Source organism: Apaloderma vittatum, unplaced genomic scaffold (assembly GCF_000703405.1).
Source record: "Apaloderma vittatum isolate BGI_N311 unplaced genomic scaffold, ASM70340v1 scaffold12878, whole genome shotgun sequence".
In the NCBI taxonomy this organism is placed as follows: Eukaryota; Metazoa; Chordata; class Aves; order Trogoniformes; family Trogonidae; genus Apaloderma; species Apaloderma vittatum.
Window position 1 is genome coordinate 1 of NW_009729155.1, and position 69,593 is coordinate 69,593.

The 69,593-nt window shown below is 40.2% G+C and overlaps 2 protein-coding genes across 2 annotated transcripts; both read right to left on the minus strand.

Annotated features, from left to right (window-relative positions):
* Positions 1 to 9,854: 9,854 nt before the first annotated feature.
* Positions 9,855 to 44,464, minus strand: F5 (coagulation factor V (proaccelerin, labile factor)). Its single transcript, XM_009874345.1, is given in 26 exon segments — positions 9,855 to 10,072; positions 10,855 to 11,037; positions 12,018 to 12,166; positions 12,326 to 12,470; positions 13,921 to 14,076; positions 15,646 to 15,737; positions 16,782 to 16,853; positions 17,308 to 17,333; positions 17,335 to 17,410; positions 19,044 to 19,223; positions 20,375 to 20,585; positions 21,021 to 21,257; positions 22,463 to 22,628; positions 24,629 to 26,564; positions 28,069 to 28,281; positions 28,689 to 28,839; positions 29,625 to 29,836; positions 30,214 to 30,316; positions 32,378 to 32,555; positions 34,265 to 34,430; positions 35,193 to 35,414; positions 37,028 to 37,171; positions 38,366 to 38,578; positions 39,833 to 39,955; positions 41,224 to 41,315; positions 44,304 to 44,464. Coding segments are annotated over 26 exon segments (5,796 nt in total). The 3' UTR covers positions 9,855 to 9,883.
* Positions 44,465 to 52,049: 7,585 nt separating this feature from the next.
* On the minus strand, positions 52,050 to 68,157 carry ATG3 (autophagy related 3; the record flags this gene model as incomplete). Its single annotated transcript, XM_009874347.1, has 8 exons — positions 52,050 to 52,271; positions 53,920 to 53,988; positions 62,438 to 62,565; positions 63,167 to 63,322; positions 64,050 to 64,084; positions 64,591 to 64,672; positions 65,996 to 66,045; positions 68,050 to 68,157. Coding segments are annotated over 8 exons (710 nt in total), but the record flags the coding sequence as incomplete, so codon positions are not given.
* Between the last annotated feature and the right edge of the window lie 1,436 nt (positions 68,158 to 69,593).

Here is a 69,593-nt window from a genome sequence, read left to right on the forward strand (position 1 = left end):
CGGGCCCCAGCGCTGAGTTTGAGCACTCACGTCCTCACCCCACCCGTAAGCGGGAGGCCCCTCAAAGGAAGGGACAGCTGCGCTGGGGGTGACGGTGCATTTAAAACTGCCCTCCGAGAGCAAGACTGACACGCCTCTTGAGTCTGTGTGGAAGGAGAAAACCACGCAGCAGCGTGGCAGAGCTCCAGTGACTGCCGAGATACCCCTTTATGTCACTCTCCCACCAAAATTCTTCATCCCAGTTCCCCTGAGGGACAGGTACAAGCCTTTCCTGAAAACCCTCTGGACAAAGAGAGCTTTCCCTGCTGTGCTGTGCTTGCTTTTTCTTTCATGGGCCGAATGAATTCAGCTGCTGCCTTCTGCCACTTTTTTTCCCTTCTGTGAGATAAGAGCTGGAACCATTTCCGTGGTTTAATAAAAGCTGCACCTTGTTGTCCAGCCAGAATAAATATTAGATAAGGGTGGAAAGTAAAACTATTACCTTCAAAGTAATTATTTAAAACTTTGCCTAGGACTACTATTCTTAAAGCTTTGCCAGTCCTTCTCTAAACCAATTACTGTTCTGCTACTCAAGCTATCCCACATAGTCCTTCTGTCCACCTGCTTTGCCTTTACCTGTGCTCCACTCCCTTGATCACCATGCTGCTAGGGCTTCCTACTCTAGACTTACAGTTTACTCCCGACATTGGCTGACGCCACATGAAGTTCACACCAGTGGTCAGGCCTCCCACCTGTGCACTTCTATATCTAACGTCCTAGCTGGGGTCAATACTCGAGAAAGCAAAATAAGAATCCTCACAAGGCATCTGGCTATGCACAGCTAGGGGTGCAGGAACAGGTTCCTCTCAGCCCCAGAACACCTTCCTTGAACTACAGAATTTATTACTATCTCCATCATCATAGCTTAATAAACATAGCTACAAAAGATTCTAAAGCCATAAGATTACTGAGCTCTCTGTAAACACAGCTGAGCATTTTGGTCCTGTATCTTCTGGCATGAGTGGTTTGCTGCTTTCTATCTGTCTTCTGGGTCTAGCAAAATTTCCTTCCAGCTGTTCTCAGACCATTGCTCCTCAGCGTTTCCATGTTTGCTTTTCTTTGCAGGTTTATTAGAAAAAAAGAAAAAAAAAATCTACAATTGCCATTTCACCACACTCCTTTAGCTTGAAGAAAAACTCTAAATAGAAAGAGTCAGCTCCCGTTAATACTGGCATCCATCGCAGCCACTTGCAAAGGAACTGATCTCTCAAAATAGCATGGTTAGAGTGAAATGAGCCAAAAGAATGACTGATAAACAAGTTGTCACAGGGAAGTGAACAGAAACACACAGTTCCCTCTCACTTAGCTCTTAGAAGCATCTCTGTTCTGCTGGCGTATGTCTCAGTAGCAGGCAATGAAAGGATATGGCCTTGGCGTAGCATGAGGTGTAGTGCAGCTCCTTACAGATCTGGGTCATTGTTTCACGTGGAGCAGAGGCAGGAGGAAAGAGTAAAACCCTGGAGTTCCCATGGCGTGCCCTGCCTAGCGGCAGTAGTTCCCACAACTTCCAGGCTGCTCACAGGATCTGATGGGTGGCTTGGTCAAAAGGAGTAATATGAAGTTTAAAAATAAAGCAATAGGAATAGGGAGAAAAATTCCTACCCTTCATCTCTTTAACTTTTTTAATTCCAAAACCAAAATAACCTTACAATTTACTTCAGCATTAAACAATTACTGGTTTCATTACAAAGCAACGTGCTTGTTCATTTCTAGCTTCTCAGACAGGTGGTGTGAAGAGTGTTTTGAAAAGCACTACATTCCATAGAGGATAAAACCATTTTCCAGAAAAAATCACTTACCTGAAAGATTGGACCAATTTGAGTGATTGTTCATACTTCCACATAAATAATATTATTTGGAAATAAATCTTTCAAGACTATAATGGTGAGTGCAAGTCTGAGTCTGAGTCAGAGTGTATGAGATTCCTCAAACAGCCTCTTGATCAGAAGCCTAACCTTCGTACAACGTAGGGCTGTCCTACACTAGAAGGTTCTCGTCCTGGCCCGGGGACGTGCTGGCTGTGTTTTCCTGCTCCTGTGTTGCACAGGGGAAGCCTGAAACCTGTCTGTGCTTGCCTAGAACTCTTCAGATTTTCTGATCAATCTCAGAAGTCGCTGCTGGCCTTTTGGAAGAAAAGGATCACACCATGCCCTCCAGCAAGACACTGTTGCTGCTTTCCTTAGTGCTAATGATTAAGAATCCCTTTTTGTCTGAATCTAGGGTGAAATTACCCCTAGAGGATGCTTGACTTAGCAGAAGATCCAAGCAACTAATATAAATGTACACGTCAGTCTCAGTCAACAGCATTTTAAGGTAACATCTTATCCAGGCCATAAACTTACAGGTTTCATTTAGAAGTGCACCAGAGGGGAATACTGTTAACCATCTGTAGTCTATAGTTTATTGTGAAGCAATTTATAGAATATACATGCAAGAAGAGTTCTCTTAAAGTTTTGCAAAGTTGTTGGGAGAAAAGCTTCTATAAGTTAAAAACTTTCTGCATTCTCACAAAGCTGTTCTTCAGAGTACTCTCACAGCATGTGAGAGCACTAAGACGCTACAAATACTTCAGAAACTCTCCAGGAGGGAGAAAAACAGATTTGTGTTTTGCTGAGCATGGAAAGAACAAAAGCACATAAATATGATAAAAGGCAACAACTGATTTCTTTGTTTTTTATGATTTTGACCATTGTAATTAATTTGAGGAAGATGATGCTATTAACTCATATATATGTTGGAATGAAACAAGTAGTGGGGAAAAAAAAGCCAAATTATTTCTGAAATGAAGCATGATTAGTTCAAAACAAAGCTTATGGATTGTAGTTATCTGTAAGAACCCCACGACAGGGAGGCTGGATTAAAATGATCTCTAAGGTACCTTCCAGCCTAGGCCATTCTATGATACTGCGATTCTGTGAACAGAAGACTGGATACAACCATGAATGTCTGTGTCTTCTGGTTTCCTCCTGACTGATCCTTTGAAAATTTGGGGGTTCTGGACAGGAGACTTAGAAATATTATGTAATCATGAAGGGGTTAATTTAAAAGCTGTGGCATTGATTACCTTATTCAGGTAGTATGCCTTCCTTTCTGTTGCTTCCTATTCTCCAAGGGTTTGTTAGTTTCAGACTTTAAAGATGTCACACACTGCGTAAATAAGGGCTCAAATTCAAGAGGAAAGCCCTGTCATGCAAGCACCGAGCATGTGCTTCCCTGGCATCAAAACCAATGGAACAAGGCAATTTCACTGGAGGAAAGAATACAGTGTTTTCCCCTATCTGGACCTCCAATATAAATTACTGGTTTTGAAAAAGCCTTAAGAAATACAACAGAATTGACTCAGCTTCTTAATTCCTTCTTCTAAATTCCTTCAAAATTCCTTCCCCTCTTCAAAAAATAAAGACTTATAAATTCTGCTATGATATTCTTTGAATGCCACAGCTTTCATAGAGCCATTCTGGAGCCATTCTGGCTTTTTGAGAACAAGAAAACTCTCAGGACTACATTGTAATTTTTTATGTTGGAGAGATGAAGGGAGAATCATCAGTCATTGTTATAAATACATCGTTATAATCTGATCAATTGCCCTTCCCGTCTAAAAGGTCCTCTGCCAAAAGAATTCAACAACTCTTTTCTGTAGCGCGTACAGAGCATATTTTCTGCTTCTGTTGTACTATATACAATCTGGAAGTTTGAGGTATTTTGGTACTCTAGCTCAACACAAGTTCATCTTTTTATTCAATTTTCTGAAACTTCATTGTTTCTACCTGTAGCTCATGCCTGGATGTCCATGCATTCCACCACGTATCTCCCACCGCACTGCCTTCATCACCCCTGGCTCCATACATACTAGGTCTTGTGTTCAACAAGACTGGTAGACCAAGTATGTCCTGAAAGCTATGCATGAAGGAGAAAAAAAGCAGAACCGTGGTTTACTGGAGCTGAGAGAGAACCAGTGTAAAATCCAAGATGTCAAGAGCTGCGGAAGCCTTAGGACAAACAGCAACCACCTCTCCAAAGTATAGAGTCGTTACGAGGCAGGTTGCTACCAAAAGTCTCTGGCAGAGAACTTTCCTTATGCCCTACACACCACAGCAGGCTCTGGGTTTGACACACTGCAGGCTGAAGCACACAGCCACTGGAAATGAGGCATTTAAGGCTGAATTTGTGGAACCAATTGCCGCAGGGTATCAGATTAATTCTTGGTCCAAGATGGATCATGTCATAGAATCACAGAACTGTATCAGCTAGAAGAGACCTTGGAGATCATCGAGTCCAGCCTTTGTCCCAGCCCTATCAACCAGCTAAACGATTCCCCCCAGTGCAACATCCACCCGGCTCTTAAACACCTCCAGGGACGGCGACTCAACCCCCTCCCTGGGCAGCCTGTTCCAATGGCTGGCAAACACTTCAGTAAAGAAATTATTTATGCAACCCTCTCAGTAAAGAAATTCTTCCTAATATCCAACCTGAGCCTCCCCTGGTGCAATTTAAATCCATTTTCCCTCATCCTATCACTCTCCACTAGGGAGAACAGACCAACCCCCACCTTGATACAACCTCCTTTCATGTAGTTGTAGAGAGTGATGAGGTCTCCCCTCAATCTCCTCCTCTCTAGGCTAAACAGCCCCAGATCCCTCAGCCATTCCTCAGAACTCTTAGGTTCTAAGCCCTTTACCAGCTTGGCAGCCTGCCTCTGTACCCTCTCCAGCACCTCAATGTCCCTCTTGTAGTGAGGGGCCCAAATCTGGACACAGCACTCAACGTGGGGCCTCACCAAAGCCAAGTACAGGGGCATGATCACCTCCCTGCTCCTGCTGACTACACCATTTACATTTCCATTAGGAATATTACATTTTAAAAATATTTTGCAGTCAGCTACATGGGAAAAAAAAAAGGAAAAGTTAGTTAAGTCTCTTAAAAATGAGGACACCAGTGAACAAATTTCTGTGGCAAGTGCTAAAAGAGAGTACAATAGCAGTGTAACAAAGAAAATCAAGCAGGGGATCAAGCCCTGTACCTTTATTAAATGTAAAAGCACCTAGGTTGGCCTGAATTACTTGGTGCTTTTAGACATACCTAGGTCACAGTGGGTTTAACATAGCATTGCTCCCATCAGGAATGATGTTACAGATGTGACCAGGAACCCTGAGAATGATCCTGTAGCCTGTTCTGGAGAGTGCTGTACAAATGTTCAAGAAGATGGGAGTCCCTGCCTGGAGGAGATTATTGTAATTAAAGCATGATGCAAGTCCTGGGTGTAACAAATGGACAATGAGGCACAGTAGTGATAGGAAAACGTAGGTGGATAAACTGGTTATGACGTACAGCTAGCACAAATAAACATAACAAAACAAAAAAAAGGAGTGAGAACAAGAAGAGGAAGATTTAATGTTGATTAAATGGAATGACTGACTCGTACTAAATGGTATTTGGTCACCCCAAGACAGAGTTGCATCTCATTTCGATGCTGCTAAATAGTAACACATCAGTAAACAGTCTTCCCTAGCACAGGTGTGGGCATGGGCACAGCCTTTACCTTCCTCCCTCAGGTACATGCCCGAAAGATCTTTTCTCATCATGAAAGATACCTCATGAGCATCAGTGCGAACCCACTTTTTGCCTCTCAGCACAGTCCTAAAACTCTGATCAACCCACAACTGTTCATGGCCATTTCAGGGGGTGCTGGAGGGTGCTCAAACAGTTAGATATTTGTCTGGAGTCCTCTCCATTATGCTTTGTTATGCCAGTGGTGTGGAGGGAACTACCCAGTCTGCAAATTTGTGGAAACCCTGGTGAGGATGAGGTGTCTCAGCTTCAGCCCAGCTACCCCCACCATACAGACAGGGGGTTACATCTGCTCTATAAGCAAGAGGTGTACTTACTGGTTCATATAAGCCTGGCTTGATCAGCTTTAGACTTCCCAGGGCAGTCTATACAAACCTGTCTGAATGCTGAACTAATGTGTCAGGGTACTGTGGTGCCATTGTCCACAACTACGTAAGAGCTGCTCAATTGTCTTTACATGTACTTCCACCTCCTGTCCAGTCCCAGTGCAGACACAACCAGTTTCACAACTTCTGCATGAAGAAGTACAGCCACCACCTCTGGAAAGCAGAAGGACACACTTATTGGCACCTAGTGAGTAAAGCAGGAGACTTCATGCATATGCACATCCATAGGCTGTCATCATCTGCAGATGGTCAGCTTTGGGCACGAAGAGGCCTGGAAGCTGGGATGAGCATTAGAGGGCAGCAACTCTATTGTAACGCTGCCTGGGGCTAAATACAGTCAACTATGGACCTTTGGATCAAAAGGCCAGCGTGAAGGCATCCACCCAGATTTGCGAGTGAAGAAATTACTGACCAGATGGGAATACTCTGAACTCTGGCATCATGTTTCTCGGTCCAAAAGAGCTTGTGTTTGCTAACTTTCATGCTGTGATACGCATCTTTATTCTTTGGTCTGAGAAAACTGCAGGGATTCTTGCTCTCTTTGTGTATTTTGCAAAGAAAATTTCAACATATGCAGGATATCATTCCATAGTGTGTAAAAGGTCATGCAAGACTGACTGTTTCAACTACAAATTTCCAAAAGCCTTAGCAGATTCAATGTAAGTTGGCTGCTTCATAAAATTGGTAGTCGTTTTTTGTTTTCCAGTTATCCGTAGGCTTACCTTCAATTTGGCAGATCTAGCATGGAAATGTTTTCACATCTTCCTTGCTGTAAACATGGAACAACAATTTGCCCCACTCCCACTTGCATTTGGAAATACTTTGTGTACCTGGTCTGGCTGGGAACAAGTTAATTTTCTTCTGTATAGTGCTGTGCCTTGGATTTGTGACTAAAATAGTGTTGATAACACACCAGTGTTTTAGCTGTTGCGGAACAGTGTTTGCACAGTGCCAAGGCCTTCTCTTTTTCCCACCCTGCTGCATCAGCAAGTAGGCAGCGAGTACACCAGAGGCTGGGAAGGGTCACAGCTGGGATACATCACATCATGCTTAGCTCGAAAATCTGGGGGAAAGGAGAAGGAATGGGGGGATATTCAGAGCTACAGTGTTTGTCTTTTCAAGTAACTCTTAGGTGTGCCAAGGTCCTGCTTGTCAGAAAGTGGCTGAACATCTCCCTGCTTGATGGGAAGCAGTGAATGAATTACTTATTTTGCTTTGCTTGCACTTGCAGCTTTGCTTCACTTTTCAAACTGCCTTTACATCAACCCACATGTTTCTCTTGCTTTTGCCCTTCCAATTCTCTAACCCAGCCTGCTAGGGGGAACCAAGCAAGCGACTGAGCAGGGGCACAGCTGCCAGCTGGGGTCAATCCACCAGAGTCCTTTTTGGTGTCCCAGGTGAGGTGAAGGACTTGGAGATGACAACATCTGACCAAAGTGGAATTTACAGCTGTTAATCAGCAGGGTCCTTTGCTTGCTTCCCTTACTGTATATGAGAGGCTGGTGCTTGTGAGTGGCTGTTTTGGACTTTTGATGTTTGTTGTAGCACTTTACCATCTTACTTTGCTGTGCCAGGGACATTTTGTTAACAGCAATGGCCACATGCCTGGGCTGGCAGAGGGCCCAGGCGCTGCTGCTGTTCCTGTGTCCCTGCACCGCACATACTAGAACAGCAATGTTATAGGGTTAACTTTCATCGTGGCAGCCCATAGGGTGTGTTTTGGATTTGTGACTAAAACCGTGTTGGCAATACACGAGTGTTTTAGCTGTTACTGAATCGTGTTTGCACAGAATCAAGGCCTTTTCTTTTCCCTCACTCTCTGCCCGGCCAATGAGTAGCCAGCCCAAGGGTGGATGAGAGGTTGGGGAGGGGACAGCTGACCAAAGTCCTACTCATTAGCAAGTAGAAGCTGAACCTCCAGCTTTTAAAACTGATGCAGATGTACCGAGTCATGCTCCTGCTCTTGATTTTGCATTTGTCCAACTTTACATAGAATCATACATGTATATATGTAAGAACTAATTGCTTATTTAGAACCTTTCAGATCATGGCCGCCTTAAACATAAAACAGTTTAGCACTTGTCGCACAAAATCCTGATTCCACCGACTCTAGCAAGCATTTACTATCTGTTTTCTAGGGCAAAACCAGACTTCACTCCAAAGTTGACATCTGTGATCTTTTTCTTTTCTTTTATTGAATATGGCTTGGTAATGCAATTACCAAGTATCAAACAGAAAGAAACCTATCTTTTAAGGTGAAGCAATTATTCATACAGTTTCATCATCTGAAATTAATTGCAGTTAGCACTGAAAATTCCTATCAAGCTGAAAATTTTACCTTCATGATGCAAAATTTCACTAATTATTGACAAAGAGATACTACTGTCAAGGCAAATATACAAACTAAAATCTTGATATTTTTCATGCTATAATAGTCTTTTTATTTTCCAGTGAAAAATGACAGTTAATGACATAGTAAAAAAAAAAAGGAAATATTTCTTTAGTTTTTACACCTTTTTCATGCCAGTTCTATACCTTCAATTTGAAATACGTGGTCTGTAAGATACAAAATTAAAAAGCTACTGAAATAACTCAGATAACACCATACAAGGTTCAAAGACAAACTACTTTGAAAAACCCACCCTGCTGAATGGTACCCTGGTATGGTAAGTGGAAGTTCAGCAATTAAACAATTGACAAGAGGGAAAAACACTACTGAAAAGCACAGCTATAACTCTGCTGGAATAATGAGTTCATGGACTGTGTATATATTTTCACTAGATGTAGTCATCCTGGGAAAAATCCACATGTGCTCTATGCACAAGAGTAGTTCCATTAGTGAAAACACGGTCAGAGCTAAATGATAAAGAAGATGCAGATGTTGCTATTACTCAGTTTCATCAAACCCTCCTCTGCCACCACCACGTCATATTCTCACTGAACAGCTACAGTGCTCAATGCCTTCCTATAAGGTGGAGCTCCTCCACCCCATGGTGCGCAAGGTGGTATGGGACAATGTCAGGAGTTTTGGATTTTCACTTTGGTTTCAACATTGTCATTCCATGACCTGCCATAATCCAGGCTAAATGACTTCCCTTCTCATTTCTGGGCAAGGAAGATTCTGCTGACTGCCCTGCCCTTGCCAGGGCACCAATGATGAATTATGTGAAATCCACAGTGTTTCAGGTGTTTTGGGTATGTAAGAACCAAATCAATAATGCAAACCCATGTTCTCTGAGAAGGGGCTGCACAAGCCTCAATGCTGCGATGCATTCTACCTTTGTACGTAAGAACCAAATCAATAATGCAAATCCATGTTCTCTGAGAAGGGGCTGCACACGCCTCAATGCTGCGATGCATTCTACCTTTGTTGCGGTGTAGATGAAAGACATGTGGAGGCGAAGCCGCCCCTGCAATTGCTCCTTACCGCGGCATTGCTGGAATGCAGCACCACAGCTCCATAGCTGCACTGATTTTTTCCCTCACAGCCTTATGTATGAAGAACATCCACCAGCTGTAGCTTTCTATTCCTCCTCTGTGCTGCAGAAGCATTACAAAATGGAAATAATCAGGGCTGCTCAGGATTAAGGCCAGAGTCTCCATCCCTAGCAATTTAGAATTTAATATTAAGTAAAAAGTAAGGCAGAGTACTGGTTAGAATGAAGAAGTGATAATACAAATCAAAAGGGACTGCTGTGTCTTCCCAGAGAGAAGAAGCTGTTTTGTAAAGTGTGTATTTGTAGGAATGAAACATCTGCCAGAGAAACGTCTCTCAATTCTTGCTGGCAAAGCATGAAGGTCCTTTGAGGAAGCATGCATCCAAACTACTAATCATCACTGTTTCAAGGGTTTTAAAAGCAAAATTGTTCTGTATGGCAATTGCCAAAAGGTTAAGAACTCCCAGGCCTCTCAGTCCTTTTCACAGTGAGACCTCCAGCAAAATCACAGCCATAGAGTTCTACCCGAAGGGCAATACCATTATACCATGTTCTTGGAGCAATGCGGATAAACCTGGCCAGGATGGGTGGGTTAAGGAAATGCTTGACGTGACCACTGTTGTTTTCGTTACCCAAGAAAACCTGCAAATACAAAACCATGTGATCAGTTAAAAGGCAGCACTTTAAAAAAAACACCTGCTTTTTCTTTTTAAAATGGTTCCAAGCTGTTGCATTAGCCATCCAGAGTAGATGGACTGTCTCATTTCTGATTTTACATTAGACCACATCCAGTCTCTTCCCAAAATGCTGGATCCAAGCTAGTTCAGGCCAGTGATACCTGAGTCTGAATGAATTAAATGGCCACTGTTTCCATCCACACCACAAAATCTGCCATTCTAATTTGGATGGACTAAAAATCCAAACTTTGATTATTTTACCCTGATAATAGTCCTTATGAATTAGGTTGATGTAAGGTGATATAAAAGTACTGTGTCTGGTCAGGCATCTGAAGCTCTCCAGCTTTGTTGGTGAGCAGCAAAACTGCTTACTAACATTAATTTCACTTATAAAATCAAGGCAGCAATAAAAAAGTTGAAAAGAAGGCCAGCAAAATCCATTGTTCATTGCAATTAAATGTCCTTGTGCATTCAGGTTACATGTACTCCCTTACAAATAGTGTCAGCTTCTTTTCTCACAATGTCACCTGTGGTCCCTACAGATTTGGCATTCTTTCCTTTTATTACTCTTAATTACTATGACCAAAAGCAGATGGATATTTTGACATTATCTGTACTAACCTCATCTCCCTAGCGTTTTAAAAGCCTCAGAATATCTATTTGGCTGGGTATTCTGCCTTCAGGCCTTGACTATGCTCAGCATCTAAAACCAAGCAACAATATGTTTGCCTGAGCTGAGGATCATACCTTTGCCACTGAGCTTGAACCTTCTGTATAGGATTTCCAGTCTGAGCCTTGGTCACTGTACAGGATAATGTAGGTTTTCACAAAGTTTTCAGAAGTGATGTACTTGACCCCCTGGGTAGCAATAGCAGTTATCTTCTTAATTGTGAGGAGATCAATTTGCAGCCACTGTTGGTTGTTGTTCACCTACCATTGATAAAAAGGGTTATTAGCCAGCATGTCTTTGTATTTTCTGAAGTGAAAAATCACGTTTAAACATAGTTAAAACTGCATCAAAATGCATCAAAACAGCATCAAAGAAGTGCAGAGGAGTAAAGCTGAGTCACAAGCATTCTTGCTGGCCCATACAATTAACTTCGCTGCAGTTAGTGTCTTAAGATTTCCACATTAATTTCCAATACATAATGAAAAAAACAGAGATTTATCTTCAGTATTAAAATGTAGTACCTAATACTAATACCACATGCTTTTACAAAACAGTAGCTTCCAGCAAATCTCAATATATACTTCATAAAGAAATGCAGCTCCATTTTGAAGACACAGAATCTAATATGCCTTGCTGGAGGTCAGTGGATGATCTCCAGATCAATTAAGCTGCATTGCCTATAAGCAAACCCAAGAACGGTTTCTTTAACCCTTTGAGCCAAATATGCAAGTTGTATTCATCTCCCTAAAAAGGCTCTTTCTGCAGAGAAGTGCTGCAGGCTTCAGCACAGAGAATGCCATCCATCTCAAAATATGATTTCACAGAATCACAGAATTGTTGAGGCTGAGAAAGTCCAGGCTATGACTCAACACCACCACATTGGCCAGACCAGGGCACCAAGTGCCACATCCAGCCTCTCCTTAAACACCTCCAGGGACAGTGACTCCACCACTTCCCTGGGCAGTGCATCCCAGTGCCTGAGCACCCTCTCCGTGAGGAAGTGCTTCCTGAGATCCAACCTAAACCTGCCCTGACGCAGTTTCAAGGCCATTGCTGTTGCCAGAAGTTGAACAAGTTATCTGTGGAGGAGTTGAATGGGCTTCTTCCCAAAGGATGTCTAAAGGGCTGTGAAGTGATCTTATCATGCTTAGCACTGGACACAGTGTGCAGGAAGCACATGAGCAGCACAAATCTATTAACTGTAGCTGACTTGCTGTTGTCCCCATTTTTCACTTGTTACCTTGGCTCGCCAGGCATTCACGTTTCCTTTCTGATTGAGACGAGCAAGTGAAGGTACCCATGTGCTAATCCAGGATGTCTTAACAGATGAGGCTGTTATCTGGGAATTCTTGATCTCTCCATTTTCCATTCCAAGTGGCAAAGAGCAACCTGGTAGGAGAAGTACCATGTTATCTCCAGTTAATCCATGTGGCCACAGCCTAAGCAACAATATTGGAATCAAAACCACCCACGATTACAGCTTCATTTAACGTATTAGGTTAAAAAAAATTACTAGAAAGGAAGCATCAGCACATGAACCATTCTTACCATCTACTTCACAGCCCAGGAACTCCATGCGAAGAGTAGGTCTGTTGTAGGCCTCGGTTGGGTAGACTCTGACGTATCGAGCAATAATAGGAGGATCAATTATGTTCTCTTTTACCCCATTGGCATCGGAATTACCTTCAAAAACCTATTAAAACATAAATCCATCCATATATTGTTAATTTAATGCAAATAAAAGATTGGGTAACAAAAAGCTGCTCTGTTACATAAGTAAGTCTTTTTTATACCATTAGGCTCATCTACAGTGATGGAGCATCCTATGCTGCAGGGCAACTTGAAGTATTTCATGGGCCTGTTGCGATTTTTCAAAGGGAAGGTCGCAAAAACAACAGAACTTATCTACATGTAGATAAGCCGGCACTTCTTTATTGCAGCGCTGGGAAGCTTGGAAATCACCCAATGCTTCGAATACCTCACAAAAATTCAATCCATTTATACACATTTATACATGCATAAAATGTCCACTATTAATTTTGACCTTTATAATGATTGGTTCAACCCTTATTAATATTCATATATCTTATTTCCATACAATCGCTGATAATTGGGGTGAGATCACATCTAACCACAAGACAAAAATGGGGGAGTAGGGAGGTAGGGAGGCATGCCTGCATGAAATACACATATTGATTTGTCTAAATGAAATATGCTGGTATTGTTATTAAAGCACAGGTGCAGTGAGACCAAAGCACAGGTGCGGTGAGACCTTTTACAAGTACGAAACATTCCCTGCCAGCTTTGCAACTTGCACCAGCTCTAGCTCTAGCCAAGGCCTACACATGACTTCTTAGCCTAAGTAGAGTTCTATATTCCTTATCCTAACATAAATTAATAAACTAATTTAATTAGAATGGTGATTAACTATTCATTAAGCAATTAGCTCCTTAAAACTTAAGTTTGATTACAACGGTCCCATCTTAATATGTTTGGAAGCGCCTGAAGGCCTCAGTTCAAATAAGCAACCCATTTGTATGCACTATGTAAGTCTGTAAGAATACACTAGTAAGGAGGCAAAAGGAGAGGTAAGATAGTGGGATTTGCATCACAGAAAGCTCATGGTAAATGGAAGGGAGCTGTAATTGGTAGGGCTGAAGCAGTCGGGCTTCAAAAGAACCTCTTGCAGGGTATGGCCACATTTATTACACAGGCCTTCTGCAGGCAATTCAGATAGTTTAATATTCAACTGTTGTGACCACAGGAAGGGAGGGAAAGGAACGAGGATCTAATCCCAAATGAGGTAGAGCCTGATTTTTTGTTCAGCTTCCTGCTTGCTTCAAAAAAGCTGATATGGGCTTAGGAAACAAATGTATGCAGAGACACCTGTGAGAAAGTCAGACTTGATACAGCCAAGGTTGCAGCGCCAATCTAAACCCCAGTCTAAGAGGTTTCTTACCTTATAATTAGTCTTCTGGTCTGAATTTTATTAGATTGGTAAACACCCTTTGGGGCCCCAAGCTTATTATTAAATCTCTGAAGGCCATAATTATTCCCACTATCTCTTAACATAAAACTGTCACCTCGCTGCATCATCCAATGATGCTATCTAGGTTGTCACAACCCCTATGGCACATACAGACCTTATGTGCTGGTGAGCTGTCTCCCTTGAAGGTGTTCCACTTCCGTTTGTCTTTGCTGTAAACAATAAAGAACTTCTGGACATACAAGGACTTCACAAACTGCTTGGCTCCCTGTGTCTGTATCCCAGTTAAGAGAACTTGTCTTTGAAAGTCCACCTAGGAACAGCAAATGGGGTTTAGAAAGCCAATAACGCACATCCAAATCCATTTCGTTCTTTGGCATCTATGCAATAGCTTTGAGCCCTGCATTTTAACATCCGCAACACTAATACACTCAGGAATAACACCCTGATGCTATAGTCCAAATGAATGCTGTCTGGCTCTCGCTTCACTTACATATTTATTTGTGCGTGCATTTAATTTCAGAGGCCATTCTACAGTGTTCAGCACAGCACCAAAGACACCTCAAAAATATGCATCTCTGTAGCAGGCAGAATGCCGCTATCCCCATTTTACAGACAGAAAAAAAGATTGTAAAGAAATTAAAGGCTCACATTTTCATAAGCTCCCTTTAGTTTTGGATGCCATAGAATCAAAGATGCATTGAGGTTGGAAAAGATCTTCAAGATCACTGAGCTCAACTGTTAACCTAGCATTGCCAGGTCTAAACACTGTCCCTAAGCACCACAGCTACACGTCTTTTAAATACCTCCAGGGATGGTGATTCAATCACTTCCCTGAGCAGCCTGTTCCAGTGTTTGACAACCCCTTCTGTGAAGAAGTTTTTCTTAATATCCGATATAGACCTCCTCAGGTGCAACTTGAGGCCATTTCCTCTGCCCACGGTGAGAAAAGGCATACGAGTATCTGAAGTGCAGAAAAGCTACCATTCCTACTGATATCAGATCCAAGCACTTAGTACTTAAAAAAAATAATAAAAAAAAATCAGCAAGATGTTCCTATCAGCAGTGGAACTTGTTCTTCAGGATATGCCCTCCACATCTCTGCATGCTTTACTGCAGTAATCTCAGCTTCTCACTACCAGGCCCCTATTAAACTGTTTCTCCTCCCATCAGTATTTCCAATTCCATATCAGAGGTCCCAACCTTCTCCCCCTGCTTGACCTTAACTTGCTAGCATGTAAAATATTAGCAAGCCAAACACAACAGCCACCTGTAGAACTTACACTGCAACACTACTTTGAGGGATTTTTTTTCCTCCCCTCCCAACTGCCAATTTTAATGAGATTTGTAAGAAATCCTCCCAGGATTTGGGTGCAAATTGTCTGCTGCAAAAGTGATTGGGACGGGAGAAAAAGATAGAAGCAAGGTGACTGAATGATGTAGTTCTTGAGGCCATAATTATAAGCCTAATTTCCTTGTGAAGCCACACTCTGCTGTGTCAAGTTGGACACAGAAGCATCCAAACCAACCAAGCAAAAAGTCATCTGAAGCAATACTTTAAATGATCACCCAACAAACACATATATATAATAAGTACTGTTGGGTAAGACAGACGGAAAAAAGAGAGCAGTAGGAAGAATGATTCCATTTGCCTACAAAATAGTTGCAGTCTAAATTGTGGGAATAACTGTCCAGTAGGCCTCAATAGCAATAGAGGACTCCAGGATAGATGAACAACTTATGGCATCTCCAATCAAACTTGATACACCTTTTAAGTTTTCCCCAGCAGTCATCTTAGCAAGAACAGGAGCAGTCTGACCTTCTAAAACAAGCTGTAGGAAAACTATAACTCAATGGTCAACACATGTTGTACCAACCATACCTGGATCCAAGGGAGTTCTTCTGTCATTGTAGTGCTCCAAGCATTGTATGTTCCAAAATTGTTTAGTCGGGCTAACTTAGGTTCCCAATAGTCTAGACAGAAAATATCAATAAAGCAAGAATTTAAAGAGAGGTGCTGCAAAAAATTGGAGGCTATAACTAGCTACTGATGTTGAGTGCTTCAGTTCATTTTCAGTCTGGCTTGGGAAAAAATAAAAACCCAAGAGACTCTAATAATTTAGGGAATTTGGACACGGTCAGCAACTGGAAGTCAGTTGTTACCCTGCAAAGTTTTACAGTTGGCAGAATGACTTTAAAATAACAGTCTTTTGTGTAATGTACTGTCTACTGACTGGGAACCAGCATCTAGAGTTTGCTAAACAAGTTTTGGCCACCAGCAAGATCAGTCACAAACTGTGCCCTACATTCATGAAAGAAAGCTCCCCTCTGCATCAAGAGGTTTCCGTGTTAACTACTGACATGGAATAAACCTGACATCACAGATTTCAAACCTGCATAGCACTGTGGCAGGAAATGAAGAAAATGAAATCCATAGAGAAATCAGTTTTCCAAAATAATTTGTTATTTCAAGGGAAAGGATGTGTGTTTCTGCATGTGCAACCTGTATATCTTGATTTCCCACTGCTCTTGTAAAATTCTATCAATTTTTCTACCAAATGATCCCACTTCTATACAAGGAATAAACTCGGTAAATTAAATACTGTCATTGCTCTGGATGCCAGGTTCCCATATCTGTCAGAGCAGATGTGCTTTGTCTCTTCTCATCTCGTACTACATGCACATCTCAAAAGCTTTTTTTAATGTTGGGTGTTCATTTTCAAGCAGGGAACCCAAAAGACAAAAAGATAAAGCTGGATTTGTTCCAGGTCATCCAGCAGGCCACAGACAGAGGACTCCCTGGGAGTAGACCTGTGACACTGTTAAAATACAATGGTGAGGGGTACCTAATACATCTCACAGTCTGCTTGCAGCATTAGAGAGCTTTTAAACCTGACAGTTGATTCACTACTGAACTGCTCTTGTAAGATGTATCACAATGCCAAAAGAATATGGAACTACAGTACTTTGCTGATGATATTCAGGAACATGCCCAGACTTTTTCAAATATAAACTCACCTATATGATGCGAAGCGATGATCTGCGAATCAAGTATAACTCCATTTTCTAGACCCATGGGATTCCTGCACTCTAAAGAGAGCACAGCAAGTCTACTGTTAAAGAAAAGGAGGGCTCTTCCAATACATAGGCTGGTGGAGCCTTCTAAACAACATCACTCAGAACAATTCTTAGTAATACTGTAACATCGCCACTCTCTTACCAAAGAAGGCTAAAATTAATCTCTGCAATTTCTCTCAACAGATTAATTGACTGGTTACTGTGAAGAAACCTCAAATTCAAAGGTAGCATTTTAAAGGTATAAAGGTAATATACTAAATAATTCAAAGATAGTATGCTGGAGGCTAAGCATCTTTTCTTCCAGAACAAATTTACAGTAACCACTCCACTCCCTCTTTGAATGCACAGAGAATCCACTTCAGGTTTTTGCAGAACAATCTCCCAGATTTATTTTTAGTGATCTTGAAAGGGTAGAGATGACTTTAAAGCTTGACTCCCCCAGCCACAAAACACCTTAGTTCAGTACCTTTCTCTATAATCAAATAGGAAAAGCTGATATTCTCCAACTTCAGTGTCTAAAAGCCACCAGCCAGGTCTCTGTGGTTTCATTTCAATTGTTCTAAATGAGCCTTGAAAAAAATGGAAGAGAATCGTATCGGAAACATAAACATTATATTGTTGATATTACCAATATTAAACCAAAGATCATCCTATGACTTAATCTAGAAAAAAAATTAAATAACTTGTTACACATTCAGAGAGAGTAGTAACTACCACTGCTTCAAGCATCTTTTTCGTAGGAAGCAATTTCCAGCTGGAGACTGAGATTGGAACTATGTGACCAGATCAAAACCTAACCTTTTCCTGGTGCAAAGTACAAAACCTCAGATGTTTGTATGTAACAACAGGTATCTGCACATTATTTACAGTCCTGAGCCACATAATGAACAGTGCTATTAAGTTTATCACATAATGTAGGGATGTTAATTCTGTGGTGCTGAATACAGTTCTTACTCATGCTGACCCAGCGTTTTGTTCAAGTAATGTAAAGGATGGATGCAAAGAAGCCAAAAATAGATGTGGAAGCCAAAAATAGATGTGGGAGAATCAGATGTATGGGCCCTCCCTTCTCTTTCTGACTGCCCCAGGAGGGCCAAAGATTGAGCAAGAAGCAGATATAGTTTAGGCTGTCTGCTGCACTTTTTAGAAAGCACAGCACAGGCTTCATTGTTTTTCTTATATTCCTAGACATGATAATTCTGGTTCCCATTTAAACAAAAACTAACGTAGATGTCATAGTAAAAAATGTTCAATTAAAAAGCTTAAACAGTGAACAAACCACTTAATGTTTATCAAAATAAACTATTATTACAAGCAAATCCCATTATTCTGATTTCCTTTTTGCCAGTTTTGGTTTGTTTAGTTGGTTTTGCACCATCTGTAGCTGGCAATACAGGCTTCATAAATGCTGTGACCGCATGCTCGCACTGCTGACAGTGATGGACAAAGGAGCATATCCTGTGGACTAATGAATGCTTGTAGCCTATTTCCTTTCTCCCTGGCCGTAAGAATTCTCCTAGGGCTCACACTTGTTCTTTCTCTATCACACTCACCTTGACATTACGAAAATAAACCCTATTTAGCCCAGATGCCAGTACTCTTTCTCAGCAACCATTAGTGAAACTTGGTGTTACTGAAGCCTTGGGACACAGGAACAGGGTTGCTGCTCGACTGTACATATGTCATTTCACAAGGAATCGGTGGCTGATACTATCGTACTGACTTCCTTTTTCCAATACTGACCTTTATGACTGAGCACTTTCCAAGGCCGAGCCCAGCACTGCGACTTACTTTGCGGGTAGGAAAAGAGACGTGATAAAGGAGAGAAACCTGCTCGTGCTCATACACCTGGCGAGTGGCAAGGGAAGTGCAAAACAGCAGGTAGTGCTACAGACCATACTGCTGTTCACTTTCCATATATATCACATGGCATTTGAGAGGAAGAAATTTGTTCAAGCACTTAAGTTTTCTCTGTAACTTTATTTGTATTTCCAGTTTTAAAGGGTTGCAAAGTTATCTTTCTTTCTCTCTCTCACAGTGTTAATCGAGGTGCAAAGTGATGGTTTCCCTTTGGCCCATCACAGACAAATGAACCGTCAGTGTTCTCAAGCCCTTTCTTACTGTGCTTCTGTTTACCTTTACCTTGGTATGATGACGAGAGACTGCAATGATCACCCCTTAGAACTTTGCTCTGGTACTTACCTGGAAGGAGTGTGTATGGACCAAGCTGGTGCTTAGGCTCTCCTTGTTCTATGATGGTCTGTCCATGAAAATTAACAACATGAATGTCTTTTGGCCCACCCATATTCAGCAAATGCCATCGGACCAGTTCACCTTTGTACATCCTCAAGCCTTGCAAATTGTATGTAATCCCATTAATAGCTGGGGAAAACAAAGTATCGTTACTGAGGAGAACCATTCACAAAACAGGTCTGAAAGTGCTAGAACGTAGTTAATAAAATAAGTAAAATCTTTAATAAAGTAATGAGTGTGGGGAAGACACTACTTTTCTCTTTTCAAAGTGCTAGACACTTTATAACCTACGTACATCAATTCAAAAAATCCAAGGACCTCACCAGAGGATTCAAGCACCGTTTCCTTGCAACTTGTCAGCCAGGAGAAAAAAGACATGTAAGAAATGTCAGATGGGAACATCAGGCCCAAAAGAAAGGACAGTGATCCAAAACATTTTCTGCAGCTTGCCATTCCACAGCCCTACAGTCATAGACCACATTTTCAAAAGGCAGATTTCACTTCTAAACATGCTTTTTTTCAAACATAAAATTAGAGAATCGTAGAATTGTTTTGGTTGGAAAAGACATTTAAAATAATCAAGCCCAACCGTTATCTAACTCTACCCCCTTCTAAACCATGTCCCCAAGTGCCACATTGACACAGCCTTTAAAAACATCCAAGGATCGCGATTCAACCACTTCCCTTATAGTACATAATCATCAGATTTTCAAGGACAGAAACACAGAGTTTCATAACTGACCACTACTTTAAAGAGAAAAAAAGGTTACCTTTGAGTAGTCAGCCACTTAACTGTACATTATTAAAATCTCTGTATCCACAGAGAGGTAGTTTATGAAGGGCTGTCCTACAGCTGCTTTGAATTCCTCCATAGAAGTAGTTGATTTATCAAATTATTACAGTATTTTTAAAATTTCTTGCCAAAAAAAAGTTTTCACAGTATTAGCTTCTTACTGGAAAGAGGGTTTTTTTTTGGTTTTGTGGGTTTTTTAAAAAAATACGGGGTGTAGATGTATGTGACTGAGAGACAGACTTTGTGTTGAAAGTTTCAGTCTAGTATGTCCTTTCTTCATTTTAATAACAAATTTCCACCCAATGCTAATCTTTACATATAAAATTGTGACTATCATGGGTACAATGGAGAACAAAAACCCCACACATTCACATAATTAACGTGTAGAATTTAGGCATGTTCAAAGGCACTGTGAGCTGAAATAACTCCCCTAACACCTTTCCCTCCAGCCCAGTAAACTGAATATTTGGCAAAATTAAATAAGTACCGTGGAATTTGTAGCATTGCTGCATTTCTTGGGTCTTCTCAGTACAAGGCCTTCTAGAACGTTTGTCAAAGTACCAGCTTTTCTCTTCATCAAAGACCATAAAGAGCAAGAAAAAGTCTCGGGTCAATGTTCTGCTGTCGTTTGACTTACTGAAGGTTCCTTTCTCACAGATCAGTATTGGCCCAATCAAGCCAGAATGAATATCTTTCTCCTAGAAGGTAATAAACTCATATTAGATGTAAAAGTGGATTTCCCAAAAGATGTCGATTCTGTAGAAATGCATCAGGCTCTAAAAATTTAAAGCAGAGACCAGAATTTCTGTTGCCTTGCATCTTTACTTTCACCTGCTCAGTCTACCAAAGAGTTTCCCAACACATTTTCTTCAACAGCTTATATCCTCCTTTAACTGAGTGTAAGAGATTGTCAGATTGGAACAGCTATCCAAAACATGTTCTGCAGCTTACATTTCTACAGCCAAATAGCAACATCATCTGGAGACACCCAAATCCAACTGGACATGATCCTATTCCAGCTGATCCTGCTTGAGTTGTGGGAGATAGACTAGGTGATCTCTAGTGATCTCTTCAGCATAAATACTTCTGTGATTCTGTGATTGACTCCATCACTTCTATTTAGATTCCCTTACCAGATTTAAATCGGAGTAGTAGATCCAGGACCGACACGCTGAACCTGACTGCATAGGTCCCGATCGCCTGTTTGCAGACCATACATATATATAGCTGTTATTTGGCTGAACTTGGTCATCTTCCTTAAACCAAGCTGAAGATTCGTCATCATAAATGCTTCCCTCAGAGGACTTTTCATAGAGGAGCCCATGAGCATGGAGGGAATATGGTCTGGATGCTAGATTCTTAAAATGAACCTAGAGAAAAAAAAAATAGATTCTGTTCAGCAAATTCAGGCTTAAAACAAATTCCTCACACAACACATTTCCATGACCTGAAAACAGGGTCAAGAGCTGTATAATAACTACAGGCTACGTTGTGCCTGGCAAAGTGGGCAGGGATAGCTTCTGACGTCCCCATGTAGAGTCACCCCCTTTGATGCAGGTGGTTAATTAAAGAGTAGAAAGCCTGAGTCTAACTCCTCGTCTTCCACTGAGCTTGGGTTCCCAGGACTTTTTCTTAGTTACAGCGAGCAGTGAGCTGGGGATTTTCTACTTCTTAGGCTTTGCTACACATTTGCACTAAAGAAGGGCAAAAAATGGTTAACACCAGAGCTGTATGTACCCCTCTCACCAAAATCAGTGTTTCTCACCTGTCCCAGAGAAGCCTGAGGACAGGGAGATAACATATTCACCTCTCCTTAGAGGATGATATTCCCAAGATAAAACAGTCTTTCTTGTTACCCAGGTTTTTTAATGTGGCTCAAGGTGTTCCTGTTGTGCACTACTCCTAAATAAATAAGTAGAAAGTGGCGAGACCTACTTTCCCCATCTACGCCCATCCCTGTGCGTTGGAAGGCTGGATGAAGAAGGATGAGAGAAGGGAAACTCGACAGCAACGTGCTTCCTAATGCAAATATAGCACTGTATCAACCAAGGATACAGTTCCTCTCCATCCTGCTTGTTTGTATTAGAACTAAATGTTGACAGCAACATTTACAACCCATTTACAGCAGAAGTTTCCTGAAGAGAATACAGTTTTTGGAGAAATATCTATATTCTTTGTGAGTATAAACTTATTTATTTCTTCTAAAAAATTAGAAAGCTCCCCTTACATATAAAAAGTAGTATCTTCAGTGCAATCTGCATTTAAAAAACTTCTTATTTTTTAATGTTAAAATTAAATCTCATTTTACGTGAGTCAGTATTACTGTTAAGCCAGTATTTAATGATGGAAAACATAGAACATAAAAACAGAAATTAATTTGCCATGGGTAAAGAAAAAAAGGATGTGTCTCAAACACCACTGTGCTTTTGTGTCCACACTGCAATTTCTGGTTTTGAAAACTGTTTCCCCTCATGATCCTTTAAAAATCTGTGGTATTTCTAAACCCATTCTATGTCACACTGTAAGATGGCCACAAGAATCTTATCCCGTACACATATTCAAAACATGCACCTACTAGGACAACATCATCCACTTCAGCCCGGATAACTGGCCCCAGGATGCCAAGGTGTTCTGTATATTCGTCTTCATCCTGGAGAGTCGTAAAGGTGCTGTCCGTATAGCTTTGGAAAACCACTTTATATGTGCTGCCATCTTTACAGCTTTTGTCATTCGTCATTGTACTGAAAGGAAATCCCCAATTAAAAAAACCCCACACAGTGGATCAGAAGTAATAGCTTTGATGAAATCTGAGAACTTGTGCAGCAGGAAGATTTTAGCATATAAAGGATAACCACAGAAATTAATGTCAGATGACTCTGAAAAGCATGACTAGTAGTGTTTAAGCAATTCTAATTCTACAGCTGTATATGAGATCTTTCAAAGATTTGGTCATCTATAGCTGAAAAAACTCTAGCTAGTCTCTGAAAAGCCACTTGAGCTCCACTTTCCTATTTTAACATTAGCCTTAAACTCTGAATCGGAGTTTAGCTCGGAGTGTAGTGATCCCACTACCTATACCCTACTGTCTCACAGATATACCTTCTCTAACAGAAACACACTTTACATTTAATCATATCTGCATTTTGCAACACAGAGTTGGTAAGAAAAAAAAAGATTTTAGGCACTCAAAACACTCTCCAGATCTTAAATAGAAGTATTATTCTGATAAAACATATTATCACTCCCTACAAAGCTTGCCTCATTGTCAATTCTGCAAAAACCCAGAAACTTAACCTAAGTCATACAGTAGGAAGAAAGGCTGGTTTTCAGCTCTTCCACACACCGACATTATATGTGCCATGGGCTCTGTTAGGTTCACTGGAACCCCTTGCACTAGTGAGGATGAACCTCACTGGGGAGATCTATCCAGAGCTCTGAGCATAAGGATTTCTTTATTTTGCAAGTGTGCAAATGAAACTGTGGTTTCTGCCATTTTTGCAAGTGCCATTTGTATGGACTGAGAGGAGGCAGGAGTAAACCTGAAGAATACTGAAAAAAGCGTGGGGAGAAAGACAACAAATAAAATGAAAATTCAGTTTGAGAAATAGCATATGTTTGGAGCTGAACTTGTACAAATATTTTTTTTCCACTCCCGTTTTGCTACTTTTGATAAAAACCTGAAGTTGTGGTGGTTTTGGTCTTGTTCACTTCAAGAATCCCAAAGTTCAGCTTGTCGATGAAAAGTGACTAGGAATTCTACACACTGTAGAATTTGTGTGAGAATTTGTACACGCTTCTAATTTGTGTGAGTTAAGATAACGAATTTTTAGTACAGAGTTTCTCTCAAGTCACAGATACTCTGCTGTGGCATAGTGGCCAGCCTTTCCTGTGAAAATGTAAGAAAACCCCTCTACATTAGGCTTTGTGTTCCAGTCCACCTTCAGATTTCTCTAAACAGTAGGAATAACAATGCAAGAATTCATGCAGCCTTATTTTTGACTTGAGGCAGTGACCGGTGTGGTTAATCACTTTGCATCTTTGATATATTTTTCAGCACTGCAGCCTTGTGAAGTTGGAGACTTCTATTATCCCATTTTACAACAGAGAACTGAGACACCAGAGCCACTTCTTGATAGTGTCAGAAACTCTGATTTCATCCTGCCTATAAGCCTAATATCAGATGAGTCGGTCCATTAAATTCCTTGAAAGACTTTATAGAAGAATGTCTCTATCCTGTCTCTACTACAGAATCTAAGAACTTAAGAAGGAAGTAAAATAGGTCATTAAAATACAACAAAACTAACTGGAAGTTTCCCTCTTGACATCTTCTAGTGGATTTTTCAACTTCTGTTTTATAGAGTATTTCTAGTAAATCTACAGAAGGTGGGTAAGGGAAAAAAAGGGGGGTGGGTGGAGATAGAGGTCATAGTTGTTTTATTCTTGATTATAGTAATCTCTCCCTATGACACTCTAGGTAGGACTCCAGCGTCCCATGGAAAATTCTTAGGGTTCTGAAACTGAAATGTTGGAAATCACATAGAATCATAAAGGTTGAAGAAGATCTCTAAGATCACCTAGTTCAACTGTTAACCCAATACCATCATGATTGCTAAACTGTATCCTGAAGTGCCACATCTACAGCACATTACAGATACTTTAAAGTTTATCAGCATGTAAATCAACACCCTGCTAGTACGTATCAGGGTGGCATGCAAAAGGAAAGCAAATCATTTAGCCAAACCTTTCTTTGTATCCTGCATAGTTCCAGCAGACCTCTTCAGCTGCAATATAGTATCTCCTCTCATTCCCTTTGCTACGCAGGTAATGTTCAGCAATGTTCTCTGGGTTACGTTGTTCATTGATATTCACTTTTGGGTCTGTCATGTACGGGTCATCAAACGTCACATACTGATACTCGTATTCAGCACCCGATACTTCTTCGATGTCAGATCCTTCCGTAACGTATTCGTAGTCTCCGTTTCCTTGGGGAAGCCCAATCATGATCGATGGCTTAAGCTGCCGTGGGGTGAGTGTATAATTTAGCAACCCCCCGTGCCTGGCTCTTCTCAGTTCCACTGTATGGTTGGCCTCACTGGGCGCCCCTGTGGTGTTAGTGCAACATGGCAGCACCGTGTGGTTGGTTTTAGTTGGGAACAACGCACGGCCAAACCCTGCTGTAGAATTGGTGGGGTTTTGGGGCTTCTTACTCCTTGGGTTCAGCAAGTGAGTCATTTCTGTATATTCCTTTTTTTTCCTTCGAACCTTGATGAAGGTTCCAGGTGTACTCAAAGTTTCGTTTTTCTTCCCCTCCTCTCCTTTCAGACCAGGGTGCACGTGGCTCCCTTTCTGTTTTTCTCCCATTAAATGTGAAAACTCTTGATACTTCTTCATATTCTTCTTATTTATGAGCGCTGTACCATTTCTGCCACCATGATTTAACTTACCACTAACAGATTTATCTAAATTTGCCTCTAATTCCAGACTCCCCTTTGCAGACACCAAATTCCATTCCTCATTTGTCATTTTAGATGAATATTTCCCAGAACTGGGCAATGATGCTTCTAGGAAGTTCTTCACTAAGGCAGGATTGTAATTAGGGCGTATATTGCCTAATGTATGATCTAAAGAAAAACCACCTGCTTGTTTATCTTTGGATAGCTTGGGTCCAGAGAGGCTGGATACATTAGACCCTTCTCCTACAATGAGGTCCAAAGCCAGTGTCAAGTTAAGTGCTTGAGTGGCATTTTCCACCTTGGTTTCCTCCTCTTCCAGTTCATCGTCATAGTCATTTGGAAGCTGGTTCGTTCCCACCATGTCAATATCAGATGTGTTCTCTGTATGATGCACAGAATGAAGTGCACTCGTCAAGTCAGAAAATGACTCATTTTTATTTCGAATATGTTTTAGAAGAGCATTCATCTTTTGGACAAAGTAAAACTTAATGGCTAGTGAGTTTTGCCTTTTCGTTTTACTGTTAATGTTATTTCCTTTTCCCATGCTTTCCTCTGGATGCTTTTCTGAAAAAATATTACTGTCCTTCCCATCATCTGGAAGCTCTTCTGCAACATTCATTTGCCCTTCCCCACTGCTCAGTAAGTGTTCACCTGCAGACATATTACCATGATCTATTTCAAAATTGCTTTGGCTTCTGTTCTCAAATACCAAGTCAGCCCTTCTATCACTTGTGCTAGCTAAAAATAAGTCCTCTTCTGCTGTGACCCATGTGGGATTTGACTGGAATGTCTCAGCCTCAACTGGGGTAAGAGGAGTGATATGAGTTTCTGAGAACTTAGAGATGTTTGTGGATTCACTACTATTTATAGCTGTCAGACCTGAGCCAGCTGCCACCTCAGAACTCACAGCATCAGCACCTTCATATTGTTCCCAGGCCAGTGCTGTAAGGTTTTGTTTTTCTTCATCGCCAGTTGCCTTCCTTAAGCTTCGGATGGAGTAAAAAGAAGCCAGGTAATCCTGGTAATCTGAATCCTCCTGATCGCCTCCTTCTTGCACATCGTCTTCAACTGAGGTGGGAAGAGCCTTTTTATCAGTCTTGGTGTAAGTGACATCCATGAAACCAAATGCGTAATCATCCTCATAGTCACATCTGGCATCTCTGAATCTCAGCCTCATGCCGTAACTCATCTCCGGGGTACCCCAGGATGCTAAGAGCCAAGTACCTGCAATTGAAACAAAAGTGTGTTTCTAATATGCAATAGTTAGGAGAGTGAACATAAGTTTTAATTTTGTCCTGTCCTTAGTGTTTGTATGTATTGTGTATGTATTGTCACACAGATAGAGCATTCTAAACAGAAAAAATAACGTTCTCAGGCAATGTTAACAAACATGCGACAAACATAGAATTTTAAAAGCCTTTAAATGCATAAAGGAGGATCTTTAAAAGAATGAAGTAAGTTGAATTTCCAATCTGGACACAAAACATTAAGATGTCAATCTGAATTAAAGGTTTTAATAATTCTTCCAAAACCTAGTCATAAGATAACTTCTCCATTTGGAATTAGGATTTTAAGGGAAACAGATCGTATTTTGTTCTCTGAACAGCATTAAATCATTTTCTTTGCCTGTTATAGTTTGCTTTTGGAACTAACAGAAATTACAAAACAGACAGAATTGATAGACTTTGAGAAAAGTAGGGTTTTTTAATTAAAAACGTCACATACAATTTTTTTTGTATTTATCAGAGTTTGAAGTGATCTGCATAGCTTTCCTGATTTCTAATAACAACAAATTAAAGAAAACCCACAAAACAAACATGCTCTGAATGGAAGGAAAGACCAGGTACTAAAATGAAGCAAAATTACAACTTCATTACTGGAGAGGTTTCCGTAACATCTAATGATTCCCTAATCTTGAACAATAAGAATTACTTAACATAGAATAAATTTTTACTGTATAAGGTCATGATGCTGTGTGATCACTGAAAACAAGCTTTGAACTCATTATTTAAATAGATAAAAGATACAAACCAACCTTGGTATTTCAAATAGGATAAGCACACCTAAACCTTGTTGAATTTTAGGATAAGTACTAAACACTGCCTTCAATGAGGAAGAATCTCTGTCCTTTTGCAGGTAATTCTGTAAGTGTGGACTACATGGGTTCTAGTGTCACCTTTTCAAGATAGGTTATTAATCCTAGCTAGATCTCGAGATGTATACTGATGGACTGGTGATTCGATACGGTCAGGCTGACCTTACTGTGGCTAAATGACCACGAGCCTAAGCCGAGGTGTAGCTACTTTGTCCAATAATGACTAGCATAATTAGACAGCTTTGGCCCATTTTAGCTAACTTGGGATGGACAAGCACGTGGAAGAATTCACAATCATACAGTGGAGCTGATACTGGATTGTTTCCAAGGAATCTTAGAACTGCTGTAAAATGATTGTTGCTAACACCAATACTGTGTTAAAAAAAAAGTCCAACAAATTCCCCCCCAAAAGCCTCAAAAGCCTCAGTATTACATAGAATTATGCTGTGTGCTAAGTCTGGGCAGCCAACAAAACTCCGTACACGTCAGTTGCACGGGGGGGTGATTCAACAATTTCCAGCACTGTGTTTATCTGAAAAGCTTTCCTTCCTATTTAGGTAAGTCCTTATAACTGCAGATAAAAAAAAAAAAAGTCTTAGAAGAGCTGTCAAATGCTATAGTGTGACCACTTACCAACATTGTCCATCTCCACTGTGACCGATTCTCCACTCATTGGGAAAAGGTTCAACACATCTTCATATTTCCCTTGATATAGGAAGGAGTGCCCAGAAAGGCGAACAGAAACAATCTCATCGTAAGTGCCAACACTGGAGAAGTGCCACTGAACCACGCTATCCTGGCAAAATCCAAGGATTTCACTGCTGTCAGACACATAGCCATTTATTGCTAAAAGGAAAGCAAAATAGAAGTGGTTTCAATAGTTTCAGAGTAAGACTTGTAAAACCTCCTCTTCTTTGACGTCAGTCCACTGAACTGGACTCACATTTGTGCCTTGAAAGAGACTGGGACAGGGCTGAATCCACAACAGCCTTGACGGAGATTCCAGCTCTGTAAATAGAATCTCTAAGGCAGTAGGGTGCTGGGTCAAAGTTAAATAGCTCTTGCCTTTGCTTCAGGGTCCAGAGTCAGCCTGGTACCTCAAATATTGAATATTTCTGTACAGTGTCACCTGGCATAGTTAGAAGTTCACTAACTAGAGAATTCCCTGCTTGCACTACATCTGAGAACAAGCAATCACTGAATACTCAAGTTCACATGAGCTTTCACAATATTCAGCTTGAAATCCCACTCACTGTGCATTATGTTTGAGTTATAGAACTTGGGATCATCCCTTTTGACACTGGCAGGGTTGCTGCAGTAGTTCTTGATGTTATCCTCTATGTACCAGCTCTTATTTTCATCAAACACAGCAAACATCGCCTGCTGCTCCCCATCTGCCTTTTTCTGAAAGACAATCAACACAGCAGTTACATTTTTAAGCAAAAACGTGTACTAAGGACTCAGTCCTACCATCTTTCTTCCTCATTATGTAAACAATATACACTTCACCAGAGCTGTGGTAAGCATGATCCAAGGACTAAGTGAAAGGGAGTAGAGGGTCAAGACTTCAAGGTGACGATCTTACTACTGCAACCAACCTGTCATGGAGTGCTGAGCGAGCCACTAACACTGCTGACAAGCAGATGGTAGACGACTGGGCTTTCTGTGAAAGAATCAGCCTCCTGCTTTGACCTAACAAAAGCTTTTGACTTTTCTTCTCCTTCCAAGTGATGGTCAAGTCTTTGCCAAGCAAGATTTCAATGGATGGCAAAGAGAACCACTCTCCCAGAACCCTCCCATGCTGTTTGGGTTGCTCTGGTGTCAGTGATACCCGCAATTGTCAGATCCTGTTGAATTATATCAGTTACAGAAAGGGACCAGGTCAGATCTGAATGCCTTTAGAGTGTGGAGGAGTAACAGGAGTAGGACAGTTTATTATCGAGTCTAGAAATAGGCTTTCAAGTCAGGCTGATCTTTTGTTGAAATGCTGCTCTTGCTAAGAAAATAAGAATATAACTCCTCTGCTGCTGTGAACCGAAGACTGTTTCTTCAAGTCATTTCTTTAGAAGCCTATTGGTTTAATTGCTCTCTACATGACAGTCCTGTAAGGGGAGTAAAACCAAATTCACTGAAGATCAAATAATGTTATCTGAACAAAATCTATCTCTAAAATCTGCTAAACATGTTACCTGCACACCCTTCTGTGTCAATGCTTCACTTTTACAAATTAGAAGTGGGCCAATCAGTCCAGAGGCTATATCTCTCTCAATGTCTACAGCACTGTGATATAGCCTTGTGATACATTGTGCATCCTGTGCAGTAGGTTGATCTCTTTTATCAATTTGCCATTCATAAGTGTATGTCTTCCCTGGTTCAATTCCTTTACTCTGGGTACCGTTGCCTAAGGAGACATAAAGAAAGAGAACAGTAATGATGCAAACTTAGAGCCAGGTCCTTATATAACATCAGGCTGCACCTTCTAGAGAAATTGGTGTGGTTACGCCATTTCAAGCTACCTCTGAGATAGCTGAACTTTTGTCTCTCTCTGAAATCATAAGCAAACTCAGAAAACTAAGACATCAAAAAAGAGTATTTGTCTATGCTTTGCAGATAGTACCTTGGTTTCTCTACAAGACAACACAACAGGTCAGCAGAGGTATCGCATAGAATTGAGGTCTCCCAGTCATGCACATTCCTAGGCACAGCATCTCCTTCAAAACAACAAAACCCTCCACAAGTAGGTAGTGGTTTGCAAAAAGTAATTCACAAATTTCTTACTTGTGGGATCCAGAGGATAATCAGCTCCTTCCGCTTCCTTTGAAAGCGTCACTCCATGAAAGTAAATGCTGTAGGGTCGACTGGCCTTATTTTTGAATACAATCTATATTGAGAGGCAAAAGAAAATAAAAAAAGACAAAACCCTTTAGTATTCATCAAATCCTTGCCTGAATATACCACAAAGTTTCAACTACACTAGAATTTGCTTGTTTTCAGCCTGGGAAGTGCTGGGAAGGCAAAGAGATGGCTTAAATATTCTCTGATAATACAAACCCACAGTCTAAATGCTGGTACCCTGCTGCTGGGCTTTGTAGAGCTCACTGAGTGAAGTTCAGCTTATTATACCTGGTCTCTGAAAAAACTAAAAAGAACACTTGTTCTTCCAGCAACTAGGCACACACTATCTCGGGGAACATGAAGTTACTGACTAAAGTTCTTAAGAACCTCCAATATGGGAGAAATAAAATTTAAACAGATTTCAAAGCACATCTTGTCCCAGATTCCAAGACCCAAAGGGGATATGGGAGAAAATGGCAAAATGTCTTCATGAAACCAGAAAAAAAAAGAAGTGCTAATCAGAGCCACAGTCACGGTGGCAATCAAAGGTCATGAAACTTTGTGATGCATTCTTAAGTGAAACCAAGTTGACAAAAGAATGTGACAGCAGCACAAATTCATAACACAAATGCTTTGTAGTTTGTCATGAGTTTAGGCTCTGGTCGAGTTTTGCTAATTGGGAGGAGAGCTGTGTAGGATGACCCTTGCAAAGTTTTGGGAGCCTCCTCCACCCCCAGGTAGGAGTTGGAGCCACTTTTGGCCAGGGCCAGGCCAATCAGCACCTCTGCCATCAAGGTGTTTAAGAGGTGACCCCAGTGTTTTTCTTCCTTGTTTGGTTTCCTCTTGTCTTGATCTGTCCTGTATTTTATGTTGGGGAGTTTTTCTGCTGGAGGAGGGGGAGGCAAGAGGACAACAAAGCAACACGGTCCTGAGAAGAAAAAGGAAGAGGAAGGGTGCAGGAGCAGAAAGAGGGGGAGAAGGCCACCAGAGCAGAACCTTTCCCTGGAGCCCCGTGGTGGTTGAGATGGCAGGAAGGTGACTGCTTGCCAGCTGAGGGGATCGACAGTAGTGAGAATGTCCATTATGCGGTAGTATGTGCAGAACCCCACGTGAGAGGGGAGAGTGAGCAAGCAGCAGCAGAGGACGTGCCCAAAGCAAGCCGTGACCCCGAGGAGGGTGACTCATGAGGAGGAAGAGGGTTGCCTCCTGTAAGGTGGACACCATGCGACATGAAGGAGACACTGCGAGGAGCCCTCTTTCTCAAGAAGAAGGAGCTGCCATGGACAATGAGTAATGACCAGATGGACCACAACCCAACTCCCTGCCCCCCTTGCACCGATGGAGAGGAGGAGGTAGCTGAGAAGATGAAAGGGGCGGGGAGGAAGCATATTTAAGATCAGGTTGCATTTATTTATGTATTCCTCTCACTAATCTACTCCAAAAAGTGATGGTGGTAAATTAAGTTCTTCTCCCCAAGTCTGCTCTGGTCTTTTCATGCATTATCTTAAGGAGTAGACTACTACTCTCCCTGTCCTTAATTTCAATCTTTGAACCTTTTTAGTTGCTGTTTCTCCCTCCACATCTCTGTGAAGACGGGGTCGGGGAAAGAGCGAGTGAGCGACTGCGTGATTCTTGGTTGTTGGCCTGGGTGATTGGCTCGAATGATGACATAGTTTCAATTCACAGCTCCATGAAAGAACATTTAACTATGAAAACTGAGTATCATTGCCTAAAAGAGCTAGAAAAAATAATAACAACATAACGAATGATGGGCTTCTGAAGCTTGGCCTCACATCCAAATCCCCCCAGAAGCTCACCCGGCTCTACCTTTTTTCCCTTTGAGATCAACGTCAACATATAGTTCTATTTTTCAAAAAGTGCAAAAGAAGTGTGCTTGTGTTGCAAAATAAAGCACAATCACAGCAAGTATAGAGGGAATGATGAAAAATTTAAGGTAAACACTGTTGCTTGTAAGTGTCCCTTTTAAAAGAACCAGTGTTTGTAACACTTTTTCTGGTAAAAAACCCAGATCAAACTAGCTTTCTCATATTTCTGCCCAACAAAATTATTCCACAGTATAAATGATCTTTGCATTAATGTTACTTACTTTGACTTTGTCATTGAGTTGAGCTCTGATAACAGGACCCAGGATTCCTGTTTCCTTGGGACGAGGATTTTCCAGACGTTTAGTGAAGCTGGCATCGGTATATTGCCTAAAAATAGCCTTTTTATACTTTTTGCCTATGAGATTTGAGAAGTTGTCCAAGTGCTGCACTTTATAGTGTCTTAAAAATAAAGGAAAAGACAAATGATTGACAAAACTTCAATAGTGACTTATCTGAGAATACAGAATCAGTACTGAAGCAACTGATAGAAACCTCATTGCTTAAAAAAAAAAAAAAATCCAAACCCTAAATTAATCTAATGTTCTTCATCCAAAATTTTAAGCTAAAGTAGGTAAGAAGCAGCTTGGAATGTTATTTTTGTTTTAGTATCACAGACATCCAATTAGTATTAGAGTTTATACTGAATTTAATAGAGTATATATGCAAGAAAGTAACAAACCGAAGAAGCAGCAGTGACATTTTCAAGATTTTCAGTCTTCCTTTACATAAGCATAGTTGAGCATAGAAAAAATAAACTGATTTGCTTTTACTAGCAAAGACTCTAGAAGAAACAGGAACTGATAATCTTGATTCTAGTCAAACACTATACAATAAGAAGTGTTATACTCAGCTTCAAAAACATTACAATTGTTAATGCTGAGAGCAAAACTAGAATAAATACTGTAAAGTAACACAGAGTAACACATTTGTTCTAGTTACTTGCACTTCGAAAAGTGTTACTCAACAGGGATAAACCTTGTAATTTTGAACAGAGAAGGAAAAGTTAGTGTACTGAGGCAGTTAAGTAATGCCATGTAACCAGCAGGGACAGATATAAAAGTTTGCTCCATGCAGTTCAAGAGCAAGTAAGAAGGGAAGCAAATCATACCAAAGAAGGAGGAATACTTAAGAGCTGTGTGAATACTATATTCTGAGGAGGTATATGATATTATCACCCCATACAGGGTAAGGAATTTATCTTGTTATGTTTAAATCATTCAAGGTTCGAACGAATATCAGCTTGTAAAATCACTGGTACTCTAGCAGTAGGGAATTTACAGGCTACATATTTAACCTTAAAGTGCAATGGCAGCATTGTGTGCTGTGACCTCATTTCACAATACTGAATTCCTTCTGTTTACCTTAAGTTGAACAAAATATCTCCGTATACTTACTTACTATGACTTTTGCTACATCTACATTTGTGTCATACAAAGGTCGTTTGTAGAGAGATCTCTCTTTCTCCCATTCCTTAAACACTCTATTGTACTGAACGTTTAAAAACTTCTGTTCTCCAGAAATATTTTCTCCCTTTCCCATCCTCTTAAAGGTTGTTTACTTCTGTGGAATTCATGTTGAAAATTTTAAGAAGAGGCTTGTATTCTACTTAGGGAACTTTCTAAGTCATCTTCGTATTTCAGGCTCCCCATTAGAGGGCCACCACGGTTATTAGGGAGCTAGAGCACATGACACAGAAGCAAAATCTCAGTTTAATGGGTCATGTGAAGTCACAGCTACGGAAGCATCTTATTTTTGTCTTCAACTATCAAACAGGATATTACAGAGAAAACAGAAACAGACTCCTCTCAGTGCTGCATAGTGAAGAGATAAGATTCAACGGATACAAGGTGCAACATGAGAAAGTCGGATTAAATATAAGGAAAAACTTTTTCACTATGAGGTTGCAAAGGTGCCCAGAGAAGTTGAAGAGTCCTCATCCTTGGAGACAATGAATCAACTTATCAACTGGATAAGGCCCTGTGAAACTGGATCCAACTTTGCTGTTGGATTCTGCTTTGTCATTGAATCCCCAGAGGTCCTCTCCAACACAAGTTATTCTGTAAATTCATGTTAACATTCCACATTATGCTGACAAAGTATTATTTTACCTGTCAAGGCTGTCTGGAATAGTTGGGGCATAATCCCAAGTAATTTCTTCTGCAGCAATGAAATATTCCCAGGTTTTGACCATAAGACGTTCTTTTAAAGAGAGACGACTCTTCTTCACCTCTTTGTCCCCGCAGTCTCTTACAGTGAGGTAACCATGCATTCCAGCTAATTAAGAAGAAGCAGTACCATAGTGATTTTCCATTGTATGAACCTGTACCACTTCTACTGCATTTCTCATTTCTTTAGCTACAGCTGCCAGCAAACATTTGTTTACCTGATTGCCCCCTTTTCAGGCTTGAAAAGCCTGCATCCATTTAAACTATATATAGGCTGAGAGCCTTCCAAGGAGCCCATAATAATCAAATGGAATACAGAAGCTCTCTCAACTAACCGTCTTTGAAAATACTGAGCAGATAGAAAAAGCTGAACGGATAGAAGGCTATGCTTTTTCCTGTTTTTTGTTTGTTTGTTTTCAAAACGTGTCTTCTGGCTCTTCTAAGACAGACATTCTTTAAAACAGAATCATTATTACTGCTGAGATACCCACTTTCAAATGATAAACAGCAAGTTTTCTCATCAGATTGAGTGACCCTTAACTGAAAGCACTCAATTTCTCAGGAAACGAGTGGTTCTTTACTCATTTTATAATGGTGCTAATCTGAACAGCTCACAGAGACTTAGATGCTAGAGTACTAATCCAATGTTGCTCTGTGATCTACACACAGCAGAAAAACGGCAGATAAGAATGCCTTTTAGTTCATTGTGCCCTTCTCATTCCAACAGAACATCCTGTTCTCCAGTGGTTTTTAGTGAAATGACAACCATTTGAAACAGTGACTACACCACTGCAAAGCAGTAGAAGCCATTTGGGACTTAAAGAAGAGAAAGGCAATTCTACAGTTGGCTAATAAATACATGTTTCCTTGCCTTGCAGGTGCTTTTGGACAAGAGAAGATATCAGCCACCTTCCTTCCTCACTCACTGTCATGTTTACTGTGGCTGATGCTCCTCCCACGAGGTTAACAGTAGAAACTCGACGATGTCGTTGCTCCATGGACTGGCCATTGATATGAATGGAGAAAATTTCTGGCTTGGAACTCATTCCTATCAAATGCCAGCTAATGTTGTCATATGCACAAGCCTCTAAATCTGAAAGAGAAATTAAAGTAGGGTTCAGAATACAGGCAAATCATGCAAGTTCCCTATGCATACTAGATCTGAAGTTAATTTTGCTCAAAAAGATTAAAAATATCTCAGACTCCTGTGATCAGTCTTTGCAACACGAGAAAGTTTCAGAAGCTTGTGAATAGAAAAGATACCAGAATCTTGCATGTAAGTGGAAGATGGGTGTTTAAATCTTACATGTAATTGGCAACTTGACTTATAGCAAGCTGAAGAAGAAAGAAGAAAACCAGTAGCTTCTTTTGGAAAGCTGATCTGTCCTAGATTGGAGAAGAGGAGGAGGGGGGAAAAAAGAAAAAAAAAGGAGGAAAAAAAAAAAGAGAGAGAGAAAGGCAAGGATCCAAGTGTGGCAGTTATATCCTCCCAGAGAACAGGCTTTGCAAAAGACCAGAGACCATGCCCTGCAAAAGATCTGATTACAGGCCCACTCCAAGGACCTGGCAAGGACGGCCATCAAGGCCTGGTGACTTTGTTTACCGTGTCTTTTTTTCACTGGCTCCTGAGCAAATTGGAAATTGCTCACAGCCAGACTTGACTCAGGTATAAACAGGGCCCTGCTGGAGAGCAAATTTGAGTTGTTCCTCCTCAGAGCAGTAGGTCTGCAGTCCAGGACCCCCCCTCCCCTTGGATCAGGATACTGTCCAAGGAAACTTCCCAGGATTGAGAGCGCCCACTGCCCCATACTGGTGAGCTGGGTATCATCGAGGGAGCCCTTGCCCACCGTGTGGGTGAGTGATTTGCTGGCTACCCTTAAGGGAGAGGTTTTCTGCCTTTTACTGAGTGAGTGTGTGCACATTTTTAGTCATATTTCTAGAGGAATAGTCACAAATTCCTAAATCCAGTTGTGTAGTGATAACTCCCAACTTGCATCCAAATTTGTAATATATTTTGTTGAAGTGCGTGGTGGTTTTCGGGTTAGAATAAATTGGTTTTTTGTAGCTGCCCTGTCTGGTTTTGTGTATGCCTTGACAACACCAAGCTAAGAACAAAGCTGTATCTAGTGACAGTAACTACCCTATTCAATATCTGTTTAAAAAAAACCCAACACCTAAGGCAGTCTTTTGTATTTGCTCAATGGACTAGACAGAGATATGAAAGTAGCTCCTTACTAAAACAAGGTGAAAACACTAGGAACAGAATAGCCCAACTACCACCTTCATATTCTTCCCACTTAATTGTCTAATTTAATGGTAACTTATTTTCCACTTCCAGGAAGTTCTTCACCTAGTAGGTTCCATACGCTGTTAAACCAGCAGTTCACTTAATCACATCACTCTTTTCTCATCAGCTAAGTAAAAAAATATGAGGGATTTCTTGTTGGGTTCTTTTTAGAAGTTAATAATTCTGTTCTTCGAGCAGAACTCTTCTTAGAAGTAATCTTCTTGTTCTTATCAGCAGTATGGCAGGACTTCCTTCCAGCTACACAGTTTCTCTTCTAGAATGTACAGCCTTTTTTAGAATATGTCTGTGAGGATGTATCTCATTCCTCCACATTCCCTTTCTCTTTCACGAAAAGCAAGCAAAGGTAATATTCAGTCTTCACCAATGGTAGTTTCATTTCACACAAGCCTGAACAGTACCTGGTAATGTTCCATCAGCGTAGCCATTAATTGTGTACTTGAGCGAGGCTGATCTTTGCCAACTCTTATTTTCATCAAACACACCAAACATCAGTACATACTCCTTGTCAAAAAGTTTCTGTGACCCATCCTCATTTAGGCTTCCTATGAAGAATAAACAACAGGTCTTAATTTGAAGCAGAAGCAAAGCAGTTTTCACAAAGTAGTGGCATTAATGTGTGTTTAATGAGCTTGCTTCACTTGTTGGCATATACTGGCTGAGTCTGACCAAAATAAGAACACTCATAAAGTGATTTTATTTTTGAAAGTACTTTTAGGTTGTTTAACTGCAAAATCAGAAGTCTGTAATAACCCAGCTGAGACTAAATAACATGCAGTGAATTGCCTCAGGCAATTCAGTGACTCAAACTGCTAAAATCTCAAGTCGCTGATAGCATGCAAAATGATTTTTGAAGTCTTATAATCTCTTAAAATTTCCCCCTATTTTCAAATGACTAGCAAAAGACACACTGCTCTACAATTTCAAGCCCTTGTTACAGAAGAGAGAGTACTAGGAGTCTCTTGATTAGACAACCCTTAAAAGGCATGGGTGAAACAATTCTTTCCTGCCTTATTCTCTGGAATGCCTAACCATTTTGAATGAAGCTTTAAGAGTATTGATTCTAAGACAGAAAATTTGAGGTCATACGTTTAACAGTTAAGCAACTGCAAATGTAACCAGTACAGCCCAATCACAGAATCATAGAATAGTTTCAGCTGGAAGAGACCTTGAAGATCATCGAGTCCAGGATTTGTCCTGGCCCTATTAACCTACTGAACTACATCCCCCAGTGCAACATCCACCCATCTCTTAAATCACCTCCAGGGACGGTGACTCAACCCCCTCCCTGGGCAGCCTGTTCCAACGGCTGACAACCCTTTCAGTATAGAAATTCTTCCTGATACCTAACCTGAGCCTCCCCTGGCACAATTTGGATGCATTTTCCCTCGTTCTATCACTCTCCACTAGGGAGAACAGACCAACCCCCACCTCTCTACAACCTCCCTTCAGGTAGCTGTAGAGAGTGATGAGGTCTCCCCTCAATCTCCTCTTCTCTAGGCTAAACAGCCCCAGATCCCTCAGCCTTTCCTCATATGATTTGTGTTCTAAGCCCTTTACCAGCTTGGTAGTGCTCTCTGTCCATCCTATAGTTACAGGATGAATCTACATGAAAACTGGCATTTAAGAACTTCAACATTTGAAAGAAAGATGTTAAAAACCATTTATATTACACTGCACATAAAGATGCAAAAAGGAAAACAGTATTGCCTTATAGTAGTCTTAAAGCATTTCATTACCTTTCTTACAGATAAGCAGAGCTCCAATCAGACCCGAGTTAAAATCCATTGCCATGTTCTCATGAGAATAATATGCATAAGTGAGACATGGAAGGTCAGCTTCCCTTGGACCAACTTCTTCTGTTATATCCCACACATATGTGTAGACTTGGCCTGGAAGTACAGCATCATCTTGTTTTTCTGCAGATGATGTTCTGTCATCATACAGGGAGCCTGTCAAGAAAAGAGTTAGGAGGGTGGCATGAAGACAAAGGACAATTAAAACATCTGGAATATCCTCCTACAATCAATTCCAGAAGCTTGGTTTGTTTCTTGCCTAACTGCTACTTGAGCTTCAAAGAGGTAACACATGATTCCACTCACATTGTGGATGCTAACTAGGGAAGAGTAGCTATTCCACCATCCTAATTCTTACAGATTAAAGATTTCCTAGAACTGTTAATCACTGCCAAAAGATGGGGCTCTTCATCAATCTGATTAGGGTTAGGATGGCATGAAGCTTCAGCCTCTGCTCACTAATATGCAGTAGAGGAATACTGCCCCCTTGTCACCTTTCTGTTTCTCACGAAGCCATCGCGCAGGTGAGCGTTGCCTTGCTGCCTTAGACCTTTTGGGTGCTGCACATGCAGGTGGCAGTAATGGCTCCTATCCTCACCTACCATATCCAATAAATCACAATATGACAAAGCGGAGCCAGAGAACTAACATCCTAGGTGCAAAAGGCATATTAAGGACATAGTCAAACTGAAGTGCCTATCACTTCCAATAGCACGCTCTGTTCAACTCCGTGACATGAGGTTCCAAAATGCTTTTTGAACCGACACAGCAAACAAGGCCTTGACCAAACTTGTAAACTGCAGGCCAGAACTCTGGCTTAGCACCCAGGGCAGGGCAATCTAAGAATCATGGGGAATCAAGCTCATTCTGTGCTAATGCAGACATTTAGCTGTCAGTTTGGTCACAGATTACAGTCTCTTTTTGCCAGTCCCATGAGGTTTCAAGGGCAAAATACCACAAAGCTGAGCATGAAATGCTGAGCATCAGAACAACATGATCGGCAACGTCAACTGTCTTTGCCAATAAGGTCTTGATGTACGCTATTGCCAGGGATTTGGAAAAGGTTTTTTTAAGATCTGTATTTAAGAGTTTACATGTCCTAAAATAGCATATTTTGCAATTATGTAGAGGTTGGTCCAAACAGCCTCCAGAGGTGCCTTCCAACCTCAACCACTGTGTTATTCTGTATTAGTACACAGAGAGCTGATCAGGAGACTGTGCTTCTTAGATGACACTCATATTCCTAGTGTCACACTGATGAACAAGAAACGACCTAACAACGGGTGTAAAGTTTTAATCCAGGATCAATGCAGATATTTGTGTTATGCTTGTCCTTAAACATTGGTCTCAATATTTCATGCAGTAGTCCACAAGTAAATGAATAACACATGGAGTTTTTACAGTATTTACCTTCTGCAATTTTGCTGTAAACTATGCCTTGGGGATGAATACTGACTGGTTTGTCAGCCATATTCTTAAGGTGAACTACTAGAGTATCTCCCACTTCAGCACGGAGAGTTGGTCCCAGAAGTCCTGTAGTTATTCAAGACAGAGGAAAATGTGAGAAAAACAGTTTCCAGTGAAACAAAGAGTTCTCTCCTTCCATTAGGGAACGTGAGCTCTCAAAGTACAAGTTGCAAAATTAATACAGGCAAATAATGTAATACCACTGCAATGAAGGTTTACCTGCAAAAAGGCACGTAGAGATTTAAAACCTGCAGCTCAGTCAGGAGTGTTATTATTTGTCTATCTGGCAACTTGGACTTAAAAATCATGAGAAAATCAGAGATTTAAGGGGGAAAAAAAGTTATTTCCAGACACAGAAAATTTCTTAAAAGTTTATGTTGAGGTTCATTGGGAATTTCTAGGAATCCTTCACATATGATTTAATCGAACAGTTTTAGGAAGGTGGATATTTTATAGTTCAAGAGTTTAGAGAAATGCATTCAAGAACATTTCTTTGAATAGCACTCTCAATGCCAGAAATCACAGAACATAAAGATCATTCAATCCCAAAAAGTTGCAAAAATAAGCAATGGAAGAAACCTGCTAAGACAATCTTTGGCTATTAACCTCTTTCCTAGTAAGTTATTTTGCAAATTTCTTTCTCTGAAAAGAAAGAAGCAGTTTCAGAAAACACAGGAGAAAAAAATGGAAGAAATCTGATTATAGACTAGACTTTTTAGGGCAACTTGTAACAATTTCCTATCACCAACCTCACACACATTTACTTTGAAATCTAACTTCTCAAGTTATTTTACCTATTAATATGAAGTGCAGACAAACCATACAAGTCTTTGCACAAACACCACACTTACGCATGGCATAAGTACGAGAACTTGCTTCCATCCATTTAAAGTGCCTTCAAGTAGTAACAAAAGCAAAGGCAAGGGGACATCTTTTACACCCAGCCTCACAGTTTTTCTTTTCCTTTCCACTGATCTACCAACTAGAAGCATGTTTAGCCTCAGGCCTTAAGTTCCTTCCACGTGAATTCTTCATGCCACCACTGTGACTGTGCTGTACAAGTCTAGATGTGTATGTGAAGTCTCATCAGGTGCTGAAAACAAGAGGGAACGATTTTGTACCATACAATTAATTTGCACATAGCACTGAGCCCACTCTCTGAAAATCCAACCTCTTTATGGCCTTTGAAAGCATAGTGTGCTACAGAGACCTCATGGCCCTGTGCCTGTTTACGTGCAAAACAATGGACACAAAAATACAAACTGGCTTAGCTTGTTACTGGCTTTATAAGAAGCAATAAACAAAATTACTCAAAACATTTCCTTCCTGCTTACCTGCAAATACATTTGCTGGCTTTTCTTTTTGAAAATCCTCTTCATATTCTCTATAAGCAATTTTCTTAAACACAGGATCTGAATGTTCCAATCTGAAATCAAAAGAATTACCAAAAAAAATTAAAAAGACAAAGATTCCCAGAAATGCCATTGCTGTTCAACAAGTAACTCAGAAAATGAGTCCTGGAATTACATTTAATCACTTGCACATTTTGTTGAAGGCAATGCACACAGCCCAACTCTGTGTAGTGTCTTCTACTCTCCCTCTCACTCTATTGAATTGATGATGTTTCTGAGCTAGGCCATTTCATTTTAGACATTCAATTCCTAAACCTAGTTTACCACTCATTTTGCTGGTGATTTCTGTAGGTCCTTTTGATTCTGTGATGAAGATATCTTTGCTCCATTTAAGACGCTGAGGAAGGTGTCTTGACCATGCTTAACCTAGAAAGCATCTGACAAACCACAGTGAAAGAAACTCAAATTTCTCTTTACTCAGCCCCATGCTTGAACTTTAAGGCTCACCACAAAGAATCTACGACAGCATTAACAGCAAGATCCTGTAGCAGCAATGACCTTGAAGGCAAGCAGAAAACTGTTTCCTAACAACAACTAAGGGTCTCACAGCAAGTAAAAAAATTGCTTTCTGAGAAACACTGCAAGTGTCCTCAGTCTTGTTATGTAAATGAATCAGGCACCCAGCAGACCACAAAATATTTTCTTAGAAAATATTTAGGTAAGCGGAAGGAAACCAGCATGTAGCATTCCTGGAATGGAAGAAATGATAAAAGGGCTGCAGAGATAATAGCCTATATTTAGTTTCACATTTATCAGTTGATTTCTTACAGTACATATGATGACTGGATCCAACAGTAATTCCACTTGTTTTTTTGTAATGCCCTTTCAGGCCCATTTGATAGTGGTGATCTGATGGGCTGCTCCAGCATGGAGAGGCTGGGAAGAGGTAACACAGTGACTTTGCTTCAGTGACATCCAGGGGCCATAAGGGGGAGATCTCTTTTTGTGGACATCCTGTAAATTCCTCCCTGACACTGTCTCTTCTAGAGTCAGGCAGAGGCCATTCATGTTTCAATTCATTCCTTTCTCTTTAATGTCATGGATAATTTTGTTTCACTCAAGAAGGACCTGATCTATAACCTTCATTGACAAGTGCTGCCCTAATGTGGCAATATTCAATAGAATATTGCATGTAGGAAGAAATTTATCAACATCAATTTTATTGCTAGAAGGAACAAAATACACAGCTTACTAACACTTCAGAAATCTCAGACTATGCAAGCAGGTCTAGTTACATCACTTTCGCAAATGGCAGCAGCAACTCTGCATGCACAGATAATATGTTTTCACTTTGCCCTGAAGTGCCTTATAAATATGCCTGTACATAGTGACAAATCTCTACAAAGACGACAGACATTCAGAGAAACTGTATCCTTTTCTAACCTGTGTGACTGAAAAATTAAGGAAATATTCAGGTAGAACCCATTTTCTTTTCAGTCTTTCTTCAGTTACTTAGAACGAAAAGCAGCAAAGTATCAGGATTCTTACCCCATATTTAAACATTCAGCTCCTACTGAAACCACAGCAAGTTATGTACTCTGATGCCTTTGGGATCCAAGCCATTAGCTCTTCCTTAGGTAGTTTTGTGGTGGAGGTTTTTTTCAGTTAAATTTCTACAGGCTCTAAAAACTTCATCAGATCCATTTAGGATGTGACTTGCTCTAAATATTTAGGCAAGATATCTCGATAGACACTGTCTGGGAAACTCCTAGCTAATCGCAGAGTACTGCTGCTGAGGTTTGAGGCAGTCTTGTGGGTCTCTGCTCCAGGAGAACAGTGTATCCACAACACGATGTTTAACAACAGAGCAGTTGATACTTCTACTGATGCTTCCAGTGCAAGTGAGAATGAACTTCTATCTACTAATTTCCCAGTACTTAAATTCTTAATACTTAAATGGCATTTGGCTTCATATTCCTACATATAAATCTTGTTCTCGTCTTGCTAGTTTGACATTATGCTTATGCCAGTTGTACTAAACTTCCAAAGAGAATTTTAGAAATCATAGAAAAAGAGTTAGAAAATCTAAATCTGAACTGGAAATGCCTTTTCCATAACCTCCAGAAATATAAACCATATTTTTAAGAAATATGACAAACTAAACAAAAATGAGGAAAATATGCATCGAACAATACAAAAAAAAAAAAGGCAGTAGTATCCAAATATACCCTCAAGAAATAGTAACTTGTACGATTTCACACCACTTCATGAACAGATAAAGCTCTGTATGGCGACTATAGTGAACACAGCATAAGTATGAAGCCTAACCTTAACTGAATTCTAAATTACAACCCAAGTTTTGTCATATGTAGCACTGCACTTGCAATGTTTATAATACTAAGATATCTTATATGCTTGATTGGTGCATGCATGTAGACTGCCCATTCTGCAATGCTATCCAAAAAAAAAAAGATTAAATTAGTATTTTCACTTAAAGAAGTATAGCAATGCTTGATCCTACAACCTTTACTAGGCAGAACTCAGGATGGAAATTTCACAAAAACTACTGAACAACTCAGAAACAACATTCCAAAGTTCACCAGGCTCTGATTTAAGTGAAAGTGATAGTACACTCAAATTGGAACATATTTATTCTTCAGCAAATTTCAAAGTCTGAAAGTTTTCAAAATATTTCCAAACCATGGCTTAACTTAACACTGCCCAAAATTCATACACCTGCAATAATTACATTTAAAAAACATAACAAACATTGACCCACAAGGAAGATGATAAAAGCAAGCCCTGGAACATATTTACAGAAGTGCTCTGAAAACATAAAAATAATTCTAGCCACTAACAAAGTAAATAAAAAGGAGCTTTTAATACTTCACTAACTCCAGTTCAGATCCTGCTGTTTAAAGCACATGAATTCCTCTGAAGCCAACAGATCAGGCTCTAAAGTCCTCCTTGGCTCTAAAATTCCACAGGAGATGAGAGACATAAAACACTTGCAGTCACAAGTGTGGAATAATTTCATCCTTCTTATCCTGTACTTTTGTTACCTGGACTTTTCCTCTGATCCTGGTTTGTAGGTCCAGCTCGTGATCTGAGCAGCTATATAGTGCTCCCTGACTCTCACAGCTCCCACCACATGTTTCTCTGAATCTGGCCACCACGAACCAAGCAGAAGCAAGAGAAAAAGACGGACGCAGTGGAGCGTCATGGTACAGACGCCTGTGGATGCTGATCTGGAAGACAAGGCAGAAAGTGCTGTTTTTATTGCTGTCGCTGCTTCTAACTTCCCCTCAGAAATGAAATAATTGTGATGCAAGAGGGTAACAGCATTTGCTGTGCTCAGGTCATTGCTCTTCACCTCCTCCTCCCCTTGCTGACAGGGATCCAATAGAGATAAAAAAACCCAAACCTGTTTGAACTACCTTTTCTCCCCTCCTCCACACCATCTTCAGTGAGAGACAAGCGCCAAGGAGGAGCAGCTTCAGCTCCACTACAGACTGTGGTTGGGCCGTTGCCTACTGAAGCAGCAGGATACCAGAGACAGAAAACAATTACTTAGATTACTTACAATTACAGGATATTTGACTTGCATAGTTAGGAAGAAGAGGGGGGGCATGTTTTCTGTCTTCCCAGAACACAGAAACCCAGCACACGGCTGGCGCTGGTGGAAACTTCCCAGTTAGATGTTACATCTCCTAAGAAATCATTTGCAGTTAGAAGGCAAAATGCTGGGGGATAAGGCGTGGGGACTAGTAGAGCTAAATCTAGTACATATACTGCATACTTAGAATATTAAGTCAGTAACTTTTCCAAACACGTCAGCTTCAGTTTGGTTCCTACTACACTCTTAAGTATCTTAGGTAACGGATACAAACCAGCTTCTCAGCAGCAGCTAGCAGGTCAGCCTGAAGACTCGCCTGTAGTCAGAATCCTAATTTAGGAGCAGGTTCTACTGACACTTATCTAAAGAGAAATAATTAGGAAAATACTTTGTGATAAACTAATTACAAATGCCAACTATATGACCAAAAATGTTTCCCTGCTTTTGCCAGTGCTTTTTGCTTTTGCTTTTTGTCAAAAACAACACGAAAACTGTTTTGTTTCCCATACATCAGAATCACTGGAAAAAGAAAAATCACTACCTATTTTTTTCATGGATAGAAGATGAAAACTTTTTCAAAGATGTTTTGCTAATGTTTTAATGAAAAAAATATCTAGAGCCCGCAATCAAAATAATCCCACTCCAGATACAGACAAAACTAAGTCCTCAGACTACTTCAGAAGTAAACCTCATCAATTCAAGGTTTGCTATACTGTTCGACAGCACAACAGATTTGACTAAGGGACCATTTGATGCATAAGGCATTAGCTGGATGGTCACACTCAAAGAGTTGCTGTCAACAGCTCTATGCCCGAGTGGAGACCAGTGACGAGTGGTGTTCTTCAGAGGTCAGAATTGGGACTGGTGCTGTTTAACATCTTTGTTGGTGACATGGATAGTGGGTTTAAGTGTACTTTCAGCAAGTCTGATGATGACACCAAGCTGTGTGTTGCAGTTGAGATGCAGGAGAAAGGGATGTCATCCAGAGGGACCTTGACAGGCTTGAGAGGTTGGGCGGGGCAAGCCGCATGAAATTCAACAAGGCCAAGTGCAAGTTCCTGGTCCTGGGTCGGGGCAATCCAAATAACAAATACAGGCTGGGCAATGAGTGGACTGAGCAGTCCTACAGAGGAGGACTTGCAGGTGTTGGTGGCCAGCAGGTCAAGAGAGTTGATTCTCTCTCTCTACTCTCATGAGACCCCACCTGCAGTACTGTGTCCAGCTCTGAGGCCCCCAACATAAAAAGGACATGGACCTGCTGGAGCAGGTCCAGAGGAGAGCCAAAGACAAGCGGGCTGGAGCACCTCCCCTGTAAGGAGTTGGGAGTCGTTCAGCCTGGAGAAGAGAAGGCGCCAGGGAGACCTTCCAGTACCTGAAGAGGGCTACAGCAAAGCTGGGGAGGGACTCTCTATCAGGGAGTGTAGTGACAGGAAAAGGGCTAACAGTTTCAAACTGAGAGAGAGTAGATTTAGGTTAGATATTAGGAAGAAATTCTTTTCTGTGAGGGTGGGATGCGCTGGCACAGCTAGTCCAGAGAAGCTGTGGGTGTAACCTCCCTGGAAGTGTTCAAGACCAGGCAGGAGGGGGTTTTGAGCAACCTGGTCCAGTGTGAGGTATCCTAATGGGAGGGGAGGTTGGAACTAGAGTGTCTTTAAGATCCCTTCCAGCCCAAACCATTCTATGATTCTGTACAAAACTTCAGAATAGTTTGGGGTCTAAACCTGAAAACAGTTGTGATCACTGGAACAGCATAAGGCTAAAGACATCACAGAGTAGTTCTGAGGCAGCAAACTGAACTTAAATTACCTCCTACTGCATCTGCAGGGAGTTAATGACTTGTTCCCATGACATTATGCAGGAAAACGGTTCAAAATCCCAAAATCTAGCAACAATTACATTGGACCAGAAGGCATACATCAATACCAAAGAGAAAACGTATTACACCACTGAAATTACTTTTACAATAGTGTCTGATAATACTGATAGTTTTAAAACAAGAGTATCAAATTAGACCAGATATACTTTCCATTAAGCTGCACTGATTAACATGTTTTAACCTTCTTTAATCCCTTAACAAGAAAAAGTCCAATATTGGCTACTCCCTTATTTTCTGCTCTTCCCACACCTCCTGAAAATACCTGTGTCAGCTGGTTGGCTGGTTTGGGGGGAGGCTTTTTTCTTTTTATTTTTTAAAAATTTTCTTCAAGCTATCGCATCACCATGTCTCCTCTAGGCTTTGGGAAGTTTCACACTGTTCTGAAAACCATTATTAATAATCTGAAAACATTGCTGCCTTTCCCCAAGCCATTAGTTTCTAATATCTGCCATTATATCCTCTGTCTGAAGGGGTGAAAGTCTAATACCTACACATAATTTTTTGGCTAGCATTGCTTGCCTGCAAGCTTTTACTATCAGTCACACAACAAGTAACTTCAGAATACAATTTTCAGGCTGAAGTCTTTCAAGACAATGCAACTTTATTGTCCTTTTCTAGATAGAGCTATCATCCTTGCTTTTTCCACTTCACAACACTGCATGTGCAGCAAACTTCGTATTTTATTCTTGTTGCCCACATGTTCAAATATAACTTAAATTTGGCCACCAGCAACACCAAAAGATCTTGTGGACAAAAGCCAAGCATGAAGGAGCACAGGTCTAGTAGGCCACACTGGCAAAACAATCTGCAGCACAGTGAACAACATTATCCCCAAAACAAAGCAGTACCTTTGGGATGTACTGATAGGAAAACGCCAAATTAAAAGAAAGCACCGAAACAGAAGCATAAGCAAGTGCATTTTAACACTAAAAGCAGGTCTGCATCTTCTAAGTGGGGAAGGTTACTGTCTGTTCTGACATTCGGAAATTATGATCCTGTTCTTGTTATGCTACATGTAAAAACATACTCAAAGAGTATACTCACAGTACTGCTCTCAGGCTAACCTATTAAACTAACTGCGACTGCCAGTTTTCCACCTAGAATAGCCCAAGTTGAGTCCAAGCAATCAAGAACAGGCAACTCTTCTAAAGAGCTCTAAAGTGGTTATTTGCAGCTTTCTGCAAGTCATAGATTAGTACCCACTATAAACTTGGTTCTACTTCATTACAAATGCTATCTGAAAAGCTTGTAGGCAGCCCTATCCTGATGGCTGTCACCAGCTTTAACAACTGTATTATAGTGACTGAGAGGGAGCTTGTATACAGAAGAAAAACTGCCAAACAATTATTGAATTAATTTCTAATAATGCCCAACTACAGATTTCTCTCTCTCTCTCATTCAAACACACAAATCGATGCACAATGGTCCAACAAGCATGCTTTGTTTAGTGCAGGGTGAAAGGACTTTTGTGGGCAAACAAGGAGTTACTTATTGATCAGCAGAGAGCACGTAGTTCTGAAGCAGGTAAAAGATGGAGGAGGCACTTACCAAACCTGCCAGGCACAACTTGGAACTGAAGCCATCAGGTAAATATCTCCACTTCTGCAGGAAGGTACTAAAGCCAAGAAAGGTTCATCTGTGAAACAACTCGTTTTTAGAAGCGTGACGTAGATGTACCGTGTCAAAAAAAACACGTGAACAGGCAAAAAGATGGCAGAGAAACCTGGGCTTTCTTTCAGAAAACATTTAAGAGAAATACATCCATGTGTTTTGCACTTGACGGCAGCTCATATAATAACACATTCTGCCTAACTGTTTTGTGGCGATACACACTACAAGGCAGTAAGGATATAAATCACCATTTCAGACTGCTCTGGTGCTAAAGGCTTGAGAAGATACATAATCATTTTGATTTAAACCTAAACATATTCACATGTATTAAATCTGTATTTTTCCTTAGAAGAAAAGCAAGTATCCTTGATTAGAATTATGTGTTTTTCCCCAATGTTTGCCAAACCAATTATTTACCAGGGCTCAACACTATTTGCACAGAAATACTGTATTCAATGAATGTTTTCGGAGAAAAAGCAAGTGAATTTTTGAAATATTGTAAAATCCCATTTCAGTGCATTAACAAATTTGTCTAGAACCACTGGCTTTTGGTCTGAAAAAAAATCATTTTAAGGAACAAAAAGAGAGAAAGATAACTTAGCTTCCTCTCTTCAAAAATTACACTAATAACGTCTGACTCAAAAATTTTGGACTGATCCAAAAGATGCCTTTCTTCCTATGTATTTTTTTTTCCAGAAAATTTCCAGTTTAGTTCTGCAAAGAATTTTGCTCCCACGTTAAACCATGTTTGTGTCTTCTGTGTTCCAGGTTGCCTTCTTTACTAAAAGATTTCTTTATTTGCCCAAGCTTATAACTGATATGCTAAATCAGACCAGCTGCCCTTGTGCTAAGCCAGCCTGGCAGCATATTTGTCTTCAACTTCACTTTCTTTCTGTAGAGAATAAAAGTAGCAAGAGTATAAATGCCCACAGCATGATGTTAACCAGGTGATACAGGACTGTAAGAGTTTTCAGCTAGGAAGATTTTGATTTTTTTATCGCTAACCGTTGTTGGAAACAAAAGCAGATTACCAAGACAGCCTGTTATCAGGTTGCATACATATCTATGTCAAACAATAGGTATATTTGGGATAAATTAATTTTTATTTCTTTCATATGGTTGCATTTTCTACATCCAGGAAACCTTTTTTTTTTTTTTAAAAAAAGTAAACTTAGAACACTTTTCACAAGTTACTAGCAGGGATTATTTTCCAACTGAAAAGCAGATAAGTGTTCCAGAAAGAAACATGAAGTAAGTAAGCTTTTAGCATAAGACATTAAATAACACCTGTCCCTACAGACTTGACAAAACCCAAATCCAAGGCAGTCCAGTTCTCTAGCAATGGATCAAGTTGTTTGTTAGCAAGTTAATTAAACAAAGTCCACTTTCCCATAGCTAAAAATGCAGCCGCAGGAGGACAAAACTGAAGTAGCCCCCAGTGCTAAACACTATTTCCACCCTTCATTATTTATAGCTTAGAATTTGTTTAGACTAAGAAGACTGTCCTGGTTTAGTGGCTGGCCCAGCCCTAACCCACAACAAAGATCAAGTCCAGAATTGCACTTCCCATGCTTGCTTGGAAATTACTGCTGATTTTTAGTTCTATGCATGTTTTTTATTGGAAGCAAGTACATTTTTTTCATATTTTAGAAGTATTTAATGCAAACTGAGGACTGGTTATCTTAACCAGTCTTGACAACAGGGCTTGTGATGGTTATTATTTGACATCTCTGTAAGGTTACTCCCTTTGCATCATAACCCATTCCCTCTGCGTAACTTTGGTTTAGGTTCAGCGGAATCAAAATTTCACCCACATCTTCACTGCATGTGGCACCTGTAAACTAGAATGTATGCAAAAATTCAAGAGCTAGAGAATCTAAAAGGCAAGAAGAGAGCCACAAGGACTTTAAGATGGGCAGTAGGAAAATGATGCCAGCAGGGCAGAACTTCTCAGGAGCTATTTTGATATTGAGGCAAAATTCAGACAATTAATGGCCATGTAGGATTCACCAGAAGCTATAGCTGGTGTTACTATGTTTGTGTGTGTTTACAGCAGTTCTATATCAGGAATCTTCACTTCTAATAGGATTTTTTAATACTAGTCCCAAACAGAAAAAGGATTAACATACAGTACAAGCGTACCAAGGTCCAATTTGTTCGCTCAGGTACAGCCACTTTGATAGCTAGCCAAGCAGAGCACATATATCAGTCATGAAGCCCCAAGTTTTGTGATATTAGATATTTCTGTGCTACAAGTGCTGTAGGGCATTAAATATCATGGTGCTGATGGAAGTCATTGGCAAATCGCCTTCAGTTCTGCTGCTCCTCTGTTTTTCTGCTACAGACAAAGGTCTTCATCAGTTTACACTTTTAAAAAACAAAAAATAATCATGCCACTTACTTCTGTCAAGAGCTTCACAAAGAATTATGTGTTATTAACTCAACATACCAGAAAACAGTGAAAGACTGATTCACCTTCACAAAGGAGGAGAACAGACACTTTCTAGGAAGAAGGATGTTTCAAAAGATTGACAGAGCAAAGGAAAAAAAAAATATACGTCACTACTGCTTATTTTAAGTCATACTGCCTCTTTGCTTCCCTCCAATCCCCTCTATTTGTTGGGTGGAGGACAGCCACTTCCTTTGTTACCAAAAAACCCAAAATATCTTTGAAATTAGTCTGATAGGGAAAATCCTATGGCACGACTCAGTGGGTGTGGTTTTTTTAAAACAGGTTTCAGCTAGCATTACTCTTCACTTATGCAGACATTGCTTAAGATGTTGTCCAAAAAAGGGGAAGTGAAGATAGCTATCAAGAGGAAAGCAGATTTAAGCATAGTACACAGAACTTCACTGCAGGCTCCCACGCAAATAACAGCATGGTGCAGAGGACAGCCCAAGCTTCCTACCCAATAGTAAACCAAGTCAGCTGCAGACATCCAGGTTCACATTGTCTTGCAGAACGCAAGAGGGATATTTGGGAGACAAAGATGCTGTCCCGAAAGCTAAATGGAGTTTAAGTGACCATACATGTGTGTACACACATATGTAACAGTCCTTTCCTCCCATTTTCATTCATGGAAAACTTATATTTTAGAGTGCAGAAAGTGGCTGCTAAAGCCTGGCTGCACCCGCAATATCCAAATTCATAAACAACCCCACATATATTTAACCCCAAAAGGAAGGTATTAGACTACCAGTTAATGTAGTTCAGGCAGGTAAGTAATCGAGATTGAACCTTGCTCTCCCATAGGAACCTTTGCTCTTTAGCCCCAAGCTGGAATTTTATCATTAAGACTGTTCTTGCCTTTATTACAAGATGAACAGACTACCATCAAACTTTCCTAACAATCAAACTTTCCTAACAAGAGCATCACAGTTTCTTTCAGCTTTCAAAGCCCTCTTAAAGCTAGAGGAAACATAATTAGGAAAAAAACCACACAGATCTCAAGTGAATTTATATATGAAGAAAAACAAAATTTTAAAAATAATTCACATTTTTGGCAATCAGTAATGAAGCCAAAAGCATCAGGCTTCTACGAGGAAAGTAGATTTAGCTGCCAATATAGAAAAAAAAAAGTCTTCTGTTAAGAGGAAATTGAAAGAATTATGGAGGAAAAAAGAATCTCACCTCTTAATGCAGTGTCTATATAGGAATGAAAGTGATTTATTTATATTACACACAAAGATTTTTATTAAAAAGGCTGGTAATGGAACATTTTATTTTTATGCATCAATTTGATAAAACATTAGTTACAGAGATTTTGTATAATGTTGTGTAAGTCACATGGATGGGTTATTTAAAAAAAGATTTGATAATTAGAGGAGGACATCTCTTATTTTAGTTACATCGTAAAGTGCCTTGTGTAGTCATATTCTATCGTTGGAATGACTGCTTGTACAAATTTCAAGAAGATAAGAAGGTACCTGAGTTTCCTGTTAAGGAAAATAAGCAATACCTAAAAAATCTGTAAAACTATACAGAATTCACTTTCAGTGGTCTGCTCAACAGTATTTCTTGCTAATAGGAAAATAACACCTTGCAATTATACAATTAGAGACTGGGAAATTAATAGAGCAGTATTCTGGTAATGACATCTCATGCTTGCCCAAACATACAGACCTTCCTGTTTTACGTTAAAGCAGAGAACCAGGAGTTATTTTCAGTCTCTTGGAAACACCATAGAAACATTTACAAACCCATTTACATACTACATATTTGTTATTAACCATGGCTGAATTACCCCTAGCAAGGCTGATCCCTAGCTACCTTCCTGTAGTTGCAGGGAAAGCAGGCTCCTCCTCAGTGTTTCAGTGGCTCAGAAGAAGACACAGGTTCCTGTTCGGAACCATACTTGGAAAAGTGAATCTTCCTGTTGATGAGGGAAAGCAAAGAAATTAGCTTTGCTAAGCTGAGAAGCTTGTTTTTGTAGAGGAGACCCTCCTCATCTCCCCTTATGTATATCACCTTCAAATGCCACAATGAGCCTGAACCTGCAGGTCGAAGTATACTGGATAATTATAAATTGTCTCTGCACCTGGGACTGATGCAGAGAGCAAACTGAAAAATTCAGATATATCACTACTTTCAACTGACAGTTATGTTACATTGGTAGTAGATATAAATAAACCCTACTATTTTGACATGTCAGTCTCATGGACCATTTGTTGACAAACACAAATAATGATAACGAGAGGAGAAATTGCCTGTTTAGAAAGTCCCTCAATTTGTTAAGTAATAGCAAAAAAAGTAATCAAAATCTTGAAAAATAAGCTATTTCTAACTGTTGCAGAGTAGAAGACTTGAACTACCTTGCCAGAAACGTTGTTTTCCAGTTTGGTTTCATTTGTTTGCTGCACAAACTGAGCAAGTCTCAACTTATACAGTACATGAGAATTTTACTGCTCAGTAATTCCCCTTGACTGCCCTGTAGCAGAAAAACAACAGTATTTCGAAAGGACACACTTCTAACACAGAGGTCACTTCAGTCAGAAAGCTTGCACTCAATTATTACAAAGCACAACTAAGATCAGTCACCTTGCTAAAAGAGATTTCTAATGGTGAGGGATTAGATCTTGACGTTCAGAACAAATGCAGTAGTTTTCATGGCTTTTTTTGTCTGCTGAGCATTTTACTAAGATATTGTTCACATACAGAGTAGAGAATAATAGGACCACCACCTCTACACCTTTCAGAAATTAATCTCAGATTCAAATCTAATATAGTAGCTGCTCTGGCCGAAGTCTATGAACCGCCAAGCCTCATCCTCCCACACTGGGACCTCAGTTTCATACTCACAGCCGCTCCTTCACACATCTACAAACAAGGGCTCCGTTCTGCCTTTCAATACTACCTACTTTCTCGCCTGCTCCTGCCACCTCCCCACCCCAGATGATTAACAGAGTTTGTTTGTTTGCACAAAGGAGCTCATCCCAGAACTCTACTAACTGCTACCACAAAGAGCTGTTTACTGCTTTCACACACAACTGCATTCCAGTTTAGGAATCTTGAGGTAACAGCTCCTTACACTGCAAGAAGTCTCTAAGAATCCTGTGTAGTAATGAAAAAGGATACATGTGAACTCCAAGTTCTCCCCCACCTTCTGCAACAGTCTCGATTATTTTCTTCATGACTTCTGCATGCCTGAAAAACAGATCAGAATCAGTGACAATATTTTAAGGAAGAAGTACATTCCTCTTCAAGTCAACAAGATTAGCTTTTGTGCAAATTAAATAGTTTGGACTGTTAGCTTCAGAAGCAGCAAGAGGAAATTTTCCGCTTAATGAGGAAAAAAAATCCCAATAATAACCGAAAGCTACTATTAAGTGATGAATATAACGTTATGCGTCAGCCCCTTACATTCATAAGCAGAGCAAAAAATATTCTCTGCTACCACGTAGATTGAGTTCCATAATAAGAATCAGTATATATTGCTTGTCAGTAGTCTAATTTTTCACAACTAAATGTCAAAGAAACCACCAGGTCCCCAGAATGTAATCCTCGCCAGCATCAAGCCACCGGAAGTTCCCAGATGACCCCTGAAGAAGATGCCTAGAAATTCTTGCAACTTTTTTAACTGCCTCTGCTGCATTCTTAATTTGTAGAACTGAAGAGTTATCGAACACTTAAACAATTCATAGTTTCCTAGGAAAGGCAGGCTAAACCAATCCCATATAAGTTCAGAACTGTTGCTCCGGGACTGACTCAGGGGACAGAAACTTTCTGGTGGTAACTCGGGTTGTGCAGCAGATCAACAGCTTCTAAGATGGCTTCTTCTCTCGTGACTCTTGTTACCGTGAAGCACTACAAGGGAGGATAAACATTTCCTCAGGTCACTGTGTTTTGATATTTAAGTCATCAGTGACATAACAGACCAATTATGAATAATATGAACATGTGCATACAAAGCTGATCCTGGGAATATACCACAGAAACACAGGATAACGCGTTGGAAGAGACTAGTCATCATCCAGTCCAACCCTCCTTGCTCAATGAGCAGTAAATGAGAACAAATTACTCAGGATTACTGGTTTTGAGTATTTCCAGAGATGAAGACTTCAAATCTTTTAATAACCCAACACAATTCAGAAGTAACAGTCTCATGTTCAGGATTGTTACATGCCATAAACCAGAGGATGAAGAATATATCAATTCAGAGGGGAGAACTACTGTATGGTTAATTGATGTTTCATTTATATATTTTTAACACAAACTCCCAGGTCGCATAACTCATTTCTACCTTTATTTCAAATTTGGGTTAAATTCATGATTCTGTAGGCTACATTTATCAGTGACACCATAGAGGGCTACAGACACTCACCTACACAACACTGCAAGGTAGTTCACAGCTGTAGCTTAAAATACCCATCCTGAAACAACCTACATGCTGACTGAGAACAAGGAAGAGCAGTAATAAGAGTTTGCATAACTTTCTGACCAAGCTTTGATACCACTATGCAAATCTAAATAGCTAATCAGTAACTGGCATTTAGGAGTTACCTCCAAAGCTAATCATGCTGCCAGCAACTGCAAACACAAGGAAGGAAGCTGTTGCAAAGTTACCAAGACACACTGTAAACAGGAACACGCAAGTCTGGGGAAATACTAAAGGTCAGCATTTGTCATTTGCTGTGCTGTTGATCTTTGCAAACCTGGTAACCCTCACAGTTGATTCCAATCCTGGATCCTCAGGACGGCCCTGCAGAACGCATGCTGTATCAGGTGCCAAGGCCAGTTGCTTCTGTGTAGGAACCTGGCCACTGTCACGACTTCAGCTTTGACCTCATCCGTAACAGTGTACTATTTTGTGCACTCGCACAAAATACAGATCACCCTACAGCTTTTTAAAGTCTTTAACAGGCTACTGGCTCAACTTTTGTCCTGGTTTGAGCTAAACAAAATCAATTCTGTTCAGTGATTTTTACTTTCCAGTTTAGTCTCTTCTAAAAGGCTGCACTTTCTGAAGTCAGCAGCATGTTTTTGCAGACAGTGTGTGCTACTGGCAGTGATAACACCTGATGTTTACAGTTACTGCCTGGGACTGGGATGCAGACAGGCTCTTGCTTATACTTATTCCTACAGTGACCAAGGCCACTGCTGGCTCTTGTGTGCCACGCTGGGGGTGCCGGGTAGTAAGAGGGATCACAAGGAAGTAAAAGGTTGCACCTCTGAGGGGTAACAGACAGGACAGGTGACCAATGAGAGAATTCCTCTCCATATATGTTATATTCGGTACAAATTGAGTGATCACGAGAGTTTCTGCCCTTTTCTGCAATGGCCGGTGTCCAGGGAGGACTCCATCTGACCTCCTGCTTTTGATCTGGATCCTGAGTTCCGAAATCCAGCTCCTGTATCCAGCTCCCGCCACCGCTGAGTCTGGGGCTTTCCTGGTGCCTCCTGCTCTGCAGCACCAGCGGGGATTGATATCGGGGGGGTAGTCAGGTTCGATATCAGGCTAACATACATAGTTCTATATAATTCTTTATTTTTATCATTTCACTATTATTTCCATTATAGTTTCATTAAAGCTGTTTTAGTTTTCTAACCTGTAAGTCTCTCTGCCTCATTGCCTTTTCTTTCCCATTTGTGGGGGAAGAGGAGGTTAGAGAGCATCCATCCAGATTTTAGTGGTGAACCCAGCCTTAATCCGTGACAACTTCATACATCTTAATGACATCTGCTCTTTGGTGTTTTCTAAGGACTACTCAGATATCTGCAATTCCACAATGGCCACAACAATAGTAATTCCTTCATTACATTCATACGGTAACTCATGAAAAGCTTTGCAGGAGTTCTATAAAATTCCAATAGTTTGTTTTGTGTTTTCAATCTCGTTTCTTCAAGAAAATTTTGAGGAGTTAATATGAAGTATATATGCTCTCCAATGGAAAGAAATAAGATAACTTTGGAAAAATGTATTCTAGAATACCTTGATGTCTAGAAATTTTTTTTATGTCTGAACCTTAACTCCAGATGACTAAATATACTACATGCTCACTAATGCTTGTTCCAGGACATGTTTGTAGATCATCTGGGCTATCAAATGCATCAGACGTTTAAAACATCTACTAAAATCACCTAATTCACTTTCTGGTATATCAACCAACTCTTGAAGTGGTTCAAGTAATATAAATGAGTTATTATTCATATTCTAAGTTAGAAATATTGCCCTTTCCCACTGCAAACATATTGACATATAACAGAGTTAAAATCAGACATTAATGGGTTAAAAAAGTTGAAAGCAGCAGCTGATTTCTTAGATTGATTGGCTGACCTTTCATGCTGTCATGCTCTCACCAGGAATGTTTGCTTTTGGGCTGAAGAAGCCCTCTCCCTCTTTGTAATTGACCAAAGCTGTCAACCAAAATATTTGTAACTAAATTCATACTGGAATTCAGCACAGCTTACATACTGACATTGTCTGAGTATCTGCTAGAAGGATTAAAAAACACCATCAGAAAGTAAAAAACAAGTCTTCCTGACATACAGGGTAGAAATCTCAACACCAGAAATGATTCATTCCCACTGCCCTCTGCCCTAGCATTTCACAGAGATAAAAGGCCTTCGCAGGACATACAGTGTTGTGGACAACTACTATTTTGGATGGTGTACTTTAAAAAAACCGCAAGAACCACCAACAAAACAACCTATGAATTTGATTCAGTGTGTCTAGCTGTTCACACACAATGAGACAGGTGTGGAAAAACCCATAAATGTCATAATTAGGAGAAACATTCAGAATCCGCAAGAGTCAGTTATCCCTAAGATTTGCATTTCACTGATCGTTGCAGTTGCCTCCTGTCACTTCCCTGCAGGTATTTGGAGTACACAAGAAGGAAAAAGAGTTTGGAAGCCTATTGTCATTTATTCTGAAATTAAGAGAAATAAGCTCTTAGAATTATTGCAAGTAAGTCAGATCTAACTGTTAATGTGTTAGCGCTTCACTAGTCTGATAGTCCCTTCAAAACACACACATGCTATTAATGAGGAAGCTGACCATGTTCCTCCCAGTACCCTAAAAATGCTGACAATAAATACAACTTAGAGCAGAGCTGCAAAATGAACAGTTTCAACTCAAAATAGAAGCAATCTCATACAGCTGACAACAGCACCCAACTGTTTTATTTCCTATCTTTGACACATGACATAGGGATATACACGTCACAAGAAACAGCCAAGTAACTTCTGGACAATCCAACTACCCTATGGTACCGAATTCTTGTAACATGCAGGGAAGTAACAGCAGTAAAGCTAACTGAAACCCACTGGCACTTCCTAGCTAAATTTTCAGCTCTATTTTTCATCTCAGAAGCCCAGATCTTCCTACCTGTTAGCCTTACTGATTTGAGCAAATATAATAGCTCACTTCAGAGAGCAAGAGAACATACTTAAAACCTCCAATTTAGATAAGCTGTTAGCCTCTTTCTTTACACTCTCAGGATGACCTTTTTCAAATCTTTCCAATCTTAGGCAGTTGCCACTCAACTGCATTGCTTTTTGGGAAGGACTACACGGTTTCCTCCACATTTAAGTCTACCAGCAAATCTGTCTCACTGTGACATCAACCACCTCTTTCATGCTTGTAAGACTAACTAAACATTAAGTGCCATGACGCAAACCATTTCTTCAAAGATAGATATGGATTACATAACACAGGCACTGGCACTTCACTGGCTTCAGAGGAAGAAGTGAAAATGTGCACATGGAGCTCTCACCCATGAAGACTCTCAATCCAAATTCACAGACTAGCATTACATTGGCTCTTACTCTGCAAAGGTATTTAAAAATTAAGCAGCCACACCTCAGTATAAAACCCACAGGTCTACCTAGTCAGTGAAGGCTGGCATACCCAAATATCCGGTCATCTTTGTTTCTTCAGGAAGCACCCTCCCAGCCTGCAGCCATCAACAGGAGCTCCCACAGCATTCTCCTTCAACTTTTGCTCAAGGCGTGGACAAGTACACTCTGCTCTGGATAAAAACCTGGAAAGCCAGGCCCAAACAGTGGTTGTGAATGGAGTAACATCTGGCTGGCATCTGGTCACAGGTGGTGCCCCCCAGGGTTCAGTACTGCAGCCTGCGCTTTTTAGTATCTTTACTAATCATCTAGATGAGGGAATTGAGTGCACCCTCAGTAAGTTCGCAGATGACGCCAAGTTGTGTTGATCTGTTGTACAGTAGGGAGGCTCTACAGAGGGATCTAGACAGGACAGAACAATAGGCCAAAGTTAATTTTATGAGGTTCAACCAGGCCAAGTGCTGGGTCCTGCACTTGGGTCATAAAAACCCCATGGAAGTTGACAGACTTGGGGATGTGTAGTCGGAAGACTGCAATGTCAGAAAAGGTCCTGGTGGAGTTGGCTGATAGGCAGCTGAACATGAGCCAGCAGTGTGCCCAGGTGGCCCAGAAGGCCGAATAGGACCAGATTTTAGTAAAACAAACTGTTCTGATATGTGGTGACCTTGCTGAACACCTGGAAGATAAAACTGAACTAGACTTGGGTAAAAACAAGCTGTTCTGAACAAGCCACACAGGATAATGGTTGATGAATGCATTAAAAAGATCAGACTGAGAAACTGCACAGAAGCATATGTGACTAAGTTGCAAAGACAAATTTGTTAAGAAAAACAAAAATAATCCTGTTTGGCTTTATAGTTCAGATACAGAAAACTGCATATAAGCAGCTCTCAGGGACTCACACATGGCGAACTCTCTCAGACTCATGCACACATGCATACATTCACGCACAACTTCGCTTTTGCTCCTGCTTCTACTTTGACAATAAAAGGCCTTGCTTTCAAATTGGACCAGAGGCTGCCGTCTCCATCATCGCAGTGTGCCCAGGTGGCCAAGAAGGCCAATGGCACCCTGGCCTGTATCGAATATGATGTGGCCAGTAAGAGCAGGGAAGTGACTGTATCCCTGTACTTGGCACTGGTGAAGCAGCAGCTTGAGTACTGTGTTCAGTTCTGGGACCCTCACTACAACGGGACATTCAGGCACTGGAGTGCATCCAGAGAAGGGCAACGAGGCTCATGAAGAGTCTGGAACACAAGTCTTATGAGGAACTGATGAAGGAACTGGGATTGTTTAGCCTGGAGAAAAGAAGCCTGAAGGGGGACTTTATCACTCTCTGCAGCTACCTGAAAGGGAGCTGGAGAGAGGAGGGTGTCAGGTTTTTCTCCCTAGTAGCAAGCGGCAGGACTCGAGGGAATGGCTGCAAGTTGTGCTGGGGAGTTTAGGCTGGATACTGGGGGGAAGTCCTTCATTGAAAGGGTCACTGGGCACTGGAACAGGCTGCTCACAGCAGTGGAGCATTCACCATCCCTGGAGATGGTGTTGATCCGGTGCTTAGGGACATGGTTTAACAGTGACCCACAAGTGCTAGGTTAATGGTTGGACTCAATGATCTTCCAACCAAAGAGATATTGTCATTCTGTAATTATTAGCCAGATTTTCAGCTATCATTAAATTAAGCCTTGACTTCAGGCTTTTTCCCCTCCTTTTCTTCTATTAATCCTCTTGCTATTCAATCTCTTAAGCCTTGCTACATTCATTACACCTGACACGCCTTCAAAAACAATAGTTGCACAAAGAGCTGCATTCATTTTTTCATCCAAAACCCTCCAGAGAGCAAACAATGAGACAGTAAAAGTCACCAACAGGTTGACATACTAAGACTGGCATGTTCATATATGGTACAAGAATACCTTATTGGATCAAACCTTGTCCTGCTTATTATCTTACAGTACGTGTTCAAGAAAGAGACCAGAGAAAGTAATGCTTCTGCCAAAGTAACACTAGTTTTAGCGGTATGCAACCCGGGGAATTTGAAATTCTGCAGCAGTCTGATAATGTCACTTTTATCAAATCTTGACAAATTTTTCTTCTATTAACATCATATTGCTTAAATAAATATTTAATTAGGTGCTGTGTGCAGAGTTTAATCCCTTTTCTGGCTTTGAACATGTCAGCAGGGAGTAGCATTCAATGCCATCAGTTTTACCAAAAAATTTAAAAAATTAAAAAAGAACATCTATTACTTCACCTTCCGTGTCATTCATGGTCACTGAAATCCTAACACTCTCCTCAGCTGCCTTCTCCAAAGCTGAAGGGTCCCAGGTTATTCAGTCATGTCTTACTAGAAAGAGCTTCATAATCCCTCTGTACATTTTCCAGTTTTAGTTTTCCTTTGTCTCACAAACTACAAATCAGACGACCAGAGCTGTACTGTAGCATTCAATATGTGGGTGGTCCCACAGATTACTAGAGGCCTCATGCTCTTTTCTGTTCTATTCTTTATTCTTTTCCTAACAGTTTTGTAAGTTACAGAGCATGGAAACTGACATTTTTACACTATTGTGTTAGCGTAGACTTAGAGCATTTAAAGACTAACAATAAACTCGACCACTTTAAATTTTTCCGCAAGACAGCTAAACTGAGGGGAAAAAAACACACCCCTATGTTCCAGTTGTACAGTGGCTTTTCTGATCAATACTATCCACATAGAAGCATGACTGCTTGGTGAAAGTAAAGACTGTTGTAAAGCAGTATTAAAGAACCATGAACTGGAAGAAACATGAGATACAGATTTACAAAGCCCATGCTCATACATCCTTACAGTAAGATCAAAATTATCCATAACTACTTTATGCAAAGCTCCCTTGCATTCTCTCTCTCTCAAAAATTATATACCCATTTGATCATAAGAATAATCTTGGGAATACCTAAACCAGTAACAAGAATTTCAAGTCTGCAAAAATTACCACAAACTTGTCAACAACAAGCTGATCATTTGATACCTCAGTGACACGGATACCAGAAGTGTTGAAGTCAAAAGAAATTCCAAGACTTGAAGGGGTAATTTGGACTTCTTTTTTTAAAAAAAAAGAGTCCCCCAACCACAAAACATATGCAAGATTACAAAGGGTTTCTTTTTTAAAAAAATGAGATAAACCCCCAAACTGTTATCTCTAAGAACCTCATATTATCAAGACGCGAAGGAGCTACACTGTTTAAGGTATTGTCTCTGTATCACTAAGGCACATAGAAAGATGTTAGTGCCTACATCTAAGTCAAAAGGCACCTTCAAAGACCTTGAAAAAAATATCCATGTTTCGCACTTGTGTTCAACATTAGTTCAGCATGGCAATCAGAGGACCTCTATCAGTATAAAATTTCAAGGACTTCTGGAGGAGCAGAAGGAAGTTATTACAAAATAAGAAAGAGTTATTTCATGTTCAGATAGCTATTTCTGCACCCTAAAGACACATATACTTTGAGCCTTCCCAAAAAGCAGCACATGAAAGTAGAGAACACTTGTACAGAGCTCTAGTAGTCTGCCATCTTCTGGAGTCCATAGGGAAGTGGAGGAAAAGCAAGCTGACCAGAGAGAAGACAGCGTGCAGCACTGATCACTGGAATGACCTCAGAGAATCAGTGGTATCTTCCTTTCATACTCCCTCAGAAGCTAACAGACCACTATGGCAGCCAATTGTAGAAATATGTCCAGAAAACCTGAACCAAATCCTTAAAAAGACCAGTGAAGTGGCTTGTGTCTGCATGTTGAATTAGACCAGAAACAAAGACTTACCTACACGGATGCACCGAGCACATGGGAGGTGGAGGAAGGTGAGGATGGTTTTCAATGGTCACTGTTTTCTTAACATGATCTTGACTAATATCTTCATACATATGCTCTACTGTTAAAGGCTGCCGTTGCTATATGGGAAAAAGAAACATGAGCATTATTAACAAAGAATTGCTGAAAAGGAGTAAAAGATTCTAACTTATAACTTATGGTGCTTCACCTGTTGTTTAAGCAAGAAGAAGAATTGAGTGTGTTAAAATCTGTATGGTATAGAAATAGTACTGCACAATTATATTTTTTAATAAACCAGGTGAATTGTAAAGTCAATATATTTGAGAACCATTAAGCCGTAACCAATCTTAACCCAAGAACCTGAAGTCATTAAAGGGAAGAGTAATTTATCTAATCTGCTCCCCTCTGAAGATCACATAAACACATACCTGCTTACTTGACTAAGGTTACTGGGGTCATTACTAGCTCTAAAGAGCTAACAAATTGTCATTTGACAGAGCATGATTACCTTCCAACCGTGCTCAGTTACCAAGTACAATTTTCAGTGAAATTATTCCTACTACCTGCAAGTACTGTAAGTCTTGTCTGTAACCCTGACTGTATAATGGTTTTCTCACTATTTTTTCCTTTAAAATTCAGCTGTAAGCAACAAAATAGCCTTGCTAATTTGACACAGTGAGTCTAACTTCAGAGGTGGGAAAAAAGCCAACATAGCTATACCTCATCATATCCAAATAACCAGAGCCTTGGAGTTTGGTAATATTTGTCATAAGTGATGTAGAGGTCATATGTTCTAGTCTGTAGAATAGCATCTTCCCCTCCAACATCAACTTTAGCTTTGTTAGCTTCTACAATCTGTCTTGTGTCAAGCGTTGCCTGGTTCAAGGTAAAAATGACAACGTTAGTACAGTCTTGTTTGGGTTCCCTCTTTTCTCAACCTAAGTAGTTATGTAAAGCTGTAAAACTGAAATGAATGTTCTCCAGCATTTAAAAACATAGGCTTTGGGGGTTTGGTTTTATCTTTAAATTAGGGGTATCGGTTTTTCTCCCCCCACTTTTTTTGTTTTATTTATGTTGGGGGGTTTTATTTTTTTAAAAAAGGTTCAATTTCTTAAGGAAGCATGAAACTAAAGTCCCTCCTCCCTTCTTTCAGCAACCATTTTTGAATTCAGCAGGCAATTACAACAAATTTCAGAAGGCAGAGATCTCAGTTTATGCAGGTGCATGAAGACCTTAGCAGAGTACCACAAATAATGATGCCCTCTGTTTGCTCTCGTAACAGTATGGTGCAGTGTAATCTATTGAACCTAGAAGTAACTCATCTTCCACACGTAAGCCTCAAGAACAACCCCTGCATTTTGTACTTCTTCTGAACACAACACTGTGTGTAAACAGAATGAAAAGAAGCAGCAAAAAAAGCAAAATTACTGTGATCAAACTCTTTGGAGGCTTAAGAGCTAAGGTTACTGCAGTAGGCTGGCCAGAAACAAATCCATAGGAAACCAGGCTCAGTAATCCCACTGCTCACAAACAAGCTTGTTACATCATCCTTTTGTTAGGTGATAAGCATTATAACAGACAAGATAGAGAACTGTTCACTCACATCATCTGTCTCCAATAGCCCACTTTCTTCATACTCTGAAAAGAAGACCCATACAATTCTGTGTTGAGCTTGTAGCTAGTCATCACGTTTCTCAATCATAAACAACTCCTTTGAAACAATCTACAAGTATCTGAAAATGTTTTATTCAAGTAGACTTCCCAATCCCCAAACCAGACTATATGGGGTTTTTTTAATACAAATTTGACCAAGACTACAGTAAGTACATGATGAGCAATCCTTAAGTGGTTCTAAGTAGGTAGATTAAGTGTAGGTACAAGGCAGGAAGGAAGCTGTGTTAAATCCCCAATTTATACTTGCTTGGCTCTGTTCTGCTCCTCAAATTCATTTCCCAGTCACTTACATTCACACAGGTTTTGACACACAAGAGTAAACATGCACCAATAAGACTATTTTGTATAATAAAGAGCCTGATGAATTTTTCAGCATGCATTCCATGAAAAGGAAGAGTATTTTCTTAAAAGTGTGCTGCTTTAGCTAAAGGTCTGAAATAAAGCACATCCCACCCAACCTAGAGAAATACCTTCCATGTCTGCAGCTTCTCCTTCATCCTCCTCCTCATCATCTTCACAAGATGCGGAGCGCTCTGGTATTTTTATATTATCCTTCAGAAGTTAAATAGAAAAGACTGCTTTAAAGACTGCTGCATCTACATAGTGTAACAAATTTTAGGTTTAAGTCCAGTCAATATATGCAGTGAATCAGAAAAAGTAATTTCTGCAGTATTAAGGACTATGCTGAAGTCAAACATTTGCCTATTACCCAATTTTCATTTCAAAGTCCTAGCACGACATTAAAAATCTGCTTAAAAATTTATCCTCTGACTTAGTAATCTGGAATGAGATAATTTCTAAGCAAAGAATAAACATTGTGTTAAACAGCCCATAATTTCTTTTAAAAAACCCACCTATCTCACAGGAAAGGCAATGACTAAACATGTAGATCAAGAGACATGAATCACAATAACATTATGCAAGTGTTGTGTTTCACAGACACAGTGATCACCTCCAAGTATTCCGTAAACTGTTTCGTCCACCCCTGTTACACACTTGTAAATAAGCAGCGTTTTTACTGTATTCAGCAGTCTCATTTGGAATACATGTACTTCAGAGATCATCATATTAATAGCACTTCGAGCTGTTTGCAACTGTGTGGTAGTGCACAGCAGCCCGTTCTCTTACCCTCTAATTTTTAGAATCCAAAATTTTATACTTAGATGGCTTAAAAAGCTCTCACAGCACACAGGCAGAACCCCGCTTTAACAATCAACTGATCTTTAAAAGTATTTTGTGTCTGTGTGACTTTCACCAAATTTCTTAAACATCTTAGCTAACACATTTCCAATTCAAGTACTTCCAACAGTTCTCACTTTGCTAAGTACTTAAGCTTCACATTTGGCTCCTGTTGCAGAGTGACTTTTTGGAAACATGCAAAAACTGATGACTTTATACAACACATAAACCGTTTTAGCCCTTTTACACTTGAGGGCACAAGCCTGTCAAACAGGACCAAATGTGTTAAAACTCTGCCTGCAGTAGTTAACGATTACAAAGAAACACTTTACATCCTATGTTATTTTTCCATACAAAAATTTCTTTACACTGGATCTCCAAATAGTAGTTTTTTGAGACACAAAAGTGTGGTATCACTGTAAAGAGAATTTTATTTTCAGTTTGTAGAAGCCGGCACAAGAGCACACTGGCTAAAGACACTCCAGAATTAACACTGCCTCAGTAAACACATAGTAATAGTGAGATATACGTGCTTAGGCTAGTATCAAGAGCTCTCAAGGTCAATGTATATTTACAGCACACCTAGTGACAAAGTATATTTTCATCTTTCACATGCAGTACTAAATTCCTACAGGTAAGACTTCCATTACCTTTAGGTCCTGTAATAAAGCAAGAGGAAAATTTAGAGACAAGTACCTTACTGTCTAGTGTGATCTCCTTAATTGCTTCTGTTGCACCTACGATACCTGTTAACCAAACATGAAATTTGTGTTAGAAAGGCTTGTTTCTTTGTTACAGAACAGTATAGAAAGAGGTTGCAAAGATTTCCAAAAACAGTCCACGATCTTTCCAAGTTATATCTTACAATAATTTCGATATCTGAAGGGCTGTTTATCCCGTATTCGTAGCACGCTTGGTGTTGGACATCCATAAGCAAACCGTAACAGTAACGTGAGGCACTTCAGCACAGCTCTTGCACGTCATACAACGTTGATGGAATATTGCAAGGTAATTTGGATTTTTATTTTAGGGAATTTTTGCATAGAAGTGAGTTCAGTATAAGCATTAGCATCACAATAATGGAACTCAACTTCATAAGACATGCATTTATGAATATTTCTGAGCATCTTGAAAGCAACGTGTTCAGGAGAAAGCATAATGTAGCAGAACGTTCAATGCTTTTAGCTGAGAGGAAGTGGGAGTAAAGAACATCCCAAATCACAGTAGTATCAACTCCTGACTTCTTCACCATGAGCTTTCTTTCCCCATTAGTTTTACTGCAGATCCTACTCCATACTCTTTGTGGCACAGGGCAAGATTCTGCTTTGGCACAGTACATTAACTAACTTTTGAATTGAAAATTAGTTACATCTTACAGAGAGTGAACGTGGAATCAAGTAACTGCTCATCAGAAGCAACTGTTTAAAAGAAAGGAATGCCAGTTGCTTGGAAACAATGCATTTCTAGTAGCTGTGTCATCACTTAAGTATCTTTTTTCCTACCAGAAAAAGTGGTAGGACATCTATACAAATGGGTGGAAACAGATGTATTTATTTTATCTGCTTTGACAGTGCTGGCCAGGTCTAGTCAGAGTGTTATAGCTGTGCTACCACAGCATGATGCCCAAGCCAGTCAACCCTAAAAAGAAAAACTTGGCAGAGGAGTCTATCCATAGCAGGGATGGAGAATGCACCCTTAATTCAAAGCTACGATAAAGCCACATCAAAGGATTTCTTTGGTGTGGAGTGCTCAGTTACAAACTGTGATACATTTAAGAATTGCCAGTGATGAAGAATGTACATCTACAGAAACTAAAGGCAACTTCTCTCATCCTTCTGATCCCCAGTGTGTCTGAACTATTTAGAGAACTTCTTCACATTACAGCAAAAAATTTACAAGAAAGAAAGTGAAAACAGAATGGAGTACCTTATAAGTTTGGAAACAGCGTAAAAAAGCCCATCACTGAAACAATCAATTTCATTAACGCATGATAGAACATCAAGAAAGACTGAAACAAGTAAAATTGCCAATTCTTAGAAAAGACTAAAAGCATGTGTAAGAGGCTGTGCTAGAAAAGCTAATGAGATAAAACTCATGTAAGCAGTAATTTTTAGACTCCTTTATAAACAGAAGCTCATCTAAGGACTTAGTGTAAAAAAGCATCATCTCCTGCATTCACCTCTCTATTGAACAATATTTTCTTTCCTTTTTAATGCCTCCCTCCAGTGACCTCAGATACTAAGAAAATAGCTATTTTTTAATGACTGCTCCTTTTAGCTCAATCCAACAATTCAACAAAACGGGAACCACTGAAATAATTAACTCAGGTGAGGTCATCATTAAGATAAAGATCAATGTGCTTCACATGCAATCTTACTGAAAAAGAGAAATCTGCATATTCAAATAATTTAAACCAGCATCCTCTTCACATGATCTCCTTATTAATGAATGAGTCACTACACAGCTCATTTTAAAAAATAACTTCATAGAACTTTAATAAGGGAATATTGAACTGATTTATTGTCAATACCTGTAAGAAGTAGCTCGTTTCAGGCATATACAGACACATAGTTAAACACCTGGGCAGCCACGTACCAACCATGTAGGCTGCTGGTGACGTAACTTATTTCTTCCAGATTAGATACTAGTACACAGCCATCTATATATAAGGAAGATTTTACTTTCTACAAGTGGAAATTGAAAATCTTTCAGATTACCAAACGCAAAGGTTGAAGCAACGCTTGCAATACCTGCATTGTGAAAAGTGTCTACCCATCCCCCATCACCATCATCTTCTTCTATAATTGCTTCCTGCTCATCCGAGTACTCCATCTGCTTACACCTTTTGTAGCATGGCACTGCAAAAAATTACAAAACAAAATGAATGTAGTCATTCCTATCCAAAATTAGATTTGAGTAAGAAACTACCCTACAAGGCCTTCTGAAATGTGGCAGTCACTCCTATGTCCTTATTCAAGGAATCCTAAAGTTCTATTTCAAATGCAAAAAAAGCAGGAATTTGTGCACAGTACAACACTTGTGGTGGTCTTTTAAAAGTTCATTCTTCTGTTACCCATTTGAGCACCTTCATCCAAACTCTTTAAGAATTAGAAAAGAAGGGACTTCTCATTTGCTAACAACTAGAGACAATCTATTCGTTTTCTACACAGAGCTAAATAACTGTCAGTTTAAGTACAACTTTGCCTGGACTAGCATCATTTTACCAAAACAATATGTCTTTAGAATTCTGCTAGAAGTTTGCATCAGCTATTTATACAATATATGGTATGTTTAATTAGAAATGTTTAGGTATGTTTAATTAGAAATTAACACCCAGAAGTTGAGAAGAGGTTAGAATTAGTGTTATTTAGAATAACATCAGTCATATCCATTATAGAGACATTCAAGTTCAGATTTATACAGTTTTCTGAAAACAGACAAATAAAGAATTCAGATCTGATCAAGGCAGACATTTTCCATCATCATAAACAAGGACTAAGTAAAAAATGCTCCTTTTCCACTGATGTGAAGAAAAAAATCCCACCTTGCTGCATGAAGTGCAGAATCTGCAAATTTCTTAGACCTTTCATAAAGTGGGGGTGTGTGAAAGTCACAGTGAAGTTCTCCAAATGCTTCCAAAATGTGGTCTGTAGGATGGCTCCTGGCCTCACCCACAGCTTTTACTTGGGTGGTAGGCCAACGTGTCACCACCAGCAGGAAACACATTATTTTGAAATGTGATCTACAAAAATCAGAGCAATGAGGGACCCTTGAAGTGGGTGGAAAAGAGAAACAAAGTAGATCCCTTGGCCATCCAACCACTGGGACCACCTTAGGAAGGTCTGTGCAACACCACTATAAGCATTTTCACATGAGAGCACACTGCAAGACTCTAAAAGCCAGCAAATGAAATCCAAGTATAAAATACAACCTGATGAGGGTAAAAAAAAAAAAAAAAAGAGGACAGAAAGAAGGCAGAGTTACTGAATGCCTTCTTTGCCCCTGTCTACACTGTTGGAGGCTGCCCTCAGGTGCCTCAATCCCCTGAGGTCCCAGAGGAAGTCAGGATAAAGGAGGACTGGGTTAGGGATCAGTTTGAACACTTGAACATCCATAAATCCATGGGCCCTGATGGGATGCACCCACAGGTGCTGAGGGAGCTGGCAGGAGTCATTGCTAGGCCACTCTCCATCATCTTTGGTAAGTCGTGGGCAATAGGTGAGGTACCTGAAGACTGGAGGAAAGCGAATGTCACCCCAGTTTATAAGACGGCCAGGAAGGAGGACCCGGGTAA